A 60,948-nucleotide genomic window follows, 5' to 3' on the forward strand; every position below is an offset into this window, starting at 1 on the left:
GCGGCTCTCCCCACTCGCATCTTCAAGCGTCACGGGCAATGTCTTCACCGACGTGCTCCAGGGTCCTCCCCCTACGACACGGGGGCTGGGTCCCACACGTCATGCAAGCAAACCCGAAACGGAAGAAGCCAAACCGCCGCACGTGGAGCATGTAACTGCCCCACGGTTACAAGCACTCCTCCATCCTCGCCGAAACCAGCGGTCGAAAGGGCGGACCGCCATGTAGGTGGCGTGCGACCGCACCAAGGTGGCGCACCCCTTCGGCTTTGTCGCATCCGACATGGAGGCCCATGCCCACACGTCATGTAACCGGCGCGTCGGTTACTACGTGCAAGAAACCGCACCACCACTTGCGCCAATGTCGTGCCTTCTCGACTGCGGAACCGGTACCGTGACTCGAGGCAGCCCTGCGCACGACCCAACAGTGCCAATCGAGCACAGGTCAGCCAGCCGCGGGAGGAGGCGCGACGGTCAATATGGCCAAAAGTGGACCGGCAGTAATTGCAGCAGATCAGGGGTTCGAAGGCTGGCCCATCGGAAGGGTTCGACAGTCGCCCCAGAGCGCCCGGGCTCCGCGCCCACTACTGATCAGGGGTTCGAAGGCTGGCCCCTCAGAAGGGTTCGACAGCCGCCCCAGAACACGCAGAGTGAGGGATGACTCTGGGTACGTCCGTTACATGGCCGAGGCTCAGGCTACGCTCCCGAGGTACCCTAGGACATTTCCGAGACCAGCAGGAGCGATTTTGTAATGGAATCCCATCAGAGGGAGGCATCGAGCCCTCGGACCCTATCGAATGGGTTCGGGTCTGGCAAATCACCTGCAGGTACTTTTGGAGCGCGCCTCTGGGCCACTAGCCGACCCTTATTGAACGGGGCACGGGCGTCCACTCAGATCACCTGTTAGCAACTCACTGGAAACACCATGTTCGGCGCCCTCCGAGGGCAACATGGCGCTTCCCCCCTTCCTCCTTGCGGAAAGGCGACGAAGGGGCGTATGATAAAAGTCGAGACAGTCCTTGATCATCCTCTTGCTCCGTGCAGGGGCTCGGGGGCTGCTCTCGCAACCTAGCTACGGCCAAACTGTTGACAGCGTCAACAAACCAGCTCAGAAACTCGGAACTCGACCATGCACCCGGGCTATGGCCAGGCCACATGAGGGAACAACCAGGCCGGCTGAGGTATCACGAAAGGCATTAAGACCTCAGAGGAGTCAAACCACTCCTCCGAGGCCTCGGGGGCTACACCCGGTGGGTGCGCTCGCGCGCACCCACCGAAACAAAGTATAATCGAGAAAGGCCGGTCCCCTCGCAAAGAAGTGCGGCAAAGCCTCCAAGCGAGTACCAGCACTCCCTTTGAGGCTTGAGGGCTACTATCGGGTACCGTAATTAGGGGTACCCCCAACACTCCTAAACACGGCTGGTAACCACCATCAGCACAAACCGCAAAGACTTTTGGGCACGGTTCAAGTCAAGGCCTCGTCTACCAAGGGACACAATCTCGCCTCGCACGAGCCCGACCTCGGGCGGGAACAGTAGCCCCGGACGAATTCGCGCCTCGCCCGAGGGCCTCCTCAGGCAGTAGGCGCACCCTCGGCTCGCCCGAGGCCTAGCCCGGGCAGACTTCATCGAGAAGCAACCTTGGCCAAATTGCCTCACCAACCGACCATAGCACAGGCGCATTCAATGTGAGGATCGCCTAACACCTTATCCTGACACGTGTGCCACAGTCGGCAAGGTCGAAGTGACCGCAGTCACTTTGCCCTTTCACTGACCGACCTGACAGGAAAACAGCGTCGCTCGCCCCGCTCCGACTGCTGTGCCACCCACCAGGGCGAGGCTGACAACAGCCAAGTTTAGCCTCGGGCGCAACAGGAAGCTCCGCCTCGCCCGACCTTAGGCCTCGGCCTCAAGTCTCCGCCTCGCCCGACCCCAGGGCTCGGCCTCAACCTCGGCTTGGGAAGGAGGTCTCCGCCTCGCCCAACCCCAAGGCTCGGCCTCGACCTCGGCCTCGGGCGGAATCGTGTCCTCGCCCGACCCCAGCCTCGGCCTCAGGAGAAGTCGTCGCCTCGCCCGACCTTGGGCTCGGACCGACCGCGCCACGGGGAATCCATCATTACCCTACCCCTAGCTAGCTCAGGCTACGGGGGAACAAGACCGGCGTCCCATCTGGCTCGCCCCGGTAACAAGTAATGATGGCTCCCCGTGTGCGTCCATGACGACAGTGGTTCTCAGCCCCCTACGGAAGCAAGGAGACGTCAGCAAGATCCCAGCAGCACCGACAACTGTGCTTCTACAGAGCTCAGGCACTTCTCCGACGGCCACGTTACTGCGTACACAGGGCTCTAGCACCTCTCCGACAGCCACGTTGGCATGTACATAGGGCTCAGGCACCTCTCTGCCAGACACGTTAGCGCATAGCTACACCCCCATTGTACACCTGGACCCTCTCCTTGCATCTATAAAAGGGAGGTCCAGGGCCTTCATGCGGGAAGGTCGCGTGGGGGAACGAGCTGACGAACAGGCTCTCTCTCTCTCTCGCGAACGCTTGTAACCCCTACTACGAGCACACCCCCTGGTGCGAGATAACACGAGTCGCGCTTTCCTCTTGTGTTCCATCTTGCGCCAACCCATCTGGGCTGGGGCACGCAGCGACAAATTTACTCGTCGGTCTAGGGACCCCTCGGGTCCGAAACATCGACAAGTTGGTTCAGAGGTACTTTCAGTTTTGCACTGCGAGAAAGTCGGCTTTTAAAATAACTGCTTCCTAGATCCAACCATTTGGTTTATCTTTTGACTTTTAAGGAGAAAAACTAAAGCCAAACCAAACACACACTTGTTCATGTTTGTAAAGGGTTGTAGGTAAAATTTCGTGCTTATGCCTATACCCAATGGATATCTACCGATATCGAGCAGCTCATTATCCGACTGACGGCGATGGCGTCTAGACACTGCCCTGTTGACGATGGCGTCTGACTGTTACCCTGTACTACTGGTTGTTGTGCCTTCGCCTCTGGGTGGCCCTGCCGGCTGTCGTGCGGTTGTGCCACTATGACTGTGTCCCCGACCAACATGACATAGGAGAGGTACACCATAGGCAGGATGTTGAGATGAGTTGAAGCAGACGCATGGCAGCCGGATGGGCTGATGGCGAACTTCTGGCCGACATCGAGTGACGCGTCGAGGGTCAGTGGAGGTGAGGTCGTTCTTATTGCGGACCTGATCGGAGGAGGCGAGCCCCGCGAAGTCGATATCGGAGATGGTGACAAACGTGTCGGCCGGGCGACGCCTAGCGGACGGAGATGGGTGCCCCTGTTGCCTGCTTGCCGCCACCGCTCACCCTGAAGAGGAGAGGAGATCAGAGAAGGATTAAGGATTGATGTATGAGGATTGAGGAATCGAGTGTGGTGGTCGGGAGATTTTTTATGGACTACAAATTTATGTGGGTAGTGGGTATTGCCCGCGCAACGAGGTTTTATGCACGTTCCCTTCCCATGGGGCGAGATTTCTTTATCGCACCCTTATCCGTGGGCAAGATTTCTTGCATGTATATGTATCCATCGGGTACAAAATTGGCGGATCTCCATGTCCGCGGTTAGAATTGCGATCCCTATTGAAGTGGAAGGTCTACGAGAGAAAATTTGGGGCAAGCTCTATGTGTGAAAATCACCAAGGATGTTAATTTAGGGCATATTTGTTTGGGATTTATAATCTGTCTAGATTATATTATCTAACTTATTTTAAACTAATTGTTAGTTTTAAAATAAGTTAGATTATATAATCTTGGCAGATTATAGTTGAATGGGAAATGACCTTTACTATTTTCTCTAAATTGATTTTTGTGCTTGATGACCATCATAGGTGCATAAGTCTATCCATCTCAATTCTAGGTCAATTGTTCGAAATAACGTAGATTATTCCGAACGAGAGAGCTTTATCTGACATCTGACGACGCATTTAATGCATTTATAGCCGTTGATATATTTGTTACTGTTGACCATTGTGATTTCAGCCGTTGATGTGCAGGGGCAGACCGTCTGGGCCAACAGCGTAGACCGCCCGCGGTTGGCAGAAAGTGGGCAACAACTAGGAAGTGGTTATTGGTTGTCATTGGTTTTCCCAGTTGTCCCACAACCAAACACACCCTTAGAGGATCGTGATAGAAATGTTCCTTCACTAAGATATGACTCTTGTGTTTTTGCACTTATCCCCTTAGATATCCCTTAATATATGGATCATTTATGTGGATTGTACATACTCTAAAACAAGTATAGTGATTAAGTAGTATCTTAGCAAATCTAGGTCAACCAAATCCTAGAAGCATGGGGACAAACAAAGAAGGAAATGGGCTATATCTACAGTCAGGATCAACACACGCTACGGCGAAAAAAGGTTCCTCTTCTGAGCCTATAGCTTGTGCTTTCTTGCCCCCCATTCACATGCAAGCATTAAATGCTTTCACTTTTAGTATAACTAATCTAAGAGTCAATCTAACATCAAACTTACTATATGCATAGGCTTTCTTATTAGACTATCTCCAACATATATCCTATCTCATCCTTTATTTTAAACTTCACTCTGTAAGAAGTGTAATCTATAGTGTGAATCATTTATCTTACATGATCTGCTCTGGACAACCTTAGCTCCTCGTGACGTGGAAACAACTTAGAGCCCCACATAGTCGCTGGAATACAGTGGGGGAAACTGCACTAAACTACGCCACATCGGACCTTGAACAGTGTCGGTCTGATGGTACACCAGACTCTTGTCAGACTGCGCTGACAGCGAGCCATCCTAACGGAGTGTAATCCTGACCGGTGCGCCGTACCGGGTCTGTGTGAACTGTACTGCCGCCACGTCAGCCTAGCCATTGGAGTTGGAGATGATTGTTGAACCTGTCAGTTGGTTCAGTGTGCCACCAGACCGGGTCCATGCGCCAGCCTCCAAAGTGCCAAAAACATCCTCTCTACATATTCAGATCAATGACCCACCGGACCGGTTCGGTGCTCCAACCACCGAAGACTATCTGTGGAGCCCTCTATGCACTCGATCCGTTGCGCCAGAGTACATAATAGATTTTTCAAACATGAGCATATCTTCTTCAAATGAGTTTGGCTATACTTGAGGGTGTTCCTATGATTTAGATAAACATATCTAGTGACTTTCCAACCAGTCTAAGTCATGGAATAAGGTTGTTTTATTTTCTTCAACTCATATTCCTTCTCTTGCTCAATATTGGCTCCAAATGAGTGAATTATTGAAACTGAGTTGTCCAACCCCTTTAGGTGAGTCAAATAGGTTCCTAGGAGTATTTAGAATTTATCCAAACAATAGAGCTATTGCTAGTTCATCTATTCCAACTTTTACACCTTTTTATTTGGATTTGAGTTGATTCTGACTTGGAAACTAAATTGTTGAACTCATGAACATGTGAATCAAAGACTAGGCAAACTAGTTAGTCCACATGGTTGTGATGATCGTCAAGCACCAAAATCAATATAGAAAATGGTTTAAGGACATTTTGTCACACCCGGTTTTAAGGGACAAAGTCGGGTGCATCTCATACATGCGCCAAAGAAGACAACATATATAATAACATAGTGTATAGAGATAAATGTCACAATATAATCAGAGTACTTATTACATAGTGGAAGTCTTATAAAATAAAAGATAAATATAACAGGATCTAAAATCCATCCTTGACGCCAGAAAGTCAACTAGGAGAGGTCACCTAGATCGAATCGAACTCCTCAATGTGGCTCCTCTTGAACCACCTGTTCTTCTCCTATGGGGGTATGAGACAGCAAGGGTGAGCTCACACATGATCATAGCTCAACAAGTTGTGGGGAATAATGTGCATGAACTCACCAAAGGTGGGAGTTCATGTGATGTGTAAAGCTGATCAACAGTGGGGGTTAAAGCTGAGCATTGCTTTTAATAAGTTAGTCAAAATTTTATTATCAATTTCTAAGTATAAGTAAATACCAAACCTTAGTAATAATAAGTAAAAGTAATAATAAAATAATCCCAATGCGATGCAAATAACAAATTGAGTTTTAATTCCATAGATTAATCGTGTGAGGGTCCGAGCTGCTCATGACCGTGAGCACGGCTAGTATACCAGTTTTACACTCTGTAGAAGACGCATCTTTACCCACAAGTCATGTTACCCATCTCCCAAGGGGTCATGAATCTCATACACCTCTACCAAGGAGGCGAGGCAGGGTAACACTACGAGGCCTTTACAAAGTTCCACTAGCTTCAGAAACCCCACTAGTTTATAGGAAGCTTCAGTGCAGGGATCACTCGCCTGATCGTCATCGCAGCAAAATCAACCCAAGGACCTCCCTACACTGACCACTCCTATACTGCCCTTGCCCCTTTCGGGTAAGGTAGTCATCCACTGGCTTTCCTAGTTAATCAGCCAAGGGCATCCCATACTACCCTTGTGGTAACACTGTTTTCCCGGGTGGTCGCTCCATGTTCCCATTAACATAATAATCTTATCATGAACATAAATAACATAACAAAATAATTGGAACATGGATGTAATGAAATATTATCCCAAAACCATGTAAAGCAATAGCATAACTACCCAATGATTCAAGGGTAAACAAGGTAAAAAGGATAAACAGACTAGGGTGACCAATTGGGTCCCATCAAAATTAAACCTATGCATTGATAAGTGATAATAAAGAAAATTAATGGGTAAATGAAAGTGATTAAGGGTACAACTTGTCTGGCACTTGAGATTTCAGTTACCAGGGTTTCTTCTTCAGATCCTCGACCTCACCGCTAGTCGTAGCAATACAAACAAACATGATATAGATAAAATCAACATCACACCAAACATGAGAACAAATTGAATAATAATGATCTACGCGGAGTTACGAGATCATGGAATCGAGAACTACTAACATCGGAGTTATGGTTAAGGAGTTATGATTTCATAGAAGATCTGTGTGATTAAAATATTAAACCATATTATAAATTAGTCTATATAAATTATATAAGAGGTTATTCTATAATTAACTATCTCAACTTTAATCTAAGTTATAAATTGACCATAAATTATATTCTAGTAGATTATAATGATAAGCAGTTTAACCAGACTAACCAACATAAATTAACTAAAGATCTACTTAGAAAAGAACGAGACATGGTATAATGATTGTTGTTATTGCATAGTAAATATTTATACAGGACTAACGCAACTTGAACGGATCAAATCGGAGTTAAAACAGATGAGTTATAAATTTTCTAAGGTTTGTACTTGATACGAGATTAATTAAGAAATAAATTTTAATACCATTTTCATGTTAAAACAGTGTCACTATGTGATAAACAACATTATTACAAAATTATAGGAACTGGAATGGACTAAAAAGAAGTTAGTATGAATTTTCTATGTATAAAATGAGTTTCTGGAATTATTTATATACAAAAAATAATTTTCTATAATTAATTATTTATTTTCTCTGCTCCCTGGACTTCGCGCATAAAAACAGAGAAGCACGGGGTTCAGTTTGTAAAATCCATGGCTCTTCTATAATTACTTTACCACTAGGTTGGACGGCGGGTCAATTAGTAAATACTACGGAGCCTCTTTTGAATAAATCCCGAGGCGAAGGGGTACACGCATTCTTGGACCGTTGGATCCACCCCTGGCGGCACAGATTAGATCTATTCACTTGATGAAGCGGTATGCACAGGGCCATTGGATCAAGATCCGACGGTTAGAATTTTATTAAAGTGCACCTAATCTCCACCACATGACCTAAAACGGATGGCTCCGATCTAATTCCGAAGGGGTTGCCTCTGATCCACTCCTAACCGTTCGATCCATGATCGATGATCACGATCTGACCCGACCGAAACAATATGTTTGACCTAATCCTCGCCGCACATCGCGCAATCAATGGACCAGGCACGCCACCTACCACCGATGGCCTAGGACGGCGGCGCAGGGCAAAAGCACGGCGGTGCCATGGCCGGCAGCGGTCAATCCCGGCCACCAGGTGCCCGAATACACAAGCGAAAAGTGCAAAACTTTGTACGAGATCTAGCGAATACCAAGGTAAAGTCCATACCACGAATTGGGACGGTAGTGGCCCCCATCCACGACGATAGCTAGCTTCGCGGCGGAGCATCAGCGCCGACGAGCAATTAGAGGTGCCCCAACCGACCATCACGCCTTCGGAAGCCATGCCTAGGACCCCATTGTTCTGGCGACGACTTCCCCGCCCGCCATCGAGGTCCCGACGATAGTGACCGCGTGCGCCTACAACGGCGGCACCACCAGTACCCACGGTTCCACACGGCGACCACCGGCAGCGCGAGATTCATTGGTGCAAGCGCCAATGAAATCGGAGACGAGGGGCACATTATTTACGCGCACGAGTCCGCAGTTGAGGCCGTTGATGGATTGTGGCGCTAGCGGTGGTCTATTATGGCCATGGCGACCCGTACAGAGGGCTGAAGCCTCGGCGTCCGCACAAGATAGGAGAGGGGAGAGTCACGGGAGAGAAGGCTGCCGCGGTGCGGAGAAAGGATGGCGTGGCCCGAGAAGTCGTGGCCGCCAGATTATATAGTCAGCCGAGGACCAAGTCCGCGCGGGCGATCGATGTAGCGCGAAGAACTCCGCCATCGGTTTTGCGCACGAAGTGGAGGAAAGATAGGGAGGGAGAAGAAGACTACTGCCAGCTGGGCCCACGCGTTGGCGAAGTACTCCCCCAGCGGACAAGTCTGTGTGGCCACTGGAAGGCGGAGTAGTGGGGCCTACTCGTCATTGGCGGTGGAGGGAGCTGGCGCATTGTGAATGAACTGGGCCACGTGTTTGGGAATGGGCCAAGCAGGAGTTTCGGCCCATGACACGGGTTGGTCGTCTTTTCTGTTTGTTTTTTATTTAAATCCCAAATTTCAAACTTCATTAATTTTTTGTCTTGAATTTGCACTCAAATTTTTAATGGTCAAACAAAAGAACCCAATATGAATGCAAATCCATAATTTTATTCATTTTTATTTTACCATATCTATGAAGAATGATTTTTTTAATATGCCACAATGTACATTAAGAAACTAATCTCTACTCTTTATTATTTATTTAAAGATACCTTAGCTTAAATATTTTAGAATATATGTATTTATTCAATGAATTAACTCATACAAGGATCTTCTATTTGAAAACATATCTATTCATGTAAAAGAATAAACTTTCTTAGATTACCCAAATTCCATAATGGATGCATAGTTTCTTTTACTTCTTTTCTACATTCATTCTTAGTTTTGGAATTCAATTCTCAAAATTCAAAGCTCAAATATAAGTTGAGATATCGGAATTTACTATTTTATTTCTTCATATATTTATTTTATTATTATAAAAAAATTATACAAATTTTGGGCCTTACACATTTCTCTTTCAATTCACGACACCCTTGCCTCTCTTTTCATGTTTGAATAGTAGATATCGAATTCTATGTTGGCACCTCTAGCACCTCGCACAACTCAGCTTAGTCACACTACACACTGATAAACATAGTGAGACTAATATCATTTATATTACTATGATGCATCTCAATACCAAGTGATTTGTCCACTAATTTATATTGAGACTAATATCATATATATTACTATGTGAACAAATTTATGATTTAACATTACACGTTTTATATCACTATGCTACAGATGTTTTTATAGGTTGCACGTATAATAGGAGAATTAAGAAATCTTTATTCGTAGATGTTTAAAATAAGTCATATATGAGAGTTATATGGTAATTAGAATTTGTTATACACACAATATAAACTATATAACCTTAGGTATTAGAGTTTGTAAAAGGTAAAGGAAAGTAGAAATAAAATAGAAGTTAAACTTAGAGCCTCATGCGTGAGGACGAGTTATTCCTGTTTCTAACCTTGTCACCTACTTTTCTTTATTAATAAAGATTCAATTTATGTTCTTATCACTTATTTTTTGTGTCACATGATGAAAAGTTAGATTCACATCAGATAACTAAAGAAATGAAAAAGAAAGTTAAAAATATGACATTGTAATTGATTATGTTTTTATTTGTTTTATAAGCTTTTATTAGGGAATCTTAATATAATTATATTAATTAATTAGATGTACTACGTATTGGGAGATACACTAATTATGATGACATTAAGGTGAAGAAGTATGTATATCAAGAATTGGACGAGGTTGACTGCCCCATTGAAATTTCTGATACACATGATAGTGGATTGGAAGGTGCCAAAGATAGTTTTCTGATTGCCAAGGATATTAATGCTCCAAAGTTGATATAACATATTAATAAAAAAGTTGTAGTTTTATTAGCAGATAGAACATTTTTAATTAATTTCATTTGGCAGAGCCTTTATTGAATATGATAAAGATCTTATACAACTTTGTATAATCAGAAACAGATCGTATTTAAGACGAAGCTCAATAAAAAATTAAAATAATTGCAATAGTTTTTAAGGTTGTCAAAAATAAGCTTGATAGAATAAGTTGAGTCAAAAGAGAGTCGTTTATTATAAAATAATCAGTTATTTGAGTTTGACTCAAATATTTTAGATGATACTATGTGTGAAGTGTGCAGACTTCTTGATTGTATAAGAAATTTTCTGAATATTACTGTTTCGTATGAAGGTTCAGTTATAAGATCTGTTATACTTTATATTAAAAGGTATATTAAAATCAATTGTTGATGTGGAACAATCGGGATATACATACCAAACGAAGCACATCAAGTCGATAAGATTGTGACAGTTAGAAGAGTGAAGTTCATACTAATTGTTGAGAAGCATATTACTTTATCGATATTAGCAATCTTAAGATTTCATAAAAATCATAATTGTATTATAATCACTTGTGAGCGTATGCTAGATATTTCAAAAAGAGTCTTAATTCGTAAGATGAGATATTCATTGTCAGTCCTATTTTATGATTTAGTTGATGCAAATTCATTCGACATAATAATTTTGAGCACGCACAGATTCGGGTCAAATAATATCATTTGATAATTATAATTTCACTGTAAATGATTTAAATTGGATAAGTCTTCATTCTATTAATTGGGACTATAATCGAAACTTTTTCAAAATTTATTCAATGTCTTAGTAGATGTAAATTCATTCGGCATAATGATTTTGAATATGCTCAGATTCGGGTCAAATAATATCATTTGATAATTATAATTTCACTGTACATGATTTAAATTGGATAAGTATTCATTCTATTAATTGGGACTATAATCGAAACTTTTTCAAAATTTATTCAATGTCTATCTTTAAACCAAAATAAATCATGTCATCAAGATGAGTTATTCCGAATAGTGAGGAAGAGAATAAAGTAATGTGTAAGAAGAATATGAAGGAAGGCTCCTCTTATATAGTGGAGCGAGGAGAGATGAAGGGGATGCATGTTAATGGTGGGTGGGAAGAGTAAGGGAAAGAGACTAGTGGGAGGAGAGGTGCCATCAGCATCGAGGGGCCACGAGATACAAGTGTCGTTTGGTTTTTTATTTATATTTAATATTTTTTTTAAAAATCTTATTTATTTATTTACTTACATTAAACTCAAATATAATAAATTAATAGTCATATGGCCGTGTATTGCTATGGTTTTTATATATAACATAGGATAAATTTTGTTTTAATAGAGCACACAATATATGTTTTCTATTGATTAGGTGGGTGTGAATGTGGAGCCAACAACTAAGGTTCAAACACTCACTTATACATAATTTCACCTTATTTTTTTACATAAACTCTTTTATTATAGTAGTAGAGAAGAGATTATAGGAGTGGGTTAATTCTAAAGAAATGTTAGATTTTTTTTTTAAAAAATGATGTAGGACGACCTTTAAAACTGTTGCTTTAATATAGTAGAGAATTATCAAAGTGCACGTACGTTGCTATTGTTTCTATTTATACTAAAGTGTAAGATATAAAACACAAAGACATATGCGTTTTGTTGGTCACCTAGTTAGGTGTGAATATAGATTTAGAGCGAATAACCATGGTTCACGTGACACAAAGACACATAGATACTAAATAAATGGAACAAATAAGAACCCTATATTATTTATAAAAATCATTTTGTTTATTTAAGATTCACGTGACACACAAATAAATCTTGGAACATTTTTAAGAAATTAATAAAGATACTTTTTTTGATTAATTATTTTAGTCACAACCCAAAATAGAGAATTTAGGGTGTGACAACCTGCTACTCTCAGGTGAGGTAGTGGTAATATGCTCTTCTCGTCTCGGTCTTTCAGCTGGTGGTGTAATAGGGACTCTCGTTCGGAGAGGACCTATGGTCCTGTTTGACACAACTTATTTTCAGCTTCTTCACAAATTTAAGCAGAGGTTCTGCCAAACAGGCAGCTTCTGCAGCAGCTTATCAGTTCAGCTGATTCTCAGAATACACTAAAAGCAGCCAACAAGCAGAAGCTGCTTTTCACCAGCTTCTCAGATAAGCTGCTTTTTCAACAAGCACCAGCTGTGCCAAACAGGGCCTATGTCTAAGGTTGATACAAAATATGTATAATTTATTTTTTATTAATTAAATATTTATAGTACATCTATTTAATATCATAAATATCTGTAGCTTTTATATAGTTTTGTTCAAACTTGAGATGCTTTGGATCTCAAAAGGCTAAAATGCCTTATAATTTGGAATGGAGGGGTAGTTTGCAAATAAATCAGCCATCAATAATAAATAATGTCTATTTTTGTAAATATTGAAAATATGATTCATGTGGGAAGTTTGGTTGGTAGTAAATTCCATATTTATCAGTAAATTTAGAGATGAAAACAAATATTTATTGATATTTTGATTTGATTGATGATAAATAGGATATATAATTTGTTATGCAAATTTATATTCTTATTTTTAGCATTGAGCGTGCAAATATTTATAAAAGGTAAAACCTCATATTTATCATATATATATATATGCATGTTTTTATAATATGCTCCCTGTTCAACGTGTTAGAAGTTCAAATCTTCTCTAGAAGTAAACTTAATTAAACTGGCCAAAATCAAATTTGTCAAACTTTGCTGCACAATAGCCGGAGTGCCCCTGCAGCTGCAGCCCTGCTTAACGGATGGGTGCGTGTGTGTCCGTTGAAATTCATGGTAAGCAAGGGCTGTTTCCGCAAATCCGTGGACCAGCAGAATCCAGATCGCGCCCGGCGAAGACCTGACGCTGCAAGTACTACCACCGGATCTCGGAGAAATTTCACCAGAATACCCCCAGCCGCCAGCGGCCAGCCGCTGCCCATCTTCTCTCTCTCCACTCCATTCCCCAAGACGGCAAGAGAAGAGACCCCACGTGCACGATATGGCGATGCCCTCACGGCCCACCCCCTACCGGACGCGCGCAATTGGCCCCGGCCCTAATCGACTCGTCCGCCGCGCCCCTGCCTGTTTGTGTTTGTCCTGCTTGGGTGGTGGGCTGGTGGCCTCGGCGTCGGCGCGGCCCGACGAAATTTTGAATCCGGAAGCGCGTGGAGGAATGGCGTGCGGGTGCGGAGGCGGCGGTTTGCGTTATGGTGGTGCCCGGGATGGACTTGGGCGGGGACCACCACCACAGCGTGGGTACAGCTCAGTCGCTCGCAGTCGCAGGGTACGGCGGCGCTAGGGTGGCGTAAATGCGCTGTTTAGACTCTTTATTTTTGATTTTATATTTGACTCTTTATTTATCTCTCTATAAAAATTAATCTGTATATATAACATCTCATTCCAACAGACTCTTTAACATCTCATTCCAGCTTGGCTAGCGAGAGTTGCTAGCCAAATTTAGCTAGTGAAGAAGTCAATTTAGAGAGCCGTATAGCTAGCAAGTTAAATGGCTAGTCTGTTGGAGAACTATTTTACTATTAAGTAGCTAAAATTTACCTTGACAAACTATTTAGCTAGTCTCTTGGAGATGCTCTTAGGGTATACCTGTTTCGCTGCTTAATTTACTATATTTTATTTATTTTTTTTATTTAAGGTTAGTTCCAATTTATACGACTACCCTTAGATAAATTATGATATAGTTAGCCGCGAACCAAATATATTAAGATGGTTTATGACATTTTTTACAGCTAGAACATGGGGTGTAGTCTTACAGTTAGGATGGTTTATGACATTTTTTACACCTAGGATTTTTTACAGCTAGGACGTGGGCTAGGGACTAGGGTGGCGTAAAAGATCTCAGTCAGAGAGTCACAGCGGAGCTTGTTCCTGCAGGGTTCAAGTCCTAGTGATGCGATTATGAAACGATCCATGTTCAGTTCAGCTCAGGCCTTCAGGAGAAACAAGATTCTGTAGCCGTCAGGGTCCGAACGTTGTAGATACAGAGAGCCGTGGCCGACACAACACGAACACGGTAGAGCCGAGGTAGCGTTCTGTTGACAAATATGGTTATTCGTTACGACCATTGACCGTACAGCGGTCAGGACTACAGACACGTCCATGAAAGTCACGACAAAAGTTAGGTGGAGAAAGCCCCGTGATTTTTCACTGGTGGTGAAGTTTCTCAACTTTCGAGCCTTTGATCCGTTCTTCCGAAGTTCAGGTATACTTGTAATTACGCGGTAAAAACTTTCTAGGTCTCTTTAGTAGAATACATAGTACAAGAATTTCACAGAAATTTTATAGAAATTTCGTAGAAAAAAATTCGTTTTCATATACGGAAGAAAATCGTAGAGCGGGCTCGAGATTGTCCACTGTCCAGATTGTTTTGGCAAAAAGTCGCACGAGGATCTCTGAACCTGGCAGCGAAACTAGCTCGTAGTGTTTGGATGGAGAGGCTCACTTTTCTGTCAACCCATTCAGCCCTTTCGCCTTTGTCATTTTTTTTCTTAGAAAGGTTTGTCGTTTTATTTTTACCATGTATAATCCAATTTAATAGTATTTCGAGTGGTCTCTATGGATTTAACTGAAAAAATACAAGAGATGGACTTTTTTGCGAAGAGTTCGTATCTATATGACTCTCTATACATATTATCTCTTTAACTACATTTAAGATCCATAAGCTCATGGTTGTATCATGCGATATCTCTCATCAAGGTTAATAATATAGCCCACAACATGTTTTATATTGTTGTCATGTCACATTAGCCAATTAAAAGTCTAGTCATATAATAACTCTCCCAGGATACAACATGATACGACCTGTACATTTAGGGTGTGTTTGGTTGCGGGACAGCCAGTATAGGGATGTCCAATGGCGTCCTCTCTCGTCCCTCCAATTTTGAGGGATAACTGTGGACAACACTGACATAGTCCTGTCATAACCCTTGCCACTGAACCAAACAACCTTATTTGAGGGATCGTCTCATCCCGTCCCGTTCTATCATTGCAACCAAACACATTAATATTTGGCTTGCTATTCCTTTCACAAACTACCTTGGAGCTCACGAGCAACCCACTTTCAGCTAGTTACCGGTGACCAGTTCGCTTTCAGTTGGCTACTAGTGAGGAGTCCGTTTTCAGCTGTCTACTAGAGCAGTCCACTTCCATTCTCTCTTTATTTCTCTTTCTTCTACATCACCATAAATCTGATATGACATCCTTGTAGCCCATTTACGTATCTTATTATACTTGCTTTTAATTGTCTCTTGTACTTGGAAAATCGATCCAAGAACTTAGGGTTGTGCATGCCTTTATGAAAGATGGAGAAAAGTGTTTACACGTGGTTGATAGGAGCCATTTAAAAAAATGGATGTTGTCTTAGTTAACTTTTAAAAACATAATTTTTGCATAAATAACAACCTTAAGTCAACTAGTGTCTTAATGTTCTTGGTGATAACCAGAAAACGCAACAAAACACTCACCATAGCGAAAAAACGAGGGCAACACCAAAACATGACAATGTTCTCTACTTCAATTGCAATGAAGGACTGAAGAAAGAGGCCGACTCAAAATCCTCTAAATCAACCCATGACTTGAGCACTAAGAAAAGTTTCTATACACTTTTAAAAATACAAGAAACTAGCAGAAGAATGAGCAAATCAAGAAACACTTCAAAACCCCAAAAAGCAAAATTCGATCCAAATATCGTGGAACTTGAGCATCAGCGTGAAATTTCCACATTCTTGCACATAAGTTGGTGTGGAAGATCCACATAGCCTATTTTCAGAAGCTAGAACCAACAAAGAAAAAATCAAGCCATGATCAAACAAAGTCTAGTTAAGCTTAAATTTCATATATATCTTTAGGTGGTTTAGAAATTCTCCACAAAATTTCACCCCAAAAGATTAGTAAAACTCCCGAGATTTTAAAAAGTTTGGACTAGATTAGGTTTTCTAAAGGGGTGTTTGGTTACATAGTTAGGTAGAACAGAGCCACTCTGTTTCAGCATATTTTGATTCCAGATTGTACTAAGCTGCTCCAAAAGTGGAATATTCCTCCAATATTCTACATCTCTGGGCTCCCCAAAAACGACTGAACCTATGCGCTTGCGAGTCCAGTGCTCATACAAAAATGAGCTGCTCCATTTCGCTTCACTCTAGAAACAAATAAAAAACAAAGTGGCTCTATTCTGACTGCTAATCACAGAACAGAACTGCTCTATCCTCATAATCTGGGACAGAGCCGCTTCGTCTAACAAGGCTCTAGAACCGAACACTTAAACTTTCCTCAAAATTCCATCAAACTGTGTTTGTGAGAATCTGACCAAAGAGGTTAATAGATATGTTCTTCTAAGGTCCATGCACATTTCTAGCCATCCCAATTGATCTCAAAACTCCAAGAAAACCAAAATCATCCAAAATCAAAGATAAATGGGTCCAAAGAGGGAGAACCAAAAAGATTCAAAATCACACCTCAATAATTCAGATTTACAATGAATGATTGCTTTATTTCTTCACCAAATGTAGTTTTAGCAAAAAAATGATTACAAGAAACACAAACACATAAATAGTATTAATCCCTCACACTGGATCTCATCAATAGAAAACTAAGGAACTAGAGACTCTGGAACCTAGAGGGTGTCAACCAGAGATATAAAAAATAAAGAGATGAGTGGTTGGGGGAATATCCTATCTTATTTATAGAGCCATTAAATTCCCCATTATTCCCTTAGAAATTTTGGTTGAACCACTTAACCTAGGGGCAAAATTGTCCAACTCAAGATGCATGCATCCAATGGACACGACTCTTCATGATTTGCTTCACATCAACACAAGATACATAATGACATCATGTGTCTCACCCCATTTCCGCCAAAATCAAATCGAGTTTTTAGACATATATCCGAGAAACCATCCACTCGATGGTTTTGAGGCTCAAACCACCAAAATCCTTGTGAGTAGCATATATGATACGCTCCCTCCATGATCTCGACACATGTCTCCACTAGCCCTTGTCCTCCCCCTCGATATCAAGTCCTCTAGTGCTTATGCTTGACATCGTCAACCACCACCTTAACTTGGCTAACATGGTTTACTTTTCCTTGTACCCTTGCACTTGTCAATATCCTTAGATGTCAGCCACTATGGCTAGTCCTTTGACTTCTTGAGTTCCTTAGTCTAAGCATTGGTATTTATCGCTCACCATTCCTAGTCCATCAACACAAAATCGCTTAATGTTCATCTTCTGTTGACCATCGCCTCTGCCCCACACATGTGTATCACAAGCCAAAAACACATGTTGCGTAGCACCACACCCACACTATAGTTAGTCCCTAAACTAAACCAAAGTAAGTCAATCATCTACTTGACAATCATTCATCACACGAGCATTGTTGGCATATATCAACCATGTGTTTGCAATCTCCCCCTCATTGAGTGCATTATAAACACCAAACACAAAGAGACAGATAAAAAGAAAAGCTAAGAACTTACCCTAATGACCAAAAACCATTGAACAACCAAAACAAGCTTATTTGGAATGAGCAAAGCTTGGTTCCCAAAGAAATAGGCAATGACTCAACACAACCAAGGTAAAAGGCGGGTCCTCAAGAAGAGATAGAGGTAAAAATGGATCAACACCACTAGCTAAGAAACCATAGCAACATCAAAAACACCTGAAACAGTACTGGTCCCTCTAAAACATGCAAAGTTACAACACAACTAGTAAAAGCAGCTCAAAACCAAGAACAAGCTCAAGTGCAACTCATTCTAAACAAATGCAATCTCTCAAATGAATGCATGCTCTTTTATTTGTGTGAATATTTCCCCTCCTTGTTAGCACATGTAGTAAGCAACTCTCCCAAAACTGCAGCTCTCCTTTAAAATACGCTACCAATGCACATGGATGCGGAAAATGCTAGAGCTTTAAAGGTATAGCAATAAAATACAATAAAAAGATGCTATATGTGGTGTTGTCATATGAATAGAGCTATAGGGGACGATGATGCCTGAGAGAGAGAGAGAGAGAGAGAGAGAGAGAGAGGGTAAATTAGACAATCTAATTTCTGTCTAATATAAGGCCTCTATTTTTCTTCGAGTCAAAACTTAGGCAAAGAACCAAGCTATATATCTAAAGCGCCCCAATCCTCTGGGACTCAAATGTGATACAATTACTAGTCCCAGGAGGCTAGTAAACACATTTATACATCAGATAGTTCCAGATCTGCTTGAACGAGACAAACCTATAAAGGTGGCGATCAACTTTAAGAGTTGGTCCATAACTCGGGACATAACATCAGAGTGGGGCTGAAGCAGCCCTATATACGCAGCAAAGCAAATCAGTGGTCCAACAGCCACATACAAGGTTGGGAACATGCGTAACACTTACCCGATCAACGATCTCCTTCTCTAAAAAATAAAAAATAAGCAAGGATGAGTACTTACGTACTCAGCAGCCCACCTTCACCCACGGAATAGGGAAATCAGATATAATGCATGGAGTATGTGGAGCTCAGGTTATTTTGCAGAAATACCAATATTTGATGCAAAGTTCTTTTGTAAAACATTTTATATTTTTCAAAGCTCATCCTCTCCCAAAGGAGCAGGAAGTTTTTTCAATATAGAACAAAATCCTCTTGACTAAACCATCCAGGTATCTCAGCAGTTTCCCACTAGTTTTCATTTTAAAAACAGCTACTGGACTTCCCATCCACCATAGCTCACGGCTCAACCGATGGACCTTTTAAAACCACTTAAAAGTATTTTTGGAAAACAAAACACTAATTGTCAAATCCATGTCATGGCTCATGCATATTCGTGGACGCCGACTATTCGAATAGGTTTTTAAACTCTGCGCAGAGGTGTACACTTTACCACTAGTCCGGTTTCTGCAATCTCATCGCCGTGAGATCCGAATGCCGAAACTCTTTCCTTGCTTGCACATCCTTACCTTAATGATTATACCGGACGGAACAAGGCCACCACCATGCCCAAATAGGACAAAACATTCCCCTTCTTTATCCTCCCGGTGCTCCCCAGCCGTCATAATCATGGGGTTCGGACCGTGCAAGTTCAGATCAAGCGACTGCCCATACAGTCTCGAGTGGTTGTACTTGATAAGAGTATAGGTAAGGAGTGATGACAAATCGGTCCTTAGGCGAGAGGGACAATCCTTCATGCTCACACCTAACCCGGCTGAGCCATCGCCTTAGGCTATCCCCTAAACCAGGGAGTCCCTGATCATCCCGCTCAAGGGTGATAAGGGTGACAACCCTTCATCATACCCATTTTGAAAAAAAACATTTTGTTTTGAAAACTCACACCTTTTCTAAAATCATTTGTAAAAAAATGTCAAGTAGTATAAAGATGAATTGCGGCAAAGTTCTAAGGCCGGGTGGCCATAATAACTTGTCTCTTAGCAGCAAAATCATAGCATGCATAAAATATCAGACTGAGGGTTGTGGTTGAAAATCATAGGTAATTTATGCATCAAAGGGATCCAGTGAGCTTGCCATGCTTAACCGGCGAAAGGGGCAAGAGCTCGCGGAACTAGCTTCTGGCTCCACCGTCTGGCATAGACTTGCATATATGACCTTCACAAGACGACACTAACTGAAAGTCACCTAGAGGGGGGGTGGATAGGCGGAAACTGAAATTTACAAACTTAAAGCACAACTACAAGTCGGGGTTAGCGTTAGAAATAAAACCGAGTCCAAAAGTGTCGGGGACCATAATTAGGGGTACCCCCAAGACTCCTAAACTCGGCTGGTAACCACCATCGGCACAAAGCTGCAAAGGCCTGATGGGCGCAATACAGGTCAAAGCTCCGCCCACTCAAGGGACACGATCTCGCCTCGCCCGAGCCTAGCCTCGGGCAAGAACAACAGACCTAGGTGGATTCACGTCTCGCTCGAGGGTCTCCTCAAGAAACGGGTGCACCTTCGACTCGCCCGAGGCCCAGCTCGGGCAGGCTTCGCGGAGAAGCAACCTTGGCCAGATCGCCTCGCCAACCGATCGTATCGCAAGAGCATTCAATGCAAGGATCGTCTGACACCTTATCCTGACGCGCGTTCCTCAGTCGAAAGGGCCGAAGTGACCGCAGTCATTTGTCCCCTCCACTGACTGACCTGAGAGGAAAACAGTGCCGCCTGCCCTGCTCCGACTGCTGTGCCACCCGCAGGGGTGAGGCTGACAGCAGCCAAGTCCAGCCTCAGGCGCCATAGGAAGCTCCGCCTCGCCCGACCCCAGGGCTCGGACTCAACCTCGACCCCGGAAGACGGTATCCGCCTCGCCCGACCTCAAGGCTCGGACTCAACCTCGACCTCGGAAGACGGTCTCCGCCTCGCCCGACCCCAGGGCTCGGACTCCACCTCGACCTCGGAAGACGGTCTCTGCCTCGCCCGACCCCAGGGCTCGGACTCAGCCTCGACCTCGGAGGAGTCACCGCCTCGCCCGACCTCGGGCTCGGACCGACCACGCCGCAGGGGGGTACATCATTACCCTACCCCTAGCTAGCTCAGGCTACGGGGAACAAGACCGGCGTCCCATCTGGCTCGCCCCGGTAAACAAGTAATGATGGCACCCCGCGTGCTCCGTGACGATGGCGGTTCTCAGCCCCCTACGGAAGCAAGGAGACGTCAGCAAGGATCCGACAGCCCCGACAGCTGTACTTCTACAGGGTTTAAGCGCTCCTCCGACGGCCATGACATCACATGAACAGGGCACCAACACCTCTCCGACAGCCACGTCGGCATGTACATAGGGCTCTGGCTCCTCTCTGCTAGACACGTTAGCACATTGCTATACTCCCCATTGTACACCTGGGCCTTCTCCTTACGACTATAAAAGGAAGGTCCAGGGCCCTTGTACGGAGTGTGGCCGCGCGGGAGGACGGGCTGATGAACGAGGCTCTCTCACTCTCTCCCTCGCGAACGCTTGTAACCCCCTACAGCAAGCGCATCCGCCCTAGGCGCAGGATAAACACGAGTCACGGTTCCCTCTTTTGTTCCCCCTTCTGTTCCGTCTCGCGCCGACCCATCTGGGCTGGGACACGCAGCGACAATTTACTTGTCGGTCCAGGGACCCCCCGGGGTCAAAATGCCGATAAAAAGAGAGGGCGAAAACAAATTGAAAGTCGCCTAGAGGGGGGGTGAATAGGGCGAAACTGAATTTTACAAAGTTAATCACAACTACAAGCCGGGTTAGCGTTAGAAATATAATCGAGTTCGCGAGAGAGGGTGGAAAACAAATCGCAAGAGAATAAGGAGTGTGACACGCGGATTTGTTTTACCGAGGTTCGGTTCTCGCAAACCTACTCCCCGTTGAGGTGGTCACAAAGATCGGGTCTCTTTCAACCCTTTCCCTCTCTCAAACGGCCCCTCGGACCGAGTGAGCTTCTTCTTCTCAATCAAACGGGAACAAACTTCCCCGCAAGGACCACCACACAATTGGTGTCTCTTGCCTTGGTTACAATTGAGTTGATCGCAAGAAAGATCGAAAGAAAGCACGATTGCAAAAGCCAAGCGACAAGAGTGGCAAATAACACACGGATCTTTCTCTCTCTCAAGTTACTAATCACTAATGATCACTTGTCTCAACTTTGGAACTTGGAGAGATTGGAGGCTTTGAATGTGTCTTGGAATGGATTGCTAGCTCTTGTATTGAATGTTGAAGGTTGGAATGCTTGGTTGAAGTGAATGGAGGTGGTTGGGGTTGTATTTATAGCCACCAACCACTTCCTAGCCGTTGCTCCATTCTGCCGACCGCGGACGGTCCGCCCGCCTGGTCCGGACGGTCCGCCGCTGTAGATCAACGGCTGAAAACGCAACGGTCAGCAGTAACGGCTATATCAACGGCTATATTGCATTTAATGTGTCGTCAGATGTCAGATAAAGCCAGTCGCGGACGGTCCGGTCGTGCACCCCGGACGGTCCGCGAGGACGCTATAATTCATTTTTCTGAACCCGTCACCTTCGGGTTTTTCGGTTCCTCACCTACCGGACGGTCCGCGCCTGAGGCCGGACGGTCAGCGCAAGGTCTCGGACGGTCCTTGCTTTTCCTCTGGACGGTCCGTAGTGTAGACTTGTAATTTTGCATTGGTTCTGTCCGAGGGTCATCCTGGTGTTGCGGACGGTCCGTCGCAAGGGCCCGGACGGTCCGCGCTTGGCCTGTTTTTCCAAAAAGCTTCTCCTGTCCGGAATAATCTACGGTATTCCGGACAGCCGATTTAGTATAGTTGTAGATGAACCTTTGGCACCTGTAGAACATATAATCTAGAGCAAACTAGTTAGTCCAATTATTTGTGTTGGGCAATTCAATCACCAAAATCAATTAGGAAATAGGTGTAAGCCTAATTCCCTTTCAATCTCCCCCTTTTTGGTGATTGATGCCAACACAAACTAAAGCAAATATAAAAGTGCATAATTGAACTAGTTTGCATAATTGTGAGTGCAAAGGTTACTTAGAATTGCGTCAATATAAATTCTTGCATGGATTGTTTCTTTATTTTTAACATTTTGGACCACGCTTGCACCACTTGTTTTGTTTTTGCAAATTCTTTTGTAAATCCTTTTCAAAGTACTTTTGCAAATAGTCAAAGGTAAATGAATAAGATTTTGAGAAGCATTTTCAAGATTTGAAATTCTCCCCCTGTTTCAAATGCTTTTCCTTTGACTTAAACAAAACTCTCTCTTAATGAAATCCTCCTCTTAGTGTTCAAGAGGGTTTTAAGATATCAATTTGAAAATACTACTACCTCCCCTTTTGAATATAATAAGGTACCAATTTGAAATTTTCAATTGAAAATTATTAGTTTTAAAATTAGGGTGGTGGTGCGGTCCTTTTGCTTTGGGCTAATACTCTCTCCTCCTTTGGCATGAATCGCCAAAAATGGAGTCATTAGAGCCCTTGAGATTACTTTCTCCCCCTTTGGTAAAATACATAGGAGTGAAGATTATACCAACGACAGAGAGATGCTCGGAGCGACGGCGAAGGGTGAGTTACGGAGTGGAAGCCTTTGACTTCGCCGAAGACTCTAATTCCCTTTCAATACACCTATGACTTGGTTTGAAATAGACTTGAAAACACATTAGTCATAGCATATGAAAGAGACATGATCAAAGGTATATGAATGAGCTATGTGTGCAAATCAACAAAAGAAGTTCCTAGAATCAAGAATATTTAGCTCATGCCTAAGTTTGTTAAAAGTTTTTTCATCAAGTGGCTTGGTAAAGATATCGGCTAATTGATCTTTAGTGTTAATATATGCAATCTCGATATCTCCCTTTTGTTGGTGATCCCTTAGAAAATGATACCGAATGGCTATGTGTTTAGTGCGGCTATGCTCAACGGGATTATCTGCCATGCGGATTGCACTCTCATTATCACATAGAAGAGGAACTTTGGTTAATTTGTAACCATAGTCCCTAAGGGTTTGCCTCATCCAAAGCAATTGCGCGCAACAATGGCCTGCAGTAATATACTCGGCTTCGGCGGTAGAAAGAGCGACGAAATTTTGCTTCTTTGAAGCCCAAGACACCAAGGATCTTCCCAAGAACTGGCAAGTCCCCGATGTGCTCTTTCTATTAATTTTACACCCCGCCCAATCGGCATCCGAATAACCAATCAAATCAAATGTGGATCCCCGAGGATACCAAAGCCCAAACTTAGGAGTATAAACTAAATATCTCAAGATTCGTTTCACGGTCGTAAGGTGAGCTTCCTTAGGGTCGGCTTGGAATCTTGCACACATGCATACGGAAAGCATTATATCCGGTCGAGATGCACATAAATATAGCAAAGAGCCTATCATTGACCGGTATACCTTTTGATCGACGGATTTACCTCCATCGTCGAGGTCGAGATGCCCATTGGTTCCCATGGGTGTCTTGATGGGTTTGGCATCCTTCATCCCAAACTTGCTTAGAATATCTTGAGTATACTTCGTTTGGCTTAGGAAGGTGCCTTCTTGGAGTTGCTTCACTTGGAATCCTAAGAAGTACTTCAACTCCCCCATCATAGACATCTCGAATTTTTGTGTCATGATCCTACTAAATTCTTCACATGTAGACTCGTTAGTAGACCCAAATATAATATCATCAACATAAATTTGGCATACAAACAAGTCATTTTCAAGAGTTTTAGTGAATAAAGTAGGATCGGCTTTTCCGACTTTGAATCCATTAGTGATAAGAAAATCTCTAAGGCATTCATACCATGCTCTTGGGGCTTGCTTGAGCCCATAAAGCGTCTTAGAGAGCTTATAAACATGGTTAGGGTACTCACTATCTTCAAAGCCGGGAGGTTGCTCAACATAGACCTCTTCCTTGATTGGTCCATTGAGGAAGGCACTTTTCACGTCCATTTGATAAAGCTTGAAGCCATGGTAAGTAGCATAGGCTAATAATATACGAATTGACTCAAGCCTAGCTACCGGTGCATAGGTTTCACCAAAATCCAAACCTTCGACTTGGGAGTATCCCTTGGCCACAAGTCGGGCTTTGTTCCTTGTCACCACACCATGCTCGTCTTGCTTGTTGCGGAAAACCCACTTGGTTCCTACAACATTTTGATTAGGACGTGGAACCAAATGCCATACCTCATTCCTAGTGAAGTTGTTGAGCTCCTCTTGCATCGCCACCACCCAATCCGAATCTTGTAGTGCTTCCTCTACCCTGTGTGGCTCAATAGAGGAAACAAAAGAGTAATGCTCACAAAAATGTGCAACACGAGATCTAGTGGTTACCCCCTTATGAATGTCGCCGAGGATGGTGTCGACGGGGTGATCTCGTTGGATTGCTTGGTGGACTCTTGGGTGTGGCGGCCTTGGTTCATCATCCTCCTTGTCTTGATCATTTGCATCTCCCCCTTGATCATTGCCGTCATCTTGAGGTGGCTCATCTCTTTGATCTTTTTCTTCATCAACTTGAGCCTCATCCTCATTTTGAGTTGGTGGAGATGCTTGCGTGGAGGAGGATGGTTGATCTTGTGCATTTGGAGGCTCTTCGGATTCCTTAGGACACACATCCCCTATGGACATGTTCCTTAGCGCGATGCATGGAGCCTCTTCATCACCTATCTCATCAAGATCAACTTGCTCTACTTGAGAGCCGTTAGTCTCATCAAACACAACGTCACAAGAAACTTCAACTTGTCCAGAGGACTTGTTAAAGACTCTATATGCCCTTGTGTTTGAATCATATCCTAGTAAAAAGCCTTCTACAGTCTTAGGAGCAAATTTAGATTTTCTACCTCTTTTAACAAGTATAAAGCATTTGCTACCAAAGACTCTAAAATATGAAATATTGGGCTTTTTACCGGTTAGGAGTTCGTATGATGTCTTCTTGAGGATTCGGTGTAGATACAACTGGTTGATGGCGTAGCAGGTGGTGTTGACCGCCTCAGCCCAAAACCGATCCGAAGTCTTGTACTCATCAAGCATGGTTCTTGTCATGTCCAATAGAGTTCGATTCTTCCTCTCCACTACACCATTTTGTTGTGGAGTGTAGGGAGAAGAGAACTCATGCTTGATGCCCTCCTCCTCAAGGAAGCCTTCAATTTGAGAGTTCTTGAACTCCGTCCCGTTGTCGCTTCTTATTTTCTTGATCCTCAAGCCGAACTCGTTTTGAGCCCATCTCAAGAATCCTTTTAATGTCTCTTGGGTATGAGATTTTTCCTGCAAAAAGAATACCCAAGTGAAGCGAGAATAATCATCCACAATAACTAGACAGTACTTACTCCCGCCGATGCTTATGTAAGCTATCGGGCCGAATAGGTCCATGTGTAGGAGCTCTAGTGGCCTGTCGGTCGTCGTGATGTTCTTGTGTGGATGGTGAGTACCAACTTGCTTCCCTGCTTGGCATGCGCTACAAATCCTGTCTTTCTCAAAATGAACATTTGTTAGTCCTAAAATGTGCTCTCCCTTTAGAAGCTTATGAAGATTCTTCATCCCAACATGTGCTAGTCGGCGATGCCAGAGCCAGCCCATGTTAGTCTTAGCAATTAAGCAAGTGTCGAGTTCAGCTCTATCAAAATTTACTAAGTATAGCTGACCCTCTAACACTCCCTTAAATGCTATTGAATCATCACTTCTTCTAAAGACAGTGACAACTACATCAGTGAATAGACAGTTGTAGCCCATTTTGCATAATTGAGAGACAGAAAGCAAATTGTAATCTAATGAATCTACAAGAAAAACATTGGAAATAGAATGGTCAGGAGATATAGCAATTTTACCCAATCCTTTGACCAAACCTTGATTTCCATCCCCGAATGTGATAGCTCGTTGGGGATCTTGGTTTTTCTCGTAGGAGGAGAACATCTTCTTCTCCCCTGTCATGTGGTTTGTGCACCCGCTGTCGATTACCCAGCTTGAGCCCTCGGATGCATAAACCTACAAAACAAGTTTAGTTCTTTACTTTAGGTACCCAAATGGTTTTGGGTCCTTTGGCATTAGATACAAGAACTTTGGGTACCCAAACACAAGTCTTTGATCCCTTGTGTTTGACCTCAACATACTTGGCAACTACCTTGCTGGATTTGTTAGTTAAAACATAAGATGCATCAAAAGTTTTAAATGAGATGTCATGATCATTTGATGCACTAGGAGTTTTCTTCTTAGGCAACTTAGCACGGGTTGGTTGCCTAGAACTAGATGTCTCACCCTTATACATAAAAGCATGGTTAGGGCCAGAGTAAGACTTCCTAGATTGAATTCTCCTAATTTTGCTCTCAGGATAGCCGGCAGGGTACAAAATGTAACCCTCGTTATCCTGAGGCATGGGAGCCTTGCCCTTAACAAAGTTGGACAATTTCTTAGGAGGGGCATTAATTTTGCCTCCCTGTTGGAAGCCAATGCCATCCTTAATGCCAGGGCGTCTCCCTCTATAGAGCATGTTTCTAGCAAATTTAAATTTTTCGTTTTCTAAGTCATGCTCGGCAATTTTAGCATCTAATTTAGATATATGATCATTTTGTTGTTTAATTAATACCATATGATCATGAATAGCATCAATATCAACATCTCTACATCTAGTACAAAGAGAAGTGTGCTCAACGGTAGATGTAGAGGGTTTGCAAGATTTTAATTCTACAACCTTAGCATGCAATATACCATTTTTACTTCTAAGGTCTGTAAAGGTAGCATTGCAAACATCAAAATCTTTAGCCTTAGCAATTAATTTTTCATTTTTATTTCTAAGGCTATCAAGAGATGTGTTCAATTCTTCAATCTTAGCAAGCAAATTATCATTATCATTTCTAAGATTGGGAATTGAAACGTTACAAACGTTTGAATCAACCTTAGCTAACAAATTAGCATTTTCATTTCTAAGGTTGTCTATAGTCTCATGGCAAGTGCTTAGCTCACTAGATAGTTTTTCACATTTTTCTACTTCTAGAGCGTAAGCATTTTTAACCTTAACATGCTTCTTGTTTTCTTTAATAAGGAAGTCCTCTTGGGAGTCCAAGAGATCATCCTTTTCATGGATAGCACTAATTAGTTCATTTAGTTTTTCCTTTTGTTGCATGTTGAGGTTAGCAAAAAGAGTACGCAAATTATCTTCCTCTTCACTAGCATTATCATCACTAGAGGACTCATATCTAGTGTAGGATTTAGATTTAACCTTCTTCTTTTTGCCGTCCTTTGCCATGAGGCACTTGTGGCCGACGTTGGGGAAGAGAAGTCCCTTGGTGACGGCGATGTTGGCGGCGTCCTCATCGGAGGAGGAGTCGCTAGAGCTTTCGTCGGAGTCCCACTCGCGACATACATGGGCATCGCCGCCCTTCTTCTTGTAGTACTTCTTCTTCTCCTTTTTTCTTCCCTTCTTGTTGTCGCCCCTGTCACTGTCACTAGATATAGGACATTTTGCAATAAAATGACCGGGCTTACCACATTTGTAGCAAACTTTCTTGGAGCGGGGCTTGTAGTATTTCCCCCTCCTTTGCTTGAGGATTTGGCGGAAGCTTTTGATGACAAGCGTCATTTCCTCGTTGTCGAGCTTGGAGGCGTTGATGGGTGTTCTACTCGGTGTAGACTCCTCCTTCTTCTCCTCTGTCGCTTTGAATGCGACCGGTTGAGCTTCGGACGTGGAGGGACCGTCAAGCTCGTTGATCTTCCTTGAGCCTTTGATCATAAACTCAAATCTCACAAAATTCCCGATTACTTCCTCGGGAGTCATTAGTGTATATCTAGGATTACCATGAATTAATTGTACTTGAGTAGGGTTAAGGAAAATAAGTGATCTTAGAATAACCTTAACCACCTCGTGGTCATCCCATTTCTTGCTCCCGAGGTTGCGCACTTGATTCACCAAGGTTTTGAGCCGGTTGTACATGTCTTGTGGCTCCTCCCCTTGGTGAAGACGGAAGCGACCGAGCTCCCCCTCGATCGTTTCCCGCTTGGTGATCTTGGTTAGTTCATCACCCTCGTGTGCGGTCTTGAGCACGTCCCAAACTTCCTTGGCGCTCTTTAATCCTTGCACCTTGTTGTACTCCTCCCTACTTAGAGAGGCGAGGAGTATGGTTGTGGCTTGGGAGTTGAAGTGCTCGATTTCGGCCACCTCGTCCTCATCATAATCCTCATCCCCTACGGATGGTACCTGTGCTCCAAACTCAACAACATTCCATATACTTTTGTGGAGTGAGGTTAGATGAAATTTCATTAAATCACTCCACCTAGCATAATCTTCACCGTCAAAGGTTGGCGGTTTGCCTAATGGAACGAAAAGTAATGGAGTATGTCTAGAAGTGCGAGGGTAGTGTAAGGGGATCTTACTAAACTTCTTGCGCTCATGGCGCTTAGAAGTGACGGATGGCGCGTCGGAGCCGGAGGTAGATGGTGATGAGGTGTCGGTCTCGTAGTAGACCACCTTCCTCATCTTCTTTTTCTTGTCCCCACTCCAATGCGACTTGTGGGAAGAGGGTTTCTTCTCCTTCCCCTTCCCTTTGTTGCGGGACTCTCCCGATGAAGCTTTCCCGTGGCTTGTAGCGGGCTTGTCGCCGGTCTCCATCTCCTTCTTGGCGTGATCTCTCGACATCACTTCGAGCGGTTAGGCTCTAATGAAGCACCGGGCTCTGATACCAATTGAAAGTCGCCTAGAGGAGGGGGGGTGAATAGGGCGAAACTGAATTTTACAAAGTTAATCACAACTACAAGCCGGGTTAGCGTTAGAAATATAATCGAGTTCGCGAGAGAGGGTGGAAAACAAATCACAAGAGAATAAGGAGTGTGACACGCGGATTTGTTTTACCGAGGTTCGGTTCTCGCAAACCTACTCCCTGTTGAGGTGGTCACAAAGACCGGGTCTCTTTCAACCCTTTCCCTCTCTCAAACGGTCCCTCGGACCGAGTGAGCTTCTTCTTCTCAATCAAACGGGAACAAACTTCCCCGCAAGGACCACCACACAATTGGTGTCTCTTGCCTTGGTTACAATTGAGTTGATCGCAAGAAAGATCGAAAGAAAGCACGATTGCAAAAGCCAAGCGACAAGAGTGGCAAATAACACACGGATCTTTCTCTCTCTCAAGTTACTAATCACTAATGATCACTTGTCTCAACTTTGGAACTTGGAGAGATTGGAGGCTTTGAATGTGTCTTGGAATGGATTGCTAGCTCTTGTATTGAATGTTGAAGGTTGGAATGCTTGGTTGAAGTGAATGGAGGTGGTTGGGGTTGTATTTATAGCCACCAACCACTTCCTAGCCGTTGCTCCATTCTGCCGACCGCGGACGGTCCGCCCGCCTGGTTCGGACGGTCCGCCGCTGTAGATCAACGGCTGAAAACACAACGGTCAGCAGTAACGGCTATATCAACGGCTATATTGCATTTAATGCGTCGTCAGATGTCAGATAAAGCCAGTCGCGGACGGTCCGGTCGTGCACCCCGGACGGTCCGCGAGGACGCTATAATTCATTTTTCTGAACCCGTCACCTTCGGGTTTTTCGGTTCCTCGCCTACCGGACGGTCCGCGCCTGAGACCGGACGGTCCACGCAAGGTCTCGGACGGTCCTTGCTTTTCCTCCAGACGGTCCGTCGTGTAGACTTGTATTTTTGCATTGGTTCTGTCCGAGGGTCATCCTGGTGTTGAGGACGGTCCGCCGCAAGGGCCCGGACGGTCCGCGCTTGGCCTGTTTTTCCAAAAAGCTTCTCCTGTCCGGAATAATCTACAGTATTCCGGACAGTCGATTTAGTATAGTTGTAGATGAACCTTTGGCACCTGTAGAACATATAATCTAGAGCAAACTAGTTAGTCCAATTATTTGTGTTGGGCAATTCAATCACCAAAATCAATTAGGAAATAGGTGTAAGCCTAATTTCCTTTCACAAATCAGCCAAGAAATAAAGCGAATGACATTGTGATTTGTTTTACCGAGGTTCGGTTCTTGCAAACCTAGTCCTCGTTGAGGTGGTCACAAAGACCGGGTCTCTTTCAACCCTTTCCCTCTCTCAAACGGTCACCTAGACCGAGTGGGCTTTCTTCTTAATCAAACGGGTCACTTAGACCCCTCACAAGGACCACCACAACTTGGTGTCTCTTGCTTTGATTACAAGTGTCTTGAGAACAAGAATGGGGAAGGAAAAAGCGATCCAAGAACAAGAGCTCAAAGAACACGAGCAAAAACTCTCTCTCTAGTCACTATTTGTTTGTTGTGGATTTGGGACTTGGAGAGGCTTTGATTCTTTTGAATTGTGTCTTGTATTGATTGCACTAGCTCTTGTATTGAATGTGAAGTCTGAAAAACTTGGATGCTTGAAGTGGTGGTGGTTGGGGGTATTTATAGCCCCAACCACCAAACCAACCGTTGGGGAGGCTGTCTGTTGATGGGCGCACCGGACAGTCCGGTGCGCCAGCCACGTCACCCAACCGTTAGGGTTCTGACGGTTTTGACCGTTGGAGCTTTGACAGCTTGGGGCACCGGACAGTCCGGTGCCGCACCGGACAGTCCGGTGCCGCACCGGACATGCACTTTTCACTGTCCGATGCGTCTTCTGGCGCTGCTCTGACTCTGCGCGAAACGTCCGCGCACTGTAGCATTTTTGCAGGTGTCCGTTGGAGTCGACCGTTGCGCTGGAGCCGTTGCTCCGCTGGCACACCGGACAGTCCAGTGGCCCACCGGACGGTCTGGTGAATTATAGTGGAGCGGCTCTCCAGAAACCCGAAGGTGAAGAGTTCAGCATGTACGGTCCCTAGTCATGGAGATGGCCCACGACTCTTTACGAAGTTACTCGACCGAGGTGCTTGGCCCTCGCGTGGGCTTCCCTTTACGTAGGGGCACCAGCGAGAATTAGTCGGGACCTTGCGTGGTTCCGGATACCTCGGTAAAAATACCAGCGTCATCCACGAGATTTTGCATCTCTACCTTGCTCTTTAGCTTCCGCATTTATATTAAGAATTTAAGTTTCAATCTTGTCTTTATACTTATATTGTTTTGGATTGAAACTTAGCCATTGCGGTAGAGATAGCACCACTTAGACAAAACCTAGTTTGCACATTCTAGTTTGATTAATTGCATATGTATTGCTCCAGTGATTTATTTGTGGTCTAGTTTAGAGAAAGTTTTAGAAGTCCTAATTCACCCTCTATTAGGTGTCACATGTTTCCTTCAAGCACAATTTTCTAATACTGTGCTCCATGCCACCTTCGTAGATCAAGAACCCATTAAGATGGAATGATCCTTAAATCTCTCTGATGCTAAGGACATAGGAAGGCAACTAGTGGGGGGGTGAATGGAAGCCAATCAAAATTTCTTTTGAAATAACAATTGTTCTAGCCAACCATTCAAAAAACCCAAATCTCATACAAGTGATGCCCATGAGCCAATTAATGGTTGAATGTTCTTAGTGATGACCAAGTAATACATTAGGACACTCACCACAACGAATAGTCAAATGTAACACCAAAACTTTCCCAAACACAAAAATGGAGTTCTCCACTTCAACCGTAATGAAGTAAGAAACTAACTCAAAATCCTCTAAGGTAATTGGTGATTTTAGGATTGAGAAAAGTTCCTAAGCAATATTGGATACCCATGGAACAAGTGAAAAAAAGAGGAAATCAAGAAAACAATTCAAAAATCAAGAAAAATATATGGCACGAAACTTCTGCATTTGAGCGTGGAAGTTCCATGTTTTAGCGCGGAAGTTTTGCGTAACCTGTTTTCAAGAGCTCAAACCAACAAAAAACTCAAAACACCATCAAACAGAGTCCAATTAACCTTAAATTTTACACATATGTCCATTAAGTAGCTTAGAAGTTCTCCATAAAATTTCATCCCCAAAGATTAGCAAAACTCTCGAGACCTAAAGAAGTATGTAATGGGTTGGTGTTTTCCAATCTTTTCTCAAAATTTGGCTAAATCATACTCGTGAGGAATCTGGCCAAACAATTTGGTAGATATGTTCCTCTAAGGTACTTGCATGTTTCTAGCAATTCCAATCGGTCTCAAAACTCCAGAAACATAAAATCACTCAAAATCAAAGATTAAGATCAAATCTCAAGAACTTAGATTTACCATGAATAATTGTTTTATTTCTTGACCATACATCTGGTTCTACCTGAAGAATGGTTACGGGAAAAAAACACACAAAGAGTATTGTTTTCCCGTATTGTAGATCTGAACAACAGAAAATTAGGGAACTAGAGATTGGGAAATCTAAATAATGACAAATAAATATAAAAATGGAAGAGAAGGCTAGTTGGAACAATCTCCTATCTTATTTATAAGCTATTACAAGTTCCTAATATGATCTTTAATATTTTGGTTGAACCACTTAACCTAGAGGCATAATGGCCCGACTTAAAATTTATGCATTTGATGGCTATAGCCTATTCACGACTTCGCTTCATATCGACATAAGCTTCACGATAACACAACGTGCCTCCCGTCGTTCTCGCTATAACTCAAAGCGGGTTTAATGGCCCAAACCCAAGAAACTGTTTGTCCGATGGTTTTGAGGCCCATCCACCAAATTCCTCGTAGCGTACCTTATACGCTCCGTGCACAATTTTGATGTGTGTCACTGGCAATCTTCGACCGCTCGATCAACAAGTCCTTCAACATCTCTATTTGACTTAGTCGACCGTCATATTAACTTGTTCAACACGGTATACCTCTCCATATACCACTTGTTGATGTCCCTATATGTTAGTCACCACTGTTAATCCTCCGACTTCTCCAGCCTCTTTGTCCAATCCTCATCGCTTGTCCTTCACCATTCTTAGTCCATCAACACAAACTCACTTGATCTTCACATTTATCATCTACCATCGCTTTTGTGCTTTATATCTACAAACTATAAGGCAAGAGACATGTAACTCAACACCGCACACACGCCGTATTAGCCTCCAAATTTAAATAAAACTGATCATTTACTCGACAATCATTTATCGTATTTGAACGCTTTAGGTATATATCAACCACATGTTCATTTTTAGAATGGGTTGCCATTTTGTTTTTTAAGAAAGATTTGTCATTTTGGGTTTTTTAGAAAATTTTGACGTTTTTGGTTCACACAGACATTGCGACTGCGGTTGGCCACGACTGCCTATTTTAGTTTCCGACGAGTATTGGCACGGCGAGCACGACGTATTCCACCAAGCAGACACCGATTCATCATGGCAAAAAGACACTGCAGCATTACCATATACAACTGCTATATATACTCAGCTTCAGGAGCTTTTTGTAACCGTGATATCACCAACATTGGGCTTCTGAAAATCGGTATCCCGAACAGCGCAATTGAAATTTTAGTATTATAATCCGTTGAACTTTGGAATTTCGGTATCTGAGTAAGATTTAGCCGGCGCTCAACTCGTTGTTATGGCAGTCCGTTTCCTAGAACGGATCCACGGCCAACTGTCTGCGCCGCGACTGTCTGCACCGTCTTCCCCGACGCTCGACTGGGCTCCCCGACGGTCTTCTCCGACGCTCTCCCTCCCGAGCCCTCTCCACGCCCGTGCAGGAGCGGCGCGGCGCTCGTCTGCTCCTCTCCCTGGTGCTTCTCTGCCCGGCTCCTGTCGTCTCTGCCCGGCTCCTGTCTGCGCTTCTCTGCCTGGCGGACGACGCGCCTCTCCCTGGTGCTCGGCGGCGCGCAAAGCGTCGCTCATGATCCATCACTCCATCAGACACAAAACGCAGTCCAGTCATATACGAAATACGGCTCGAACTTCCAGTGTGCCGACGAAATGATACAGCATGCGTATCACCTGCATATATCTAGCTTTCCTCATTGTTTTTACTTTGCTGGACGAAGTTATGTGCTGTCTGATGCATCATGCCCTGTGACTGTCGTCAAGTCAAAAGTAGTGGCTGGCCTCTAATTTCCAGAAATATGAATCTGCAATTAACCTAGGCAAACCCAAACAATAAATCCGATGTATTGTTGCACCTTACTTTCAGTTTCAGCTGTTAGCACCTTACTTTCTCTAGTTGCAACTGGACTCTTTTTTTTGTGTGCAGTGAAAGGCTGGCAGATAAACTGCCCAGCTTGTTTCACTACACTACCGGAGAAAGTCACTGGACAGCATGACTAAACCATTGAACACTAAAATCTGATAGCTGGTTTCCTTCTTAGTTACGGGGAGCGCTATATGCGATTAGATAGGAACAGATATCAGAACACTGAAAGATGCACATATTTGCACTAGTCACTCGATGAATTTCAAATTGTTGCTTTAAAAAAATTGGAATCAGACATGCTAGAAACATGCTAGAAGCTTGTGTGAAGGGGTGGGGAACACGCTCACGTCAGATGTAGAGGTGAGGCTGCAGGATGACGAGGAAGAGCATGAGCAGCAGGAAGTAGATGACGGCGTGGACGGGAAGCTGGTCTTCATGTTCATGAGGTCGACGGGGCGGTGCCGGCCGGGCATCTGCAGCACGCCGCCCGGGCACAGGAGCGCGAACAGCGCCGTGGCGATGATCGACGGCGCCCAGTCCCTCATCGCGCCGGCTGTGCAGGCACGCCCCCCCCCCCCCCCCCCCCCCCCCCCCCCCCCCCCTGCTGTGCTCAACGGGCAAGCAGCAGCCAAGCACAGGAGAGGGAGAAGCGAACCAGTGGAAGGCAAAGGCAGGCAGGTGGTACAGACTACGGACGGAAAGCATGGCATCGGGCACCGAGCACACTACGGACGGAAAGCATGGCATCGGGCACCGAGCGCCTGGAGGGAGAGCGTCGGGCAGATGAGCGTGGAGACTGCCGTAACATGAAGTTGAGCGCCGGCTAAATCTTACTCAGATACCGAAATTCCGAAGTTCAACGGATTATAATACTAAAATTCCAATTGCGTTGTTCGGGATACCGATTTTCAGAAGCCCAGTGTTGGTGATATTACGGTTCCAAAAAACTCCAGCTTCAGGGCAGGTTCACGGTTTCACAGACTGAGCCAGACGTCTGTCTGTTGCCGCATTGCATATGCATATATATACATAGCTGATGAGGCGAGACCGGATCGGTGACTCTGTACATCACAAATATAGAACCGAACTGGAGCACGGCATGGCGCTTGATTGAGCCGTCTGCCGCTCATGGCCGGCGGCAGTCACTTCGTCGTCTTGGGCGCTTCGTAGACACAGTCGCTGACCTTCTTCGCCTGCTTCTCGCAGTCCGTCTCGAGCTGTTCCCGCTCTTTGCCCGTGCCCCGCTCCTGGTCTTTCTCCTTCCCCCACAGCAGCATGTAGAGGCCCAGAATCACAACCCCGCCTCCGACGATGCTGCACAATAAAAACCATCAGGATTCAGACCAATGACATCAGTCACACTGAACTTCTGGAAGAGAGTAACACCACCGCCGACACGCGTTTCATGTGTATAGTGTGCGTAGTACTATATATACCTCCCGACGTATAGGTTTTCGCCGAAGATGAAGTAGGCCAGGATGGCGACCATGATGGTGGAGAGGGGGTTGAACATGGTGACGAAGACGGGGCCTTTCTTCTCGGTGCACCAGAGCTGCACGAACACCGTGAAGCCGTTGCAGGCGAGGCCAGAGTAGACGATGCTCCAGAACTTGACGCCGAAGCCGATGCGCCATTCCTCCGGCTCGTGCTGCATGAACAGCGTGAACACGGTCGACTGGATGCCCCCGACCGTGCACATCCACGCCGTCAGCGAGAGCTGGGCGGGGTACCTCTTCAGAGACGACGCCTGCCAATGCCCGTCATATGCATGCATGAATCAGTCAGTTTTAACTTATTAAGAGCTGGAAGACTGATTGTTTGGTTCGTGCGTGGACAGTCTGTCGACTGAGAGGTTAATTAATTAATTAAACACCTGCATGATGTACCAGATGGACCAGCACACGCAGCTGGCCACTGCGAGGACTGACCCTTTCACCCAGCTGTCGTGGGCGACGCCTCCGCCGCCGCTGCCGCTGCCGGCGATCTGAACAGGCGACTTCCAGAGGCTCGTGATGGCCGCTCCTTTGTACAGAGTCATGGTGGTCACCCCGGCGAACGACACCACGGTCCCTGCGACCTTGGCGACCCCGCGTAGGCTCTTCACGTCCACGATCTCCATCCTCCAGTCAGGACAAGACGGGCGTCAGCCGTCAGCTAGCGGAACTAACAGACTGAAACTATAACCGACATGCATCTCGCGCGCGTCCGGTCCGGCCTTTAATTTGTCACCTGAGGATGATGGCGATGACGAACGTCATCGAGGCGATGGTGTTCACCACGGAAGTGACGAACGTTGGGGACGTGTACTTCAGGCTCGTGAAGTACATGTTCAGAGTTAAGCTCACCCTGCATGCATTAACAGGCGCCCCCGATGCGTTAGATTTCATTCTTTTTATTAACTTTCTATCGTCCCGTCCCATCCCATCACATCCCACGTAGGGTGGCATTTTTCGTGCAAGTTTCTTTCTTTCCGTTTCTTTTCTTTCTCTCTCCTCAACGATCTTGTTCTTAGCCCAGAAGCGAGATAGACTCAAGCACTATTTGGTTCGCTGTCTAACTTACCACACTTTATCTAACTTTTTTTAGCTAAGATTAGTTTTTCAATTCGAACGAATAACCTTATGTAAAATGTAGCGTAATTAGCCACAAACCAAACAAACCCTAAGTTACTATGTAACCGTGCCGTCGTCGGGGAGAAAAAGAAGAAGGAAGAGATAGATTCAGTTATGCAATCTTCTCATGCATGCATGAGCGATTTTTGTTCTTACCCGAGAAGGGAGAGCACGAATATCTCCACGAACAGCATGAGCGTCATTTTAGGCCTCAGCCCCCTGCAAGAAAAGAGACAGACAAGATCATGCTTAACTCGATCGATCATCGAACGGGGTTATTCAGAAAAACGCAGACCACACCGATCGTTCAAGTGAGCGAGGTCATGATGAGCTTACTTCTCCAGGTAGTATGCGAAGGGCCAGATGAGGACGGCGACGAGCAGATGGCGGTAGGTGATGTAGACGTAGGGGTTGAGACCCTGGTTGAAGGCGGCCTCGGTGATGAAGTACATGAGCGTGTAGCACAGCTGCGCCAGCACCATCTGGACGTGCGGCGCATACCTCCGCCACAGCCCGCCTCCCGTCGTCGTCCCGCCTTCGACGACCTCCCGCTCAGCCATTATATTCCTTCCTCTTCCTGCACGACTAGCTAGCCTCAGCTCAGACCAGTTAAGCTGCTAGCGCTACAACTACAAAGCAAAGCTGGATCGCTCGTGGTAGGAGCGTGCTGGTGCTGGTATATATAGGCAGGTAGGCAGCCTGTGCTGTGCCTTGTTGTGTTGACGTGCCGTGCCGTGGGATGGTGAAGAGAAGTCTTCGTCTACCCCTCTGCTCGATCCGCTCCCACCCAGTCACGCAGGCCACTACTGCCTGAATAAAAATACCCGATGCATGCATGGTGCTGTCACCGTGGACGTAGTACGCGATAGCCTGACAGGTGATAGCTACGGCGGCCTGAACGCGCGCACAGCAACAGCCAGACGGCGACATAGCATTTCCGAATCTCTGCTCTGCTCTCCTCTTCTCCTCCCTTGGCTTCCTGAACAAGCAGCAGCAGGGAACTTGTCGCTGCTGTGGTGTCTGCGTCGGCTTGGATGTGCCGGGCAAATCGCTATACGATTGTAGGAGGAGATGGTTACAGAATCCAGACGCTAGCTGTTTGCTTTCTACAAAAGCTGGGTTTACTTGTGTCAAAAAAAGAAAGATGCAAGAAAACTGATGGTGTGTTCTCCTAATCGGTGAGATGAAGCTGAAATGTATCCCAGTGCTCCTGGTAGACTTGCACTAGCAGCAGTGCCGATGCTTTCGGTTTATTTTGGGCCAGCGTTTGTATCTGGAAAGCTATGCAATTGCGTGCGTGGCCTGTGGCCTCGGCCGTTGCAGGTGGAGAGAGAGAGAGAGAGAGAGAGAGAGGTGCTCTGCTGCCGTGTCCGTGTTGAGTTGAGCTCAGTCTCTGGGCTAGCCATGCCCATGCATGCGCGCTGCATGATGACAGTGCCGTCCGTTGCCGCTTGACGTGTCTGGTTTCCAGCTGCCAGCTCGGTTCAGAGCCAAGAGATAGATGGATGCACCTGCTGCAGTGATGTTATGCGTACGTGAGCTGCTGTTGACACTGACACCAGACGACACCAGCGATCGCCTGAGGGTGAGAGACTGTGGTTCTCTGCCCACTTGTCACTCCCACATATAGATGTCCAAACGGGCCGCCCGGCCCGAGCCCGGTGAAGCCCGGGCCGTTTTGGGCCCGGCCCGCCAGGCACGATTAAAAAACCGGGCCGGACCGGCTAAGCACGCGGGCTCAATTCCTTGTCCGAGCCCGACCCGCAACGGGCCTAAACGGCACGAAAAAAGCGGGCTATGCGGTCCGAAAAGCATGTTTTAGTGTAAAAAAAGCGGGCTTAACAGGCTTAGAGCTAAACGGGCCGTGCCGGGCTAGCCCACCGTGCCTAATTTCCTGCCCGAGCCCGGCCCGCTTATTCGTGCCGGGCCGGCCCGGGCCCGCATATAACCGGGCCGTGTCGGGCTCGGACCGGGCCCAAAAAACGGGCTTCGTGCCGGGCTCGCGGGCTTCGTGCTTATTGGACATCTATACTCCCACAGTACCACTACGCTGCTGCCATACGTGAGCTGCAGTGTGTCTGGAAACAAAAAGATCTTGTTTTTTTTCGAAAGAAGCGGACACAAGGTCCTGCAGTCCCGCGGACCTCATATGTTTTTTGTAATAAAAGCTGACTACGAGCATTTAAAAGGAAAGCAACAAAACGCCAAAGTATGATTTAAGGAGTATTTGGTTTCTAGGGACTAATCTTTAACTCCTTTATTTTATTCTATTTTAGTCCTTAAATTGTTAAATACGGAAACTAAATAATTTTAGTTTCCATATTTAACTATTTAGATACTAAAATAAAATATAGGAACTAAACATTAGTCCATAGAAACCAAACATCCTTAATCACATTATTATTTTTAATAGGACGATAAGATAATACTATTATGTCTGACGGTCTTTATAGTGACGATGGGATATAATATATGTGAGCCTGCTATACGACTATGACGGTCGTTACCCCGACATATTGTCGACGGTGCCTGCGAGCTATTAGAGATAAGCTTATATCTGACGTATTAAAATTGACATACACTTGCTATTGGAGATAAGGCTTAGGTCGTCAGAAATAGACAATGTCCGACGATTTAGGTCTTATCTCTATCTAACGTTTAAAGCCATCAGAATTTTTGAGTTTTAGTGTGATGTCTGTCCACGTGGAGATCCTCTCCAGTTGTCATTCCCACTTCGCTGCCATACGTGAGCTGCAGTGTCCGGAAACAAAAAGATCTTTTTTTCCCGAAAGAAGCGGACACAAGGGCCCTGCAGATCTGTGTGCTTAATTATATGGGTTTTTTTAAAATAAAAGCTGATTCAGAGCATTTAGTGCATGTGTAACTCTAAGGCTTTTGATAATATAGCTCATATTGATCTTTATATTATTACCATGTCATATGTAGCCAACTAAGAACATGTGTAATTTCATTAATTGAGATTTCTCTTAAAGGATCTCTATAGGTCAAGTGCACAAAAAATCAAGAGATGGGCTCTTCGCGAAGAGCTCGTCTCTTCACGACTTTTTATATATATTGTTTCTTAACTACATTAATGTTTTAGTGGCTAATGGTTGTATGATGCAGTTTCTTTGTTGTCTCTTCTACTTGGAAAACCAAGTAAGGAGCTCTAGGTTGTACACTTGTACATTTCCTAAAAGTCTAGTCATATAACAATACAACTGATATTTAATGTTTCATTCATTTCTTTCTCTCACAAACTCTGTTGGAGTTCGTGAACATCATCCTTTTAGCTAGTTATTGCTCCCTAGACTGTACTATTAGTTATCATTTTGGACAAGATTTAAGTTAAATTTATAAAATTTTAACTATAAATAACTATTTTATTATACTTGCTCTAAGAGACTGTATTATACAATCTTGAGTCTCTAGACCATATATAAAATTAAGACACGACATATATAGAGAGTTGTGTTGAGACGATCTCCTCACAAAGAGAGGGTCTCTTATTTTTTTTTTCATTTAGCCCTCTAAAAAACCCTACAAAATCTCTCTAATTATTGTGGTTGTACGTGCCCTTAAAAAGAAAGCAAAACGCGAAAGCCAAAACACTAGCGCGGACGAAAGACAAATGCTTTTCCGCTCGACTGCTCAATTTGTTTAAAGCCTGAGCTCCGTTAAGCTAGCTAGCTATCCTTTTCATATCGCTATTAATCTGCAACGCCTAGCTAGGTTTCTATGGAGCATCCACTTAGTTAACTTAATCCACGCCTCTCCTTTGTTTATTACACCTCTTCCAAGCAATAAACTACCGCAGATTAACTTGTGGTCGCTAAGCGCTCGCGAGTCGGGTAAATCTCAGCGTGCGGCCAGGAACTAACATGACGGAAGCTTCGTTCTGCACGCAGAGACGGAAGCTTGTTTATTTGATCTGCATTAGTGCAACAGCGAGACGCTGGCCGCTCAGAAGGCCGCGGCGTGCGCACGCATCCCACCAAACCGGATCGCCGGATTTCCTTTCGCGCAATACAACGGTGCAAGAATCTCCGGGCGGACGCCGGAAGCCGCTAGCTTTTGTGCAAAAGCTAGTCGGGGTCAGGTACGACGACGACGACGACGAGTGAGTGGCGAACATCTCTAGTGGGCTGCGAGGCTAGTGTGTGGCCGTGTGGGTGGCCTCCAGGTAGGCGTAGTGTGTCATCGAACAATTGGCGTTTCTGAATGTCTTCTGTGTTCTTCTCCTCGCTGTGGACTGTGGTTGCATCATCGCCGCCGTAGTGCCGGTCTCTGCGAGACTGCGTGGAATGGAATCCGTCGCCGTCTGGCCAGGCGATCAACTGAATCGATCTGTTCCCTGACGGCAGAGAGAATTTCGGAGTGCGCCCCATTTGTGCTCGGCCAGTCAGACGACGTGTGTACTGGGTTCAGAATCAGATGATGCATTTTTTTAATAGGAAAACTTTATTAATTTCAAACACATCGTATCAAATTAATACAAGTTTTTAAAAAATTCTTCCAGCCTCTGCTCATCAAGACGCACACAGCCTAAAATTAAAGAACCACAAATAATCTAGTGGCAATCAATCCGATGACTAGATCGCCACCCATAGACCTACGAATAAAAGTCCTTGACCACATGCACCAACAATCGCGTAGCCTCCACAACTATATCCTGCTGCTCCGGCTTCTGTAGCACCGCCCATGTACGGAGCCAATGGGAAATTGCATAAATCACCTGCAAAGGAGAGTAAATTGATTTTTCTCAAAAACAATATCATTTCTGCTTAGCCAAAGAGCCCAATAAGTGCTTGCCGCCCCTAGCAAAATGATGTTCCTGAGATTTAACTCAAACCCCTCTAGCCAGCTTCCAAACATATTAGAAGCACTAGAAGGTGGAGGTATCCCAAAGGCTAAAAAAATAACACCCCAGACCCTAAGAGCGAATCGACATTCAAAGAACAAGTGCTTAAATTGTCTTTGGCTTATGACAAAAGCAACAAGATTTGTTTCCATGCCAATTGCATTTGGCAAGATTATCCTTAGTTAGGATTACTCCCTGTTGGGGGGCTTCGTCTTCCGAAGGTCCTCAAAAACATAATTAACAATGTTTCCCAAGTGTAATATATGTACAGGAATCTTCGGACATTGGATAAAGCCGTACACAATATAAAAAGCGGGGTCAGGACGAAGGTCGAACCAGTTCCGAAGCTATGCGCAAGGAAGCTTCGGCTCAACGACAGAAAGGAGAACCGGCTTAAAGGGGAAAAGGCTATCTAGTCCTTGTTGGATTGTCATTAAGTCAATAGTAAACATAAAGGGCATGAATGTAATTTTACACAGGCTGCGCCTTGTGCCTATAAATAGATGAACAGTACCCCCGTACTGTTCACTCTGATTTGTACTCGCTCGTGCGTCACACTTGTACTTTTGCCTTCTGTCAAGCCGAAGGTACAAATGTAATTCAATATTGTTCTTATTCATCAATGATTATATAATAAGGACATATAAATGATGTTATTTGATTATTCATGTTATTTCTCATATTTTATATGCTTCATCTTTCATCAATGTAGACTGTGACGATGAAGGTATGTCCTTCACGATCTTCGTCCGAAGATCGTTATATCCTAAGGGAAATAATGCTTCGAAGGACGAAGGGCATTAACCATTAACTTCTTTCTGTGTTGCCTTGTTCTTAATTCATAGCATTTGAGAACAAGTCCCCAACATTGGCGCCCACCTCCGGTGTACTCACTTCCACAATCTTCGGCAAAACATCAACCTTCGTCATGCCACCGAAGAAGATAACATGGCCAGGGGTTGCACTGCAGCCACTGGACACAAACCAGGAGACTCTCTCTCTCCGAGAGGCCAGGAGCCAAAAGAGAAAGGCCACCAGTCCAACACTTCAGGAGGAGGAGTTGGACCAGGAGATCAGGGACATGGAAATCATCCACCAACAGGTGCAAAGAAAAAAAAGGAGAAGATGGCTCAGCTGGCCGATCTTCAAAGAAAAATCGATGAAGCTAATGAGGAAGTGTGTCATCTTACTCAAGATGATCATGACCGAAGAAGGTCCCAACACAGGGAGCTTCGTCAAGAGGGCCCATTCAACGAAGATGAATGGTACGATGATTTTAATCATGATACCTTTACTTTTGATGATGCTTCTCCCCTGGCAGCAGAATTGCAGGCTATCCCATGGCCACAATCCTACAAGCCACCCAGCTACCCATGTACGATGGGCACTCGGACCCAAAACAGTTCTTAATGAGCTATGAGGCAACAATATCCTCATACGGAGGCAACGCAGCTGTCATGGCCAAGTCCTTCGTCATGGCAGTTCGAAACGTGGCCCAGACATGGTACTCCTCTCTTCGGCCAGGAACACTCACGTCATGGCAGAAGCTCAAGGACATGCTGGTTACCAGTTTTCAAGGCTTTCAGACGAAGCCAGTCATAGCTCAGGCCTTGTTCCAGTGCACACAAGACCATGAGGAATACCTTCAGGCGTATGTCCGAAGGTTCTTGCGATTGAGAGCACAAGCGCCCACAGTGCCCAATGAGATCGTCATTGAGGCCATGATCAAGGGTCTTCGGCCAGGACCTACGACCCAATACTTCGCTAGGAAACCCCCTCAAACTCTGGAGAAGCTACTTCAGAAGATGGATGAGTACATCCGGGCTGATAATGACTTCCGACAAAGAAGGGAGGAAGCTTACAGATTTTCTGAAATGACTAGGGGCTTCGGAAGAAGAATCCACCCTAGGCATGTTAGATCAATCCACAGCTCCAGTCAGACTGATGACAAAGGAAGCCAGCTTCAGAGGCCACAACACACCTCACAGTCTTCGGGACAGCAGCAAAGTTCCTTCAGGCCACCAGCTCCAAGGGGCAGAGGCGGCAGGGGCTTCAGAGGAAGATATGGGGATCAACCCAGAAAAATTTATTGTTTATTCTGTGGTGAGGACAAAGGCCACACTACAAGAACCTGCCAGATCACCATTCTGAAGCAAAAAGAGATTACCGAAGCAGAAGCTCGGCAGAATCAGCCGAAGCAAGTCCTACACACTGTTTCGTGCCACTCTCCCTACATACCAGAATATGTGGGCAACCAACCTGCAGCCTCTGTTGCTTCGGCAAGCCATTCACAGGCTTCTTGGCCCCAGCTCCCACCGCCACCTCTACTGCAACCTACTTATTCCCGAAGCCAGCAGCCAGAAGGGCGCCAGCACTCCCAACAATAATGTGAATTCAGGGAGAAATCCGAAGCTCGTACAGTCAATAGTACTGTACCAGAATCGAAGCACATATACTGAGCAATATCCTGCATCTGAAATATTTTTATGTTCTATGCCATTTTGCTTTTTTAATAAGGAACAAGCAATGTAAATTTAGTTTTAATTTCTTGTAACGATTTTGCTTCTGTCGGAGTGAAATATATCTTCTTCACAGATTTACGAAGCTCAAAAGTCGTTCCTAAGGAAATGCAGAGTTAAGTTTGTCGAAACTACAAAAAGTCATTCATAAGAGAACACAGCGTAAGTTTTGAGCTCAAAAGTCATTCCTAAGGGAATGCAGAGCCTAAATTGCCGAAGCTACAAAAAGTCGCTCCTAAGGGAGCGCAACGTAAGTTTTATGCTCAAAAGTCGTTCAAAAGGGATTGCAGAGCCAAATACCGCCGAAATATAAGGCGAAGAAGTTCAAAAGTCGTTCCTAAGGGATGCAGAACTTATACCGCCGAAATAGAAAGCGAAGAAGTTCAAAAGACGTTTCTAAGGGGATGCAGAACTTATATCACCGAAATAGAAGGTGAAGAAACTCAAAAGTCGTTCCTAAGGGGATGCAGAGCTTGTGTGTTCCAGTGTGGGCGTGTGGGTGTGTGTCTTCGGCATCCTCATCATTTTGCATCATATCATCACATCATTTTGCATAACATCACATCATAGATCATATTGCATCAATGACACGAGAATTGAATACGAAGCTGATCTTTGGCAAATGCTTCGTCAAAAAAGGGAAGGTGTTTCGGGAAATACAATTTTATCAGCTGTGTTACAAGAAGGGATCTCTCTTTACAAAGCAAGGATATCTTTATTTACGAAGCATGGATCTTTTTCTTTACGAAGCATGAAAAGAAGGGAAGGTGTTTTTCGTCGAAGGCTCAAAAACGGTATGTGTGTAAATTTCATGCATCGCAAAGAAATAAACTGCAATAATTTACATATTCAATTTAGCATTACATACTCCAGATATTACATAGTTTTGTTATAGTAGAAACCTAATATTCCTTCATTTATTACATACATCAAGCTTTTCAAAGTGTTTATTACAATAAAATATATTCCTCTTTAAGGACTTTCTCTGCAACTTCGTTCAGCAATTTGTTGACGACTTCGTCGACAATGGATTCAGCCATGTTTATAATGTCCAACACTTCCTTCATTTTTGGATCAGGTAGGGGATCGAACGGTTCCGGCGGCGGAGAGAATTCAGCTGAAGTAGGAAAAATTAATTAGTTCGAAGCCACAAAAACAAATGCCGAAGATGAAAACCAAAAATAATACCTATACGCTTTTCGCGCTCTGCAGCTTCTTCAGCTTGTCTTGCTTCTACTCGGGCGTCATGGATGTCTTTTTTACTTTTCTTTATAATTTTATGGGACATCTCTCGGCCACCGTTCACCCAGACATCATTATAGAATTTTTCGCCTATCAAGGTTGCTTCAGTTGAAGGATCCTTCGTATCATCTACGGAGAAGGTAGCTTCGGTCTGGGCCATGGTTTTAATATGGTCGCATCCAGCCTTCTCCAAGATGGCTGAAATTCCTCACGCACCGAAAAACGCACAAACATCCCCGCGATCACTCAAAATTTCTTCGAAGGTTTTGGCTTCTCCACTTATCCATTCAACAACGCCTTCGGGGTCGCCTCTTATGAAATTTTCTTTAGTAGAATAGGCACCCACTTCGGCGAAGCTAGCTTTTATTTTCTTTACACAATCCAAAGACTTCTCAAAGCACCTTTCCTTGGATGTGCGAAGTTCTTCAACATTTTTCTCTAGATAAATTTTCCAATATTAGCTGATTCCTTGATTAGTTTGAGCGACTGCGCATTTTTCCTTAGCTTCAGCCAGTTGCTTCCGAAGATCTTCAATTTTCGTTTTCTGGGCTTCGGCCTGAGCTTTATAGTTAGCTTCATCTTCCTTTACTGTATTTACCAATGAAATTAAGATCTTGTCTTTTTCCAGACCTTCGTTTCTCAATTCAATAACTTTTGAACGAAGGTTATTCAGAGCCATTGTATAGCTTTCGTCTTCAATATTCTTCTGTGCCCTCAAGGCATTACTAAGAATCAAGCCCTGTAAAAAAAGAAGAAATAATTAAGTATGACAATGAAATATGCTAGTTTCCAACTTAAAAGTAAACTTTTATACCTTTATACTATTGTATGCTAGGCTGTCAGCAAGTTCATCCTTCGATAAAATCAAAAGGTTGTCTTACAGCTTCGGGAATCCTATGCTCTTACCTATCTCCCGGCAAACAGATATTTCTTTGTTATCAGGGAGAGAATACAAAAAATCTTCTTCGTTACTACCATTGAACACTAGCGCCCCCTTCGGATATTTCAATTTTTGGGTGTAGTGTCGTGCTTCTAGCATTTCTTCTTGGGATAGTTCTTTTCCCGAAGCATGACGAATGATGTAGTCAGTGCTTTTGTTCGAAGCTTCGGGAGCAGGAGCTTCGATCTTTTCAGATGCAATCTGCTCTGTCGTTTTTTCCTTAGGCTCAGCAGGCTCCATCTCGGTGGGCACTGAAGGCCCAGCTTCGGCTTCAGTTTGAGCTTGCGCAGCTTCGGTTTCTGCTTGCCCATTTTTGGCTTCGGCCTGCGTTTTTGTAGCTTCAGCAACTTTCTTTGTAGCAGCAGGGCTTAAGACCTTCGTAGTTTCCAGCACAGCATCCAACACGTTGGCCATTCTCCTCCTCTTGGGAGTTGCAGCAGAAGCCTTTGCACCTTCGACAGTTTTGTCTCTGTCGGAGGGCTCATAATTTTTGGCACTTTTATTATTTCTTCAATCTTTGACTCTTCAGCCTTATCAACCTTAGCCTCGACTGGCTCGGCTATGGGTACCTTCAGCATTACGGTCGCCTCTTCAGTGCTCTATGCAATCGGAGCAGTTTCTATTGCTTTGGCTGCTGAGGAGGACCCTGCGCCAAATTCAGGCACTACAGCCGATTCAATATAACGCAGCCGGTGGGTCAGAACCTTCACCTTTTTGCTCTTTGGCACAGGCTCATCTGGGATGACCGAAACAACAATCTTCCTCTTTTTCTCTTGCCCTCGCAGTGGGTAGCGATAATCGGGGTATATGAAGCCGATCGCATCAAAAACTCTGTTCAGTCTTTTCTTCCCCCGACCTCCGAAGGCTGCGGACAGAGCATTATCTTCGGCCTTGGAGTAAGCTCCAAGCAGCTCATCGCTGGTAGCTTCAATACACTTCAGCCAATCGTCGTTTGGCTCATCAAACTTCTCCCTAAATCTGAAGGTATATTTCAGTCGGACCAGACCACCATCACTAGAATCAGTGGTGGTCTCCTTCGGTGTTTCCCAGCTTTCCACAAGCGGTCATACCCTGAAGGATATATGTTCTTGAATAAAATCTCTTGTGCCAATGAAGGACCAAACAGTGTTGAAAGCCCTCTGACACGCTTCGACAGCGTCATCAATTTCCACCTTCGTCCTTCGAAGGCCAAAGCGTGACCAGATGGGGCGCTGGATGATCTCTTTAATGTCTTCCCTTGCCTTTAAATCATTCTTCACATAAAACCATTCTTCCATCCAGGCTCCGACCATCTCTTCCGAAATGTTGGCACCGGGTGGCTTGCGTTGGGGCGAGCGATAAATCCATAACAACCGAACTTGTTGTGATACTGTTCTTTACCAGTGGCCTTCGTCTCATATAAAAGCTCGTGCATGCTGCAGAAGCACTTCACGCTTGGCTCTAGCCCCTGACTCCTTACTGCCCAGACAAAAATCCCCACCCTAATAATTGCCTCGGGGGCGATCTGATGAAGAAAGATCTGGTATATCTTCAGCACTTCAACCACAAACTTGCTCAGCGGGAATCGGAGACCAGCCTTAAAAAAGCTTCGGTAGATAACAACTTCATTCTCCTCCGGAGCGGGGGCAGTGTTGTCTCCTCCAACTCTGACTATAGACATGTCACGAAAGTACCTTCCTCTCATGTTGTTAAGATGACTTTGTTTAATAGTTGATTTTTCAAAGACAGTATGGCTTGGCCGCCAGGGCCGATCTTCATAATCTTTGTCTCCACTCTCCACATCATAACTATCACTATCATCAGTATCTTTGGGCAAACCTTCTAGAATCTCTTTAGTAATCTTCTCTGTGTTTGTTTTTGACATATACTCGACAAACTCGGCGACAAAAGGATCCACAACTTTCTTTTCTTGAAACAACTTCGTCTCCTCAGATAGCTTCGTCTCTGTAGTCATTTTCTTTTCCTCAGTCATCTTCTCCCCAGACATGGTGAAACACGTCCTTAAACCGAAGCGCGAAAATCTTGAAAATCAGGCGAGAGCTAGTGAGCAAGAGCTAACAATTTGAGACAATAACGCAAATGATAGAAATGGCGTATAGAATTGAAAGTCGCCTAGAGGGGGGTGAATAGGCAAATCTGAAATTTATAAACTTTAAGCACAACTACAAGTTGGGGTTAGCGTTAGAAACAAAGCCGAGTCCGAAAGAGAGGGTAAAAACAAATCAACCAAAGAAATAGAGCGAATGATACAGTGATTTGTTTTACCGAGGTTCAGTTCTTGCAAACCTACTCCCCGTTGAGGTGGTCACAAAGACCGAGTCTCTTTCAACCCTTTCCCTCTCTCAAACGGTCACCTAGACCAAGTGAGATCTTTTCCTTAATCAACGGGTCACTTAGACCCCTCACAAGGACCACCACAACTTGGTGTCTCTTGTGTTGATTACAAGTTGCTTGAGAACAAGAATGGAGGAAGAAGAAAAGCGATCCAAGCGACAAGAACTCAAATGAACACAAATATCTCTCTCTCACTAGCCACTAAGTGTTTGGAGTGATTCTAGACTTGGGAGAGGATTTGATCTCTTGTTTGTGTCTTGGAGTGAAGTATAGAGCTCTTGTATTAAATGCAATGGTTGAAAACTTGGATGCCTTGAAGTGGTGGTGGTTGGGGGTATTTATAGCCCCAACCACCAAACCAACTGTTGGGGTTGCGCTGCTGTCGATGGGCGCATCAGACAGTCCGGTGCGCCAGCCATATCACCCAACCGTTAGGGTTCGACCGTTGGAGCTCTAACAACCTGGGCCACTGGACAGTCCGGTGGTGCACCAGACAGTCACTGTTCACTGTCCGGTGCGCCTTCTGGCGCCTGCTCTGACTCTGCGCGAACTGTCCACGCACTATAGCGCTTTTTAGGTTTCCGTTGGAGTCGACCGTTGCGCTGTAGCCGTTGCACCGTTGGCACACCGGACAGTCCGGTGAATTATAGTGGAGTGGCTTTTCCAGAAACCCGAAGGTGGTGAGTTCGAGTTGATCCACCCTGGTGCACCGGACACTGTCCGGTGGCACACCGGACAGTCCGGTGCGCCAGACCAGGGCAACCTTCGGTTTCTTTTGCTCCTTTCTTTTTGAACCGTAACTTGGAATTTTTATTGGTTTGTGTTTGAACCTTTGGCACCTGTAGAACATATAATCTAGAGCAAACTAGTTAGTCCAATTATTTGTGTTGGGCAATTCAACCACCAAAATCATTTAGGAAAAGGTTTGACCCTATTTCCCTTTCAATCTCCCCCTTTTTGGTGATTGATGCCAACACAAACCAAAGCAAATATATAAGTGCAGAATTGAACTAGTTTGCATAAGGTAAGTGCAAAGGTTGCTTGGGAATTGAACCAATTAATACTTTCATAAGATATGTATGGATTGCTTTCTTTCTTTTAATATTTTGGACCACGCTTGCACCACTTGTTTTGTTTTTGCAAACGTTTTTGGAAATTCTTTTTCAAAGTCTTTTTGCAAATAGTCAAAGGTATATGAATAATATTTCGAGAAGCGTTTTTAAGATTTGAAATTTTCTCCCCCTGTTTCAAATGCTTTTCCTTTGACTAAACAAACACTCACCCTTAATGAAATTCTCCTCTTATTGTTCAAGAGGGTTTTATCAATTGAACAAGATCAAATATTTTAGATACCAATTTTGAAAAACTCCTCTTTAAAATATAGATATCAAATGAGATAGAATTTCTTAGAGGAATACCAATTGAAAACATTAAAAACTTTGTTTCGATTTTTTTTGAAATTGGCATGGTGGTGCGGTCCTTTTACTTTGGGCTAATACTCTCTCCCCCTTTGACATTAATCGCCAAAAACAGAGTCTTTAGAGCCCTTTTACTTTCTCCCCCAAGGTATGAGTAATGAATATGAGTGAAGATTATACCAAAGTGGAGAGCGATGCGGATTGACGACGAAGGGTAAATAATACCGGTAGAGTGGAGTGGAAGCCTTGTCTTCACCGAAGACTCCATTTCCCTTTAAATCTATCACTTAGCATAAGAATTGACTTGAAAACACATTAGTCATAGCACATGAAAGAGATATAATCAAAGGTATATGAATGAGCTATGTGTGCAAAGTATCAATCAAAATTCCAAGAATCAAGAATGTTTAGCTCATTTCTAAGTTTGGTAAAGGTTTTCTCATCTAATGGTTTGGTAAAGATATCAGCTAATTGTTCTTTGGTGCTAACATAAGCAATCTCGATATCCCCCCTTTGTTGGTGATCCCTCAAAAAGTGATACCGAATGGCTATGTGCTTAGTGCGGCTGTGTTCAACGGGATTATCCGCCATGCGGATTGCACTCTCATTATCACATAGGAGAGGGACATTGGTTAATTTGTAGCCATAGTCCCTAAGGGTTTGCCTCATCCAAAGCAATTGCGCGCAACAATGGCCTGTGGCAATGTACTCGTCTTCGGCGGTAGAAAGAGCTACTGAATTTTGTTTCTTTGAAGCCCAAGACACCAGGGATCTTCCCAAGAACTGATAAGTCCCTTATGTGCTCTTTCTATCAATCATACACCCTGCCCAATCAGCATCTGAATAACCTATTAAATTAAAAGAGGATCCCTTGGGGTACCAAAGACCAAACTTAGGTGTATGAACTAAATATCTCAAGATTCTTTTCACGACCCTATGGTGAATCTCCTTAGGATCGGCTTGGAATCTTGCACACATGCATACGGAAAGCATAATATCCGGTCGAGATGCACATAAATAGAGTAGAGATCCTATCATCGACCGGTATACCTTTTGATCTACGGATTTACCTCTCGTGTCGAGGTCGAGGTGCCCATTAGTTCCCATGGGTGTCTTGATGGGCTTGGCATCCTTCATTCCAAACTTGGTGAGAATGTCTTGAATGTACTTCGTTTGGCTAATGAAGGTGCCCTCTTGGACTTCCTTGACTTGAAATCCTAGGAAATACTTCAACTCCCCCATCATAGACATCTCAAATTTTTGAATCATAATCCTACTAAACTCTTTACAAGTAGATTTGTTAGTAGACCCAAATATGATATCATCAACATAAATTTGGCATACAAACAAATCATTTGCAATAGTTTTAGTAAAGAGAGTAGGATCGGCTTTATCGACTTTGAAGCCATTAGTGATAAGAAAATCTCTTAGGCATTCATACCATGCTCTTGGGGCTTGCTTGAGCCCATAAAGCGCCTTAGAGAGTTTATACACATGGTTAGGGTACTCACTATCTTCAAAGCCGGGAGGTTGCTCAACATAGACCTCCTCCTTGATTGGTCCATTGAGAAAGGAACTTTTCACATCCATTTGATAAAGCTTGAAGCCATGGTAAGTAGCGTAGGCAAGTAATATGCGAATTGACTCAAGCCTAGCTACGGGTGCATAGGTTTCACCGAAATCCAAACCTTCGACTTGTGAATATCCCTTGGCCACAAGTCAGGCTTTGTTCCTTGTCACCACACCATGCTCATCTTGCTTGTTGTGAAAGACCCACTTGGTTCCTACAACATTTTGGTTAGGACGTGGAACAAGATGCCATACCTCATTCCTCGTGAAGTTGTTGAGTTCCTCTTGCATTGCCAACACCCAATCCGAATCCCTTAATGCGGCTTCCACCCTGTATGGCTCAATAGAAGACACAAAGGAGTAATGTTCACAAAAATGAGCGACACGAGATCGAGTGGTTACCCCCTTACGAATATCGCCGAGGATGGAGTTCACAGGGTGATCTCGTTGTATCGCTTGGTGGACTCTTGGGTGTGGCGTTCTTGGACCCTGATCATCTTCCTTGTCTTGATCATTAGCATCTCCCCCTTGATCATTGTACTCCTCTTGAGGTGGCTCTTCTTGATCTTCAATTTCATCATCTTGAGCTTGATCCTCATCTTGAGTTGGTGGAGATGCTTGATTTGAAGATGATGGTTGATCTTGTGCTTGTGGAGGCTCTTCGGATTCCTTAGGACACACATCCCCAATGGACATGTTCCTTAGCACGACACACGGAGCCTCTTCATCATCTAGCTCATCAAGATCAACTTGCTCTACTTGAGAGCCGTTAGTCTCATCAAACACAATGTCACAAGAAACTTCAACTAGTCCAGTGGACTTGTTAAAGACTCTATATGCCCTTGTGTTTGAATCATATCCTAGTAAAAAGCCTTCTACAGCCTTAGGAACAAATTTAGATTTTGTACCTCTTTTAACAAGAATAAAACATTTGCTACCAAAGACTCTAAAATATGAAACATTGGGCTTTTTACCGGTTAGGAGTTCATAGGATGTCTTCTTGAGGATTCTGTGAAGGTAGAGTCAGTTGATGGCGTAGCAAGCGGTGTTGATTGCTTCCGCCCAAAACTGGTCCGAAGTCTTGTACTCATCAAGCATGGTCCTCGCCATGTCAAGTAGAGTTCTATTCTTCCTCTCCACTACACCATTTTGTTGAGGTGTGTAGGGAGAAGAGAACTCATGCTTGATGCCCTCCTCCTCAAGAAAGCTTTCAATTTGAGAGTTCTTGAACTCCGTCCCGTTGTCGCTTCTTATCTTTTTTATTCTCAATCCGAACTCATTTTGAGCCCGTCTCAAGAATCCCTTTAAGGTATCTTGGGTTTGTGATTTTTCCTGCAAAAAGAACACCCAAGTGAAGCGAGAATAATCATCCACTATTACAAGACAATATTACTCCCACCGATGCTTATGTAAGCTATCGGGCCGAATAAATCCATGTGGAGTAGCTCAAGCGGCCTGTCAGTCGTCATGATGTTCTTGTGTGGATGATGGACACCAACTTGCTTCCCTGCTTGACATGCACTACAAACCCTGTCTTTCTCAAAATGAACATTGGTTAGTCCCAAAATGTGTTCTCCCTTTAGAAGCTTGTGAAGATTCTTCATCCCAACATGGGCTAGTCGGCGATGCCAGAGCCAACCCATATTAGTCTTAGCAATTAAGCAAGTATCGAGTCTATTGAAATCAACTAAGTATAGCTGACCCTCGAGTACTCCCTTAAATGCTACTGAATCATCACTTCTTTTAAAGACAGTAACACCTATATCCGTAAAAAAGACAGTTGTAACCCATTTTGCATAATTGAGAAACTGAAAGCAAGTTATAATCTAAAGAATCTACAAGAAAAACATTGGAAATAGAATGGTCAGGTGATATCGCAATTTTACCAAGTCCTTTGACCAAACCTTGATTTCCATCCCCGAATGTGATAGCTCTTTGGGGGTCATCATTTTTCTCGTAGGAGGAGAACATTCTTTTCTCCCTAGTCATGTGGTTTGTTGTCACACCCGGATTTCGGGGCACCAAGACCCGGGCGCGAACATAATCATCAGGTGTGTTGGGACCAAGTCTCACACATATGATGAATCATGGCATAGGATCGAATGTCACATCTTTACTATATAATATGAGTTCTATACAAAATAAATAATTACATTATAAGGAGATTGCGGTCCAGCAACCCAAAGTTGACTGGGAGACGACGGCCTAGACCTCTCACGAACACATCGCAGCATCCTCCATGCGCCTCATCCTGTGGTACCTGTTCTTGACCTGTGGGGGGTGTGAGACAGCAAGAGTGAGCTCACATACGTTCATCGCTCAACAAGTTGTGGGGAATAATGTGCATGAACTCGCCAAAGGTGGGAGCTCACGTGAAGTGTAAGGCTTACCAAAGAGGATGGTTAGAGCTGAGCATTGCTTTTAAAGTTGGTCAAAATTTTATTAGCAGTTACTAAGTATAAGTAAATACCAAACCCAATTAAATAGTAGAACAAAAGTAACAACCTCACCTGCGATGCAATGCATATGACATATTGAATTTAGTTCCATAAATTAATCATGTGAGTGTTCGAGCTGCTCATGACCGTGAGCACGGCTAGTATACCAGTTTTACACTCTGCAGAGGTTGCACATCTTTACCCACAAGTCATGTTACCCATCTGCCAAGAGACGGCCAATCCCATACACCTCTACCGAGGAGGCGAGGCAGGGTAACACTACGAGGCCTTTACAAAGTTCCACTAGCTTCAGAAAACCCGCTACAGTTTATAGGAAGCTCCAATGCAGGAATCCCTCGCATGACCGCCATCGCAGCAAAATCATCCCAAGGGCCTCCCTACACTGACCACTCCCCTACTGCCCTTGCCCCTTTCGGGTAAGGTAGTCATCCACTAGCTTTCCTAATTAATCAGCCAAGGGCGTCCATAAACCCTTGTAGTAGCACTATTTTCCCGGGTGGTTCTCCATGTTCCAATTAACATAATGATCTTAACATGAACAATAAATAACAACTGATAACAAAAGTATAATCATGAATAGTGTAATCTTCATACCCAAAACCACATAAAGCAATAGCAGGTACTACCCAAAAAGTTTAGTGGAGTCAAGGTATAAAGATAATCAAACTAGGGTAACCTGTTGGGTCCCATCAAAATTAACCTATGCAGATCATTATGATTAATCAGAACATGACTGGGTAAAAAGAAGTGATCAAGGGCACAACTTGCCTGGGACTTGAGATTCCAGGTACCAACTTGCTCTTCAGATTCTCATGACCTCACTGCTAGTCGTAGCAATACAAACAAACATGTATAGGCAAAATTAACATCACACCAAACATAAGGACAATTTGCGTAAGAATATTCTACGCGTCATAACGAGATCGTGGGATCGAGAACCGCTAAGATCGGAGTCACAATTAAGGGGTTATGATTTTATAAAAGATCTGTGTGGTTAAAATATTAAACTATATTATAAATTGGTTAATATAAATCATTTGAGAGGTTATTCTATAAATAATTATCTCCACTTTAATCTAAGTTATGAATTGACCATAGATCATATTCTAGTAGATTATAATGATAAGTAGTTTAACCAGACTAACCAACCTCAATTAAATATAGATCTAATTATAAAATAGTGAGACATGGTATAATAAATGTTGTTACTGCGTAGTAAATATTTATACGAGACTAACGCGACTGGAACGAGTAAATTCGGAATTAAGACGCAGGAATTATGATTTTCTGAAGATTTCATATGTTTTGTACAAGATTAATTAGGTGATCCAATTTAATATATGTTTTCATGTCAAAACAGTGGCACTAATTGATAAACACTAATGTTACAAAATTATAGGAGCTGGAATGGACCAATTTAGACTCTATATGAATTTTCTATGAATTATACAAGTTCTAGTAATTACTATTGCATTAAAAATCAGTTTATATTCCTTTTCTTTAATTATCCAATTCCTGGTCTGTGCGCGCTAAACCAAATAAACCCAGGGGTCTAACTCATAAAAGTCCTAAGTCTCAGTGCACAGTAAGGCTAGACTGCGGGTTGTTTTTAGGAAAGTATAGGGGCTCTTTTGCAAAATGTGTGGCCGAAAGGGTATGGTCAAACGAGATCCGTTGGATTAGAGGCCAACGACCCTGATTCTACCGGCCACCCCGTGAAACGGTATGTCATCGGGTCCGTAGGATCCGAGATCCATGGACGGGGTTGTATTAACGCGCGATCTATCCCCCACCATTGGATCCCAATCCAACAACCCAGATTATGGTTCCCACAAACAGCATGCTTATCCGATCTCGACCGCTGGTCTTCAAATCTCCGGCTACCAAGCCGTCTTCCCCCAACGCGACAAGAACCAGAGCATTGGCGCGCCGTGGCCATGCCCCACCAGAGATAACCCGCCCGGCACCTAGCGTCTAAGTATCTAGCGTGAATCACGGAGGCAGGAAGATATTTCTTACCCAAGGTCACGGTGGTGCCAGGCGCTGTTCCGCTTCGGCGCGCAGCAGGAGGATTCTCTGGCTAGCCTCATATGTGGCGGCGGCAACTCCCTTCTCTCCCCTCGGTCTCCCATGACAGCAGGCGCAGGTGCGACGGTCAACGACGGGGATGAGTCGGCCCAGTTGGCGGACTCACCACAGCCCGGCCGACCAGTTTTCGCCGTGTGTCAACACCAAAGTCCAGACGCAGGCGAAATTCATCGTCGGCGTACAGCTGAGGCTGCGACGGGATAGCACACGGAGTAGACGCGGATGCGAGTCGAGGTGGCTGGCCTGGGAGTGGGAGAAGCGGAGCTGGGACTCAGGCTTGGCTTTTATGCATCACGGGTGGAGTCCGCGCGGGAAAATCGCCCGGTGTATCACCCCGAAATACGGAACGGTCGCAGTGCTTGGTCATTCCAAATCACGGTGTTTGTTACGAATGCCGGGGAGCAGACTCCCAGATACGATGGAGATAGAATTTGGCTTGCATGATGATGTAAGGTGTGATGTCATCTGCGGCAAGGGGAATAAAATAATACAAAATAGGGATGTGGGCTGGTTGGGGGGAATGTGGGGGTGGGCTGCAACGCAAGTGAATCTTCCTTTTTTTATTTTTTTCATTTATTTTCTTATCTTCTTTCCTATTTTCAGATTTCAAATTCAATTTCAAGTGAGGTTTTGAAATCCAGACCCTATTTGAATGCACAAACAAACACCAATATGAAATGATTATTTCACATTTATTTACTCCTTATTTACTTTGTTCAAATAAGTATTTGTAAGTATGAAATTTAATAAGCATGGAGTTCACATAGTTATATATACCCCATAGGAGTAATTTATATAGAATAACTCACTATCCTATTTATTATAGTTTTTATATAGCAAACATTTTATATTTACTATTTATTAAAAAAGGGAAGAAAGTCTCAATTCATAACTTGTTATAATACGCTTGAGATTTTAAATCTTTAGGGAATTTAAGTCACCTAGATATGATTTTGGAATGTTACAAATTCTACCCCCTTAAAAATAATCTAGTCCCCGAGATTACTAAGAAAAGGGATATAAAAGGTTTTGTTTGTATTTCGCTTCTAGTTTCCAACTGGTACCAAGGCATAAAGTGTTTTTTAAGACTAAATATTAGGTGACTAGGATAGCATGGGTACCTTATAACCATGTTTTAGCTATTAGTAAGAAAGTTGGGGTAAGAAACATCAAGACAGGTATAAGAAAGAAAGATTTTGGCAAGGAAAGTCTCCATCATGCATAGTGGGTCTTGACTCATCTGATGATCCAGCTTGGTCTTTGAAGACTTGAGTTGGTGCTTATCCTTGCTTGATGAGGTTGATCATCTTCGGTCTTTAATCTTGGAGTTATCATCTGAGTTTATGGACAAGTAGATAGATGTGGGTAGGATAGGTTTTATGAGATAGTTCAAAATCTTGGGTGTTTTTAATTTATGTTGATCTATACGGATTATGCATGTAGGTCAAATAGTGGTATATGGTCAAGTTGGTCTATGGTACTAATTTAGTGCAGAGTTAATTAAGTTAAAACATGTTTTATAGGGGTAGAGTCTAACCCATTCCATCAACGTTAACTAACATTAGATTAGATCATATTAGATTAGATGAGATTATGTATATTCAGATTAGATCTGATTGAACTAGGTTAGATTAGATTGATCTGTTAGGTCACATTAGATTAGATCACACTATGTTTAATGGGATTTAATGGGATCTAAATTAGATTAGTTTGACTTAGACCGACTTGGATCTAATTAACTTCGATTAGATAATGGTCAGGATGGGGTAAGTATGTTTATCAGGACAAGATGAATCTATTGGGACAAGATAGAATCTTTTAAGATAAGATGGATCTGTTTAAAATAGATATACTTTAATGGAGGATAATCTAGGTTGTCAAGTTATCTTATGAATATATAGATTTTTATGTCTATATGTATATGCAGATGCAATTGTGGACATTACTCCACCACTAATCACACTCAATCAAAGATCCAAATCAGACAAATATCATAAGAACAAACACTCAAGCGTATAGATACCTATAAAAATAGTTTTGTTTTTGTTACTAAGAATAGGTCTCCTATTCCTAAAAGTCACTTTAGGCACATGATTTCAAAGTGTGAAATCCACATTTGTCTTTAGAAAGAAAAGGTAAGGATAATCAGAGTAAAGAAGAAATAGATGAGAAAAGATTAAGAAGAGTTTAGAAAGAATCAGAGTAGCAGAGGTAAGTAGATAGTGGTTGTCCAGTTCTATCTAGGTTTCGTCCTACAATCAACATTCCTCTGATACCACTTCTGTCACACCCGGATTTCGGGGCACCAAGACCCGGGCGCGAACATAATCACCAGGTGTGCTGGGACCAAGTCTCACACATATGATGAATCATGGCACATGATCGAATGTCACATCTTTACTATATAATAGGAGTTCTATACAAAATAAATAATTACATTATAAGGAGACAACGGTCCAGCAACCCAAAGTTGACTGGGAGACGACGGCCTAGACCTCTCACGAACACATCGCAGCATCCTCCATGCGCCTCATCCTGTGGTACCTGTTCTTGACCTGTGGGGGGTGTGAGACAGCAAGAGTGAGCTCACATACGTTCATCGCTCAACAAGTTGTGGGGAATAATGTGCATGAACTCGCTAAAGGTGGGAGCTCACGTGAAGTGTAAGGCTTACCAAAGAGGATGGTTAGAGCTGAGCATTGCTTTTAAAGTTGGTCAAAATTTTATTAGCAGTTACTAAGTATAAGTAAATACCAAACCCAATTAAATAGTAGAACAAAAGTAACAACCTCACCTGCGATGCAATGCATATGACATATTGAATTTAGTTCCATAAATTAATCATGTGAGTGTCCGAGCTGCTCATGACCGTGAGCACGGCTAGTATACCAGTTTTACACTCTGCAGAGGTTGCGCATCTTTACCCACAAGTCATGTTACCCATCTGCCAAGAGACGGCCAATCCCATACACCTCTACCGAGGAGGCGAGGCAGGATAACACTACGAGGCCTTTACAAAGTTCCACTAGCTTCAGAAAACCCGCTACAGTTTATAGGAAGCTCCAATGCAGGAATCCCTCGCATGACCGCCATCGCAGCAAAATCATCCCAAGGGCCTCCCTACACTGACCACTCCCCTACTGCCCTTGCCCCTTTCGGGTAAGGTAGTCATCCACTAGCTTTCCTAATTAATCAGCCAAGGGCGTCCATAAACCCTTGTGGTAGCACTGTTTTCCCGGGTGGTTCTCCATGTTCCAATTAACATAATGATCTTAACATGAACAATAAATAACAACTGATAACAAAAGTATAATCATGAATAGTGTAATCTTCATACCCAAAACCACATAAAGCAATAGCAGGTACTACCCAAAAAGTTTAGTGGAGTCAAGGTATAAAGATAATCAAACTAGGGTAACATGTTGGGTCCCATCAAAATTAACCTATGCAGATCATTATGATTAATCAGAACATGACTGGGTAAAAAGAAGTGATCAAGGGCACAACTTGTCTGGGACTTGAGATTCCAGGTACCAACTTGCTCTTCAGATTCTCATGACCTCACTGCTAGTCGTAGCAATACAGACAAACATGTATAGGCAAAATTAACATCACACCAAACATAAGGACAATCTGCATAAGAATATTTTACGCGTCATAACGAGATCGTGGGATCGAGAACCGCTAAGATCGGAGTCACAATTAAGGGGTTATGATTTTATAAAAGATCTGTGTGGTTAAAATATTAAACTATATTATAAATTGGTTAATATAAATCATTTGAGAGGTTATTCTATAAATAATTATCTCCACTTTAATCTAAGTTATGAATTGACCATAGATCATATTCTAGTAGATTATAATGATAAGTAGTTTAACCAGACTAACCAACCTCAGTTAAATACAGATCTAATTATAAAATAGTGAGACATGGTATAATAAATGTTGTTACTGCGTAGTAAATATTTATACGAGACTAACGCGACTGGAACGAGTAAATTCGAAATTAAGACGCAGGAGTTATGATTTTATGAAGATTCCATATGTTTTGTACAAGATTAATTAGGTGATCCAATTTAATATATGTTTTCATGTCAAAACAGTGACACTAATTGATAAACAATAATGTTACAAAATTATAGGAGCTGGAATGGACCAATTTAGAC

The 60,948-nt window shown here is 43.9% G+C and overlaps 1 protein-coding gene, 1 long non-coding RNA gene and 1 pseudogene across 2 annotated transcripts; 1 reads left to right on the forward strand and 2 right to left on the reverse strand.

Annotated features, from left to right (window-relative positions):
- Window positions 1–34,080: 34,080 nt before the first annotated feature.
- Window positions 34,081–35,303, reverse strand: LOC111590266 (uncharacterized; annotated as a pseudogene).
- A 346-nt stretch (window positions 35,304–35,649) lies between these two features.
- On the reverse strand, window positions 35,650–37,999 carry LOC100274152 (WAT1-related protein). The gene is made up of 6 exons (NM_001148530.1): window positions 37,689–37,999; window positions 37,509–37,571; window positions 36,970–37,086; window positions 36,614–36,860; window positions 36,177–36,487; window positions 35,650–36,054 (listed from the first exon to the last, which is right to left on the reverse strand). The coding sequence occupies exons 1-6, from the start codon at window positions 37,910–37,912 to the stop codon at window positions 35,883–35,885; spliced, it is 1,134 nt and encodes a 377-aa protein (NP_001142002.1). The 5' UTR covers window positions 37,913–37,999; the 3' UTR covers window positions 35,650–35,882.
- Window positions 38,000–41,073: 3,074 nt separating this feature from the next.
- Window positions 41,074–42,832, forward strand: LOC118473379 (uncharacterized). The gene is made up of 2 exons (XR_004852738.1): window positions 41,074–41,451; window positions 42,485–42,832. It is a non-coding gene; the product is annotated as an uncharacterized lncRNA (long non-coding RNA).
- Window positions 42,833–60,948: the final 18,116 nt, after the last annotated feature.

This window comes from Zea mays, chromosome 1, assembly GCF_902167145.1.
Source record: "Zea mays cultivar B73 chromosome 1, Zm-B73-REFERENCE-NAM-5.0, whole genome shotgun sequence".
In the NCBI taxonomy this organism is placed as follows: Eukaryota; Viridiplantae; Streptophyta; class Magnoliopsida; order Poales; family Poaceae; genus Zea; species Zea mays.

Coding starts and splice junctions, on each gene's coding strand:
- LOC100274152 (NM_001148530.1), bottom strand. CDS start 37,912: ATGGCTGAGCGGGAGGTCGTCGAAGGCGGGACGACGACGGGAGGCGGG. Junction 37,572..37,688: donor TTCGCATACTACCTGGAGAA/GTAAGCTCATCA, acceptor CTTTTCTTGCAG/GGGGCTGAGGCCTAAAATGA. Junction 37,087..37,508: donor TTCGTGCTCTCCCTTCTCGG/GTAAGAACAAAA, acceptor TAATGCATGCAG/GGTGAGCTTAACTCTGAACA.